Consider the following 72,089-nt stretch of genomic DNA (forward strand, 5'->3'; position numbering starts at 1 on the left):
TATCAACGGATATATTAGAGCAGAGTTTCCCAAACTTTTTCTGCAATGGAACACTGCGCAAACCCGGAAATTTTAACGGAACACTTAGCTTATTTTTTAGGTTGGGTAATTCCTAATAGTAAAAATTTAACAAAAAATGTTATTAAAACACATTATTTATTTAGTAATTATTTTTAAATATAAAACTATAATATAATATAAACATAAAAAAATGTGAATAAATAAATCACTAAATGACTTTGATGATTTTTAGTCCTTAAATTGCATATCTTCTTGATATCAGGCACAATACTGGTAAGTTGCATTCTAACTGGTGTGGCGTAGGGCCTGTTCCTGCACTTGGACTTTGTTGCAACACAAAAAGAAAATCCCGCTTCGCAGAAATAAATTGTAGAAAACGGAAGTAAAACAATAATAGCTTGTTTTGAAAAATTGGGGTACTCGTCTGATAAACTCGCCCAGAAATCATTTAAAGGCTGATCTTTGTATTTGTGTTTCAAATCAGAGTCACTAATTAAATCAATTATATTTTCATAGTCACTTGCGCTTAAGTTTATTGATTTAGCTATCACGAAAAATGGATTCTGAACCCAGGAATCATCCTTATTACTAGTTTTCGGAAAATATTGCAAAAGTGTATAAAACCTTTCCAAATTGTCGCGGAACACCTATTCAGGTTCGGCGGAACATTGGTGTTCCGCGGAACATAATTTAGGAAACCCTGTATTAGAGCAACCGATGCGACATCAGGAGGACAGTAGACCATGATAGGGAGAAATTTAAAACAATCTTGTGTTAACGTTTTACCCCGCTGGCCAAAAATCCCGCGCACAACACTGAATAAACTACTACTATTTAGTAACAGTGTTAGCTGGCATATTACATCAGATAGTTATGCAAAATATAGTTCAATGGGGAAATTTGAAAAATACTGAAAACAAAATGATTTTTTTAACCCAAGCGTCGTTTTTGTCAAATTGAAATATTTAGTTGTTTTAACATTATGCAATCAAGGTACCTAATTGTATTTTATTTAAAACTCTTAATTTCCATCAACTATGTAATAGTTTTGTTTATTTAAATTGTTTTTATTCGTATATAACAGGGTTAGCGAACCTTTTTACGTGCGCGTGCCTAAATTTCCCAAATATTGTTTTTTGACTGTCTGATGTGACGAGCAGAAGAGAGTTTTCGAGGATCATATTGAAAACGTTTTAAAATTACAATTGAGTTTTTGAGATTCAATCTTTCACCGTGTAGCCTATCTTTTATTCTTTGAATAATTGTGGGAGCATTTTAACCACGCTTATTTCATATATTACCCACGACCGAATGGTTTTCCATTTTAAGCGATTATGTTTGAGGCTCAATAACAAGCAGCTGCTTTATTTAAATGACTAATAACAAACATAACCTTTAATACAAATGTAGTATAGGTGAACGGAAAGATGAATTAATATAAACGAAGATTCTGTTGAATTTGTTAGAGAAAAATTGAATTTGTAAATCGTTCACATGCCAGGTAAATTTTCGTACGTGCCACCTATGGCACGCGTGCCATAGGTTCGCCAACTCTGGCATATAAATATCAGTTGATATTTCAAATTATTGTTTACTATGTCACCCGAAAAGTCTTACCTACTAACTATAAGACATTTGATTGTATTTTTATTTCCCACATACTCCAATACTTTCTACATTCGGGCTGTGGAACGAATTTGCGAGTTCCGCTTGTAGTGTTCGTTATTAGTTGTATACTTATATTTGCAGTAAATAATATTTTTCCAATGACTACTTTGTTCGTATTAATTGTTAACATTTTTTCACTATGAAATAGTAATCATTTATCTGTTTTGCCATATTTCACTTTAATTATAAGCAATGAATTGCTATAAATACGATGAAAATTAGCCACAATGCATTATGGCATTTAAAGGACCTTGATACAATTTATCATTATATCTACGAGTAATACAATATTTAGATATTTATTTAAAAAAAAAACATATTTTATATTTTAAAAGATGTTTGGCTAAATTCATTGTGTGTTATTGAAAAATACAAATTTCATAGTTTCTTGGATAATTATTACTTATTGAAATGACCTATTTTTAAACAAAATAATGATTTTGAATATGTTTCGGCAATGTTAGGCGCTTTCCATACAGTAATAAATATATGAAAGCTAATGTTGGTGCAGAATAAGATGTGTCATTTGTTCTTTATCGTCGTCGTATAGTATTTTATATAAAAAAGATATACCAATGAACATACAATATTTAACAAGATAATAAAATTTTATTTAACATGAGTACATTAATTACAATTATATTCAAATCCTTATAAGAACAACAAACATTTAGATAACTTGAGAAGATTTACAAAACGTAAGGATAAGCTGAATATGGAGAAGCGAAACCTGGAGCCAATGCTGGGTGAGCCAATCCTGGTGCAATAAGTCCCGGAGCAGCGATAGACCTGGCAGCATATGGGTTAATGACGGCAGGTCCAGCAAGAGCGGAGGCAGCATAAGGATGAACTAATCCAGGAGCGGCGATAGCTTGAGCTCCGAAAGGTCCAACGACAGCTGGTCCAGCGAGTGCTGAATATGGAGACAGAAGTCCAGGAGCGGCAATGGCGCGGGCGGCGAATGGACTGACTACAGCAGGAGCAGCGTGGACATTTGGGGCGGCATGAACGATTGGCGCAGCATGGACGACGGGAGCGGCATGGACTATTGGGGCCGGTACTACGACTCCGGCGTGGTAATTCCTGGCTACCACTTGGGAGCTGGATGCTGTCACAAATGGTGCAGCTGCGATGACACCGCTCGGAGCTGGCGCAGCAATGCTGACGGCCACCATCATGGAAATGCATAATACCTGGAAGGTTGATAATCAAATATTTGGTTTAATAATCAATTACTTTGTTATATTATTTTCTATGATAATTACTTGATCAATAGGTTTGCAATTTCGGAATTGAAAATTATGTAATTCGGTGGCGTTCGGGCATAACCTGATAACTGCTTTTTTTTCATTTTATGTTAAGAGTAAAAATTGGGTCACTATAGTATTATCTTCCATTTGGTAATAACCCGATATCTATATTTCACTTAAAATGCTCAGAACGCTATTGTAATAATATGATGATATGTGAACAAACACAGTGGTTAGTTTGGTAGAAACATGACCAAGGACCTTATCATAGTTTGATCATTGATAAGTGACCTTATTTTTATAATTAGTGAAATAATTGACAATCTAAGTATTGTCATATTATTCTTCAGTTATTTATTTTTAAATGTTTTTTTCAATTTTAAACAAAAAAATGAACTGAAATTTATGTGGGCAATTCAAAGCTTAAAATGGCTCTCCTGTAAATTCAACATTTTGCAGTTAACAGGTTATGCCCAAACGACACCGAATCCTATGATTTTACGATTAAAGTTAAAAGAAAATGAAAATATATAAATGTTAATACATATTTAGGTATATACTACAATTACTACATCATTACAATAAAATCAATTTAATTTTCTTATAACTTTTTATGTAGTAAACTATTAAAATTCTAAGAATAAGAAAATATAATCTTAGAATTGACAACCAAACCCAGGATTAAAATCCTTACTATGTAAGTAACATGGTTTATAATATAATTATTCGATTATGAAGCAATTTCTGGTGTTATGATCCAGACGAATGCAATTAGAAGTATTGGAGAATAAATCTTACAATAAACTATGGATTTATGAATATAATACATTAATAATTTAAATATAGGTATTCAATTAATTTATAAAGTTGCTAAAATAAATTACTACGATTTAATGATGTAACTGATTGCAACAATGTGTTATCAATGATGTTATTTGTAATAATACACACATGCTTAAAAATTAGAAACAATATTACACATACCTGCTTGAACATTTTGGAGGGTTTTTTTTCTTTTTACTTTTGATAGATATCAAAGAAAGGACTGAAGTCGAATGTGCCCCAATGAAATTTTCTAGAAGTATTTATACCCGGTCTACATTTTGATTGTTTATTCAGTTGCATTGTACATTTGGCAATCCGAGTGTCGATTGCACCAATTAGTTTTATGTAAGCAAAGCACCGATGAAATTTCAGGACCGACTCATGTTTCACTGTCACTACGTTATATAAATTAAATTATATTCAATTTAATCAGAACATGTTTACTATGCACGAACTTTCAACGGTGTTGAATTGTGAATTTTAAAAATAAACCATAGTTGGAATTTTAAAATAGGGAGAATAGTAGTAACGATGACTCGATACTAAATGATTACATTACATCACCATGTTCGATCCTTAGATGGGCCGTCATATAGTGGAGGTTGTATAAAAATATTTTTGTTTTTACGAAAAATAGATGTTAGCCACTTGCTCAAGCTATTGGGGTCCAAATACACATTGAAAAAAATAACATGTAAATTTGGCAGACCCGGCATTCAAACTCGAGACCCGCGACAATATAACTGATATGGCACTTAACGTATATGGATTAGAATTTTATTTACTACACCTAATAAGTATAGTATATTAATCCAGACCTACGCAAGTAATCAAATTACAACGTGGAAAAGTAGTAGCATCTTTAAATAGTGTAACTTAATTTTGAAAAGCCTCAGAACCTTTTAGAAAAAAACCATTGTAGGGAGAAGGAGAGAGGGACTCAAATTTTTCACTTTCCGGTGAGTGTTCTAACTGTTAAGCTATCGATCCATCTAGGACTCATGAGTATTATATATTATAATAAATACCGCCAATCAGAAGGCAATCGGCTGTATAATAAATTAAGGTAAATTATGTCAAGAGATCCAGGCTCCGGCTGTAAATCAAGGTAAGTAGGTACCTATTATTGCAACCTACCTCGGTTTAAATCACACAAGCCAGTTGTCAATATTAATTCAATTTGAGAAGCGCTTCCCTTAATTCGCCGTAATTAGGTAGGATGCAGGTTGTGAAATTGGTAAAGCACATTAGACGGAATTCAATGGATTCGATTAAGTTTGACCAAAGCCTGGCAGCATTTTTTTAAAATTCTTATATGTATATTTCCGAATTAATAATTATATATATTCAATAAAGAATGTTAGATTCTCATTTTTTTTTTAAATTATTCATCATTCACTGACCGGTGTATTTTGAGACTCCTGCTATATTAAAAAAAAAATATTTGCTTTTAATTCTTTAGATATCGGGTTCAAATCTAGCTTCTAGATTTATTTTATTTTATAGGTATATGCCGAATATTCGGGGTTCATTGGTACGACCGCGTTAAAAACACCCGAGCTCGTGAGCAGACACAGCAGCCTTTGGTCATTGAGGTAAGCACGAAGAAACGTTTTACGTGGCTGGGACATGTGTTCCGGATGCTGCCAAAGAGTGCGACACTTCATATCCTTGTGGTACAGCCTCAAGAGTTCCGTCGTCGTGGACGGCCCTCCCTCACCCTGCAGCGGTGCTACAAAAGCGATCTACGCGCTGCAGGTATGGGATGGTGGAAGACGCAAGAATTGGCGATGGATCGAGGGAAGTGGCGCGAATTTATGCTTGCTCTATGCCCCAATGCTGGGTCGTGACAGGTTGAAAGAGAAGAGATATGAATAATTTGGATGTATGTTATGAGGCAGCTATTTATATATCAGATTGCGGAACCAATAAAAACGGTGTTTTTATCATCGCATTTATAATTTATCGAGTTTGATTGTGTTTTGCTTAGAATCTAGATCATATATGATCTATTAACTATTTTTTTATTCAACAAATAATCCACAAGATTTAATAATGTAACATTCTAATTATTGAACATACATAATTTTGGAAACACTTAACTTTTTTCAAAAAGATTTTTTCTATTGGTTATAATATATTTTCTCAGAAGTGTTTTCAAAATTATGTATATATTATGATCTAGGTTTCATCTCTATATATCGATCGTCTTAGTAGTCTTTAATGTATAAGGTACTGACTTCTTAAGCCGGGGGTTCCGGATCCGATACCAGGTAATTTTATTTAGCCAGTCTAATTCTGTGCTATATTCCACTACTGCAATTGATGCTTGCACACATTGCAGTATTTAAATACACATATACCATACTAGTAAAGTAACATGACATTTTCTAATTTGTCTTATGATAATGTGACACTGGGCAGAATTGTGTGTTTATTAGTTTAGCCACGTCATACTAATATATAAATAGATCCCGTACAATTTCATTGTATAATATTATTTCACTATAATGATAATAATAGTTTCATGGTTTATGCATAATTTGCATTATCAACTAAAATGTTTGTTGATTGCCTAGTTGGATTATCTATGAAACTACTAACTTATAGGAGGAAGTGCGTAATACTATCGCGACTGCGTCATATTGTCATATAATTATTATAAATTTCCATTATTTGTTTGCATGGTGACATTGATTTTTCACTATTCAAAGAAATATCATGCACCAATGTTTTGATAATGAATACTAATAATATATGAAAGACAAAAATAATCACTCTCTTCTCTTCTTGGTCGTGCACTCATTGCTGAGGATCATGACCACATTTGAATTTCGCCATCATTTGAGCGACCAAGACTTTCCATCCTTCTCGATCTTCCGCTTCTCTCAGGGCAGAATGGATGGTATCCCCCCCCCCCCGGTCAGCTCTTTCACTTGGTCGCTCTAGCGCGCAGACGCTCTTCCTCTGCTTCGCCTTCTCTAGAGGCCACCCAAAACTACCAGTCTCTCCAGGTTGTCTGTATATCATATAACCATGCACATATTTTGTGAATGACATCATTCAAACGCGATAATATAGATTAGTATAGACTATTATATTATATGTTGTTTTTTTAATGTAAATATAACATTAAAATAATTACACATAATTTAAAAATACTAGCCTTGTGACTGAAGAGACTGAATCTTCAGAAGACAAAAAGAAGTTAAACTTCTGAGCTGCTTGCAAATTGAATCGAAATATACGAAAGGTACGATGATAATCTCAGAATATATTATAGATACAAATTCAATACTCCAAAGATACCATACGGCGTACTTAAAAAAACGTTATATTTAAAGAGCCTATAGATTTGAAACGTTTACTAATATATTCCAATTGGGAAGATTCCTGAGAGAATTTTATGTAAATATGGATGTCGTCACAGAACTTTTTAAGATAATGGAACTTGTATTATTTTGTTGTAATCTCCACACAGTATTTAAAAAAATGTAATAATCCTATCGATCTTAAACCTTCATAAATAGATTCCTCATGAATGGTTTCCAAAGAATCGTAGACAAAAATATGGGTGTCGTCGATTTACTTTTCAAGATAATTTGTCATTTTTCGTAAGCGTAGCAAAATCATATAAGGGTGAGGGGACCCCTACTAGTAGGTACCTATAGTAAGTTATAGTCGACAGTTCCAATGATAAGCTGTCAACATAATTGACTCAATTAAATAGAATTAACAAAAATAACCTAATTTGAAAACCATTATATAAGTATATATACATATTATCTACATACATAAGTGCCATGATATTGAGCCCAAGTGATGATATTTTATAGTTTAAAAAAATTGTTGTAATAAAAAATAGTAATTTATAAATAAGACTCATAAAAATATAATATTTAATAAACTATTTCTTTTATTCAAATGAATAATTCACAATTTTTTTGAGAATGTAACATTCCATATTATATTGAACATATTATATAACTTGAAAACATGTCAGATACATACCCACTAGAAAAAATCATATATGGTTAATGCACAGATTGGCGCGACACCAACTACGGGTTCAAATCCCGTCGAGGTTCGTATTTTTTCAAATATGATTTTTTATGTATCTGAAATGTTTTCAAGTTACGTATGTTCAATAAAACATAATATGTTATAATTTTTATATTATTCAATTCAGTAGTTATATTATGTAGACATTAATATTATTATAACGTGAAATCAAGCATTCGCCTATAACACAAATATGCATTTATCAAATATTATAACAATATATCAAAAAAAAAATAATGATTCTCTTGCTAAAACGGCTTAGGAAAACAATTATATATTTTTAAAAAAGAATATTTTTCAGAAGACTTAAAGCTTCTTCACGTAATAATTATGGTCATTAAACAAATTGCTTTGTTTTTTATTCTGTAGGTAGACAATATTAAAATTAAAATATGCCTAATGTATTTTCTTATTATAACTACGATGATACGAGCTTTTAAAATGTCTTAAAATACAAAGGAAAGCTCATAAACTTTTCACTTTTAAAAATAAACGTTTTTTTTTATTATTCAATTGTAAGATTATTTTATGTAAGTAGATGATGAAAATTATTAAGAATATTTATGATCATTAATATTTATTAGTTGTAAAATAAATTCTCAAAAATACACTCAAAAGATTCATCGGAAACTTTTTCTAACAAGCACTCAGAAAGCTATTGTAGCACTTCCATCTGGTGGTAGACTATTGGACTAGGCACCAAACTGGGACTTCAATACTACATTAAATATATTATATTATCCTTTGTGTGAGTCCTGAGAAATTCAAACCACTGAGTATATTGCTGAGATCTATGTCCTGTGTGTCTTACCCGGTAGACTTTCTGCCGTTCCCAAGTTAATAAAAAACTGATGAGTATTAAATTTCTATGTTGTTTTCTATACGATTCTTCTATACGAGTGAATTAAATTTCGCATCTCTGATATGTGAGGCATTATTAGTCACATAGTCTAGTTCAAAGAAATTGGGCTGATCTGATGTTCGAAAAACATTTATCTCTTTTATTTACATAACATATTTTTAAGTAACATTTTATTAATTAAAACCAATATTTTAATGAGACACTCGCGCGTTTTTGATAATAGCTTTCTTAATTACTAATACTTTAACAATAATGGCACTGCTGGTAATTGATCTATCTTTTACTATATAACTTTGGTTGTTTTCAATAATTATTATTTATTTATTATGATATCAATAAAAATAGTAAAAACTGTACATATATTTTAAAAAACACACTGATAAAATTTGCTTTGATATTTATCATTAATAATAAATAATTACGAGATAAAAAGAACTTTTTATATACAACGTTTTTAAATTTTCTGTTGAATTTTGCTCAATATGCACAAACTTGTACTTGATATGAAGTAAATAAAAAAAAAACAAACAAACAAATATAGAATACTGAAATGTCATTTTGACATTTCATTTTGATTTTCATAGTAACGCACGTATATATTAATAATTTAGTTAGTAGGACCACCTCCTTAGCAACCAATAATAGTCTTTTACTTTTTACGGATTTTTTTGAAATAACTTTCCATACGAAACAGAATTAACTGAAAATGAATTCAATTCTGCTTAAAGATGGTTAAAAGTAATAAAAGAATGCATTGGCATCGTGTTCTGATATATTCTAAAAGTTTCAAATGTCTAGCTAGTCGGCAAGCTAGTTAAAAATAGATTGCAAGATTCGTACTGGACAAACAACCACCGGACAAACAAAAATATGAGCTAAGAAAAACGTTGTAAAATGATGTATAATAATTTAAAAAAGAAAGAGAATAAAAAAAGCAGAAAATTAAATATGTTTTACAATACAATACTAATATTGAGTATTTTCATAATATATACATGATTATTTACCCATTTACTAGTAGTTATTTACTAGTAGTATATATAAAACGCCTGATAATAATAGGGTATTTGTAAAAATATTATTTCATAAATATGTATATTCATAATATGTACCTAATTTGCCTTCCAACCTCCTCCTATTGATTTGAATATTTCAAAGAAAATAGAACATATAGAAGGGGTATATAGTACTTATACGCTTTTTCGAGCCATTTTCTCCTATATTTTCACCCCCACGATACTCTGTCATCTGCTGCTTCCTTTACAGATTCACACTTCGCAACCTTCCCCACATTACCTCCTCAGAGAATAGACACCCACCCTTTGAAAGTATCATGCACATCTGAATCCGACCAGTTTTATTTATAAGGAAAATCGAAGATTCATCAAAGATGTACAGATTACATAGCAAAACCATTTAAGGATAGGTACAAGTATTCCTCGCACGCTGCATATTTCTTGTCTTCTCAGTATACTTGAACTTGGCTCTGTAATTGGATTTCATATGAATCCTATTATTATTTAGTTGTATAACGCACGCGAAGGAAAATTCTTAGAATCCTGAACTTTGAAAGGTATAACCAGTTTCTGTATGATAACTCCTTCAATATTTATTTTCCAATTGACTTTCTAGACTCTAGAGGATATATTATTTGCTTTTATTTTTATCACTTGAATCTCGGAAGAAAATTTCTATTCTATAACATTTTTTTATGTTTTTAATATAGATATTCTTAGATAATAACTTCTACGGTCGTAATGATTACCTGTTTGATAGACAATTTTTCACTTTCAACTGGTTATTTTCACCAATCATATGAGACGCCAGATTCATATTACAGTAATTGGTGGTATTTTTCATGTAAATATATCATGACCTACAAATTAAAATACATTTATTTTGCATAAACAAACTAAATTGTTTGCCATTGATTCGAATTCTTCATTTTCTTTCATCACTCACGGGTACCTACATAGACACGTTGTAGAATCGTAGTATTTTGTGTATTATAGTGAATTTGTCTAAGAAGAAATTTTTTGACGTATTTTATCATATCTCGATACTACGTAATTAACAACAAAGCTAATAAAAACGAATTCATACTCCATGTATAATGAGTCTTATGCGCATTTCTTCTAATAAATTGTGAAGACAGTTCGATTTTGAAATCGAACGACTGTACGTGTGGTTTTATTTATTTATTGTATACTTCATTATTTTCTTCTTCAATTGACAACCCTGAAAACAAAATGGTGGTTGGTGTTCTGGTTAGAATTTTGTTTCTTTGTTTACATAAACCACGTATGCATTTCTATGTATTTTACGTTAGTATTTATATCAATAATAATGGTCAATATATTGTTTTTGGTTGCCTATATAACATTGATGGGGTATTATCTTTCCATCGGTATCTTTATAGTTTAAATATATAATCAATAATGTTACCTTTGATACGATAATATGTGGCTTGTGTGTAATTTTAAATTTAAGTATTTTTTTATTGGTCATGTCCGATCTTAATACGATCATATTATGGGCTTCCACAGAGTGGATGTTTGTATTAATAAGATTTTTTTGTTTTTTACAAGAAATGGATGTTAGCCATTTGCTCAACATAGGTCAATACCATATTGTCTTAAAATGTATATTTAAAAAACAATATGTGTATTTGGCAGGTCCAGGCATCTAACCTGGGACCCACGACATTATAAGTCAATGCATAAACTACTCGATCATCGTGGGCGTATTAATAATTATTAATACTATCTAATCATATGACTTTGTGTATTCAAGACTTATTTTGGCAATACTTACACATTTATACTGATGTAGATATGTAATTAATTATTTGGTTGTGATAGTACTGATAGTATAAGTGTAAAGTTCTCTTCAAATAATCTTTCAATATTAAGTCACTCGTAGTTAACTTCAGATGTCCTTTTATTTGCTTCAATGTTATACAATTAGGCTCCATCTCTATATTAGTGTTTTTGATCATGTTTGAATGAATGACTTTTTATTTGATTCATAGTTATTTATTTGTACATTTAACAAGGATTGTAAACTTAATAAGAATTCACATTGTTAAGAAATTTGGTAAAAAGAGTGGTCGGCGAAAACTGAGAGATTTGGTTATGATTTACAATAAGTAAGGATAAGCGGAGTATGCAGAGTAAGGTGAAGCAAATGCTGGGGCCGCGAAAGCATGGGCCGCGATTGCAGGGGCGGCAAACGCGTGGGCGGCAATCGCTGGGGCGGCAACCAAAGGTGCGGCTCGGACGAGGGGAGCTGCAGCAACGATGGGGGCTGCTACGGCGAAGGCTGCGTTATAGTTCCTGGCGACTACTTGAGAACTGCTGGCGGTGACTATGGGGGCAGCAAATCCAACGACGCTCGGAGACGGAGCTGCCATGGAGCAGGCCACCATCATTGAGATACATAATACCTGATATTTTAACAAAAAAAAAATCATCGTTTAATTTTAATATTCAATAAAAACAATAATAATATTGTAATACCTATATACTTCGAATACCTAGGTAAGCTTATTGAGTAGTTACTCAAATTTTCATTTTATAATAATTTATCCAGAGATTACTGATGTAATAAAATTCATTTTTATAGACTGGTGGGTATATAACTATTTTCCCCATTTTATTGCATCGTTTAATAATTCAAGTAATGTTAATTTTATGTCAATCCTGTTAATTTTTCCTAATATCATGAACAAAATAAATAAAATTTTACACAAGTGAAATCATATCAAAATCAGCTGTTAAAGATTCAGATTGTAACGGACGCAACCGGTCCTGGGAATTATTAAAAAATATGGAATATATACAACATATTTAGTTTTATTTCAATTAATACAATGTCGTTCTGTTAACACGTGTATGCTGTGCGCCCACTATAACGTCTGACCGTTGGATTTTGACCCAATATACTCCGGACAGACCTTACGCGCAGGAATCGTTGGACACAAATGGCGCGGTAGGTCTGCACGGTGAATAGAGGGGGAATAAAACGCAACGTCATATGGTTGTGTCGGCGCGGGGTTTTAAAGAAAATATCAATCACCTAAAGAATTTTTCATCAGTTTATAATGCTCTTAAAACAAAATAAATTGATTCTTGATAATATTATTGAATTATTTGAATGGTTACAATGACCGAATGGTAACGCGTCAGACCAATAATGTATTAGATTCCGGGTTCAAATCCCGAGTATGGAAAATTCACATGTTGCTTTTAAATGTGCGTTTAGACCCAAAGTATGGACCTAATAGGTCGTAAAAACCAAAAAAAATGTAAATACAACCTCACAATATGATCTTCTTAAGATCGGACATAGTTTAAAAAAATTAATAAAATAATTGATATTCTGTTGTTATAATTATTTAATATCGCTTTAATTTAAGAAACGTGAGAAAGTAAGGATTTCTCAATATATTCTAATCTTTTGATAATAAGCTTTTCTAGTATTTTGAAATACGGTTTTTTGTACTCTATAATTTATTGTGTGCATTAAAATATTATAGATATTGATAATAGGGCGTAACACACTCTTTACAACTCACCACTTTGAACATTTTTAAGAATTTGTTGTTGCTTTGGTCAAGTCTCGACAAAACTATAATCTCAATCTAAAGATACGCTTTATTTATATGTTTTGATTCTTGAGGCATTGGAAGCATCGATCAGTGGGTCGCCACTTACGAAATATTTGTCACATTGCGTACTATTGACCCACAAAGTAATAAAACACTACTTCTGTATCATGCAAGCATAATCAACCAACTTAGCATAGTACGTGCTTAATATTAACGTCCGAGATTTAGCAAGATTGGCAGGGAGATAAATTTAATAACAATTTAAGTGCCTTGTTTTAATACAAAATCGTATCAATTAGCAAAAATATAACAGATTTAAAACACATTTATTTAGCTACCGTATTAAGAGCTGAGTATCATTGTAATTTTTATGATAAAAATAGAAAAAAACCATCTTCAGTCACATGAAGAGCATATTGGGTCTCCATAATGTGGATGTTTCATAAACACAGTGGCATTGAAACTGACTAAATACCGGTTACATGTAAATTGTACGTAAAACATTTCACCGTGGCACAGTTTGCCGTGAGCTTTCTTATCGGGAAAAGATGAGCGTATACTATACGGTCTTCAATTTTGTTAGATTATTATGAATACTAATTCAATTTTCATAGATGATTTTGGCAAAATTCGTGAATTCAAGAATAAAATTTCAGTTATTTTAAAATTTGTTTGCTGCTGGCTTCCTGTTAAATGTAAACCAACATGATCCGTATTTTATTTAAACATGAACTTTATGTCAGGACTATACGACCCCGAGAGGTTGGACGGTCTTTAATATACGGCCATATATTTCCGATAAGTAAAACATTTCACGTTGAAGAATACGGCGAACTGCATACGTACAAGTTTCCGGACATACTAAATACCATGAGTCAACGCAAACTGTTTAAAAATTCAATTTCCAAACAATCATAATACAACGTGCTCATGCACGTTTAAAATGATAATAACATCACTGTCGAATATAGAGAATTTTTGGAGGAAATTTCATATTTACTTTTATATGTAAAATTTATGTGACATTCGGGAAATTTATAACTGTCGATGATCGGTAGTTAACACCGTCGATCAAGAATGACAGAGTTCAGCTAAAAGTGAAAATATACAGTTTCATTATTTTATAAAACTAATAAAACTGGAATAAAAAATATATCCATACACAAAAATATATAAGGGAAAGCTAAAATATAGTCTTAACGGCCTATATGCTCAGCGTAGGTCAAAATGGAGATTTTACCTAACCGATTTTTTTTTAAAACAGTACATGTTGAAACACGCGCGTTACCATGATCTTACTTCCTACTTCATTTATCGTTTGTCAATTTATAGCTACGGCCGTGTGTTGTAGCTTAGCCACTGGAAAATGCCAATAGAAATGGCGTATTTCAAAAAAATACTACCTTATTCTTAGATCAATAATTATTATAAAGCAAAATTATTCGTAGAATTTTTATCACATTTGAATGGTCAAAAACATAGCTTATAATTAGTATCTTTAGAATTATCTTTAAATGTGTAAATCTTGCCCATTTTTTTAATAATAAAATGCCTAATTCTTGTCAACTTTGGGATCACAGAGATTATCAATATATTTTTTTATCATAAATATTTCACTGTAATAATGTCGACATAAATTTTACCAATGGTTTTATAAATGCTTTTAAAAAATAATAAATTAAAAAATCTTAACACCACTGCACATGGATTACTGAAATATGACTATTTTCTAAAATATTAGATCGAGAGGTTTAAAAGAATACTATTTTATATAATAAAAATACTTTATGCAGTCATCAAATGTTTAAAATAAATATAAAGGTTAATAAGGCTTCAAAATTATATAAATAGATTATCTATAACGTTTAAGGAATGTCCAGGATCATGCTTTGAAAATACAATAAAAGTTCCATTTTGACCTACACGGCGCACGACCCCCCTTAAGAGGCTATGAAATGTGTAACGTTAGAGACAGTAAATAAACGGGGATTAGTACAGTAAAATCATGTGCAATGTTTCCAATATATAAAAATAGAAAAGTCTAAGTGAAATTAAATGTAATGTTTTCGAATATAACAGTATAACCTTATCCTCAATGATTGATAACTTACATGTACAAATTTAATAAGCAATGTGATTATTATGAATTCACGTGTAAAATTTTATTTTATCGATGTTTTTAATGTGTTTTCTTCTCCCATTTAAAAATGCCTATTATACAGATGCCGCAGATACTTGGTTATTATAAAATACAGATATAATATAAAAAAAAAGTTGGGAACCCATATTCTCAACATTGGTAAGCCGGAGAGTGAAATCAACAGAACAGATTAATAAATAGAATTCCGATAGATTATTTCCCAATACTCTACATTTTGACGCCGGATTTTGAATGTGTGACTATCCTACGAAAATGAACCGCGCAATATTATAGAATATAGAATTGTGTTGCAACCTTCAAATACACTAATATTGAATGTACGTCAGTGCAGAAACCGAGAGCAGTTGTCAGAACGAAAGACAAGCGTATTCACGAGATTCACACACGAGATCGGTTGCCTATTACTCCACACCCGTTAGGTATTTCAGTTTCCATTATTTTTGAGTTCCCTGGTAAAATCATTAGTATTATGCCTAAAACATAAGAATTACTGACATATAATACTGTTTTAATTTTAAACAAGGTCAAACTAGGAGATTACTTTTGAGAATTCATTTATGTTTAATTTTATTGGCGCGATTATCTCATTCCTCAGTTTTCATTTGCCATGTAATAATTGCATTCTTGATGTACCTTTACTTTCATACATTTTCAGAAAGGCTTGAATCACAGAATACGTCAGAGTTTTATCCGGGTAGTAACCAAAAGCTTATATCATTTTACGTAAGCCTAGCTAATCTTTCCTCTTTTAATGATTATTATTATACCATCAGTTTCACTGGGAGCTTTCATAGATTCGTGGAAATTACCCTTCAAAGCTTTTGTTTCTAACCAATTGTACTCGGACAACGGTACAGTTCAATATAACTAAGTTGAATTATTATGGGATAATTTTATATAAAATTATTAATTCATTCAAAGTCTGATAATATATCATATCGACATTTCGATTTTGAAACCGGCTGTGTATTTATAGTTTACAAAACGTCAGAAGTAAAGCTTTTAATGACTACGTACTAGAACATAATTATAATAATATTTCTAGAAATTCTATTTGATCGCTTCAATAAGTTTTTTCGCTGTAGGTATATTAGTTTTCAAAATATTGTGTTGATGTAGTGTTTATATGCAAAGAATCGAATGAGAGGCGGAAAAGATGCCGTTTCCGGTTGTATTCAAACAGATCTTCTGTCAAATTGACTTGACATACACATAACTATCTTGTGCACATATCGTGTTTCAAATGTTCAATGATTTGCAGGAAAAAAATTACGCAATATAATTATTTAAAAAAAATCATATTCTTAATAAAATTACCAAGGTAATTGACAATTCTTCAATAACTTGAATATTACTGTTTTCCAAAATAATCTAATTTACCGTTACATAAAATACTATTATAATTTAAATTTAAAAAAATATTAAGTAATGCATTTATGTGATATTTACATCAGTAATTTATGAAACAATATAATATTATCAGAATATATTAATTGTATATTTAATGTAGATTATTTTTTCCAGATTTTTTATTGCTATTCCTGGCTATTAAACAGTTTTTGTTCGCGATGTTAATCACTCAAGTTCTAGGATGTCACACAACTAAAATGTTTGCTTAGCTGAAAATGCTTTTCTGTCACATACAAATAAAGTTCATAGTAAAATACTTTTTTTATGTTTTAAATAGTTATCGTCATATAAGTTGTAGATCCCAGGTTTTAATACCGGGTCTGGAAAATTCACATGTTGTTTTTTTGACCTAATTGAGCAAGTAGCTAATATCCATTTTTCGAAAAACAAAAATTGGTTAAAACAACTCCAATTTATGGAGGCCCTTTTACGATCAAACATGGTGATGTGCAAATCGTCATATTTCAATTGTTTTAACCACAACGAATATATCTGATAAAACTATATTACTCTTTAAAGACATATCCAGACTCCAATATGGGCGTACATTTTGAATCTGAATACTATCAATCCGTCGTCATGTTTAATGGGGGTATATATAAAAAATACAATATTTACCAATCGATTTAATGCCAGCAAAAAAATACATTCCTAATAAATAAAATGTTCCGTGCGATAATTATTTATGAGTAAACTTATTTATTTGATAATAAGTTTCTCATAAAATTGTGCTATACCTAATTTAATATTAACAATAGTATGAAAACTTACATAATAATAATAATATATTAAATGCTTTGAGGACCACGAGGATAGAGAGAACATGCGTGCTTATGGGGAGGGTAGACATCGTAATTGGAAGCAAATTAATTAAACAAATGTGAATATTAAAACTTTTGAGAATAGTTTTCGTGAAAGCGATTTTTTTTTCGTCTGCTGCACTAACAAAATCAAAGTGTACACATTTTCTATGACAGAATTTTAAAGATATTTAGTACATAGATTTGTGTATTAAAGATAAAGCAATACATAAGCAACTGATATGACAACAGAGTTAATATACCTAAGCATAAGATCAACAATGTAATTGGACAGGACACGTAACTCGAAGAAGAGAATTTGATATTCACTGAACAAATCTAGTCGTATAATAAGACCCAAAAGATAATATCATTATGAAAACCAATAGCGACGTTTGTCGATAAAATAAAAATATATATTAAATTTCGTATAGAATTTAAAATTCAGTAATCGCTTACAAAGAGAGATAGAACAGGTTGATTTCGGATTTATAAACAACACACAATTTTATGTAGTTTGAGTTTTTTAAATGTCATAGAGTTTGTATGATTATAGGAAGTATGTATTCATCAAAATATTAAAAATCAAATTATTTTTACATACCTAGTACGTAAGTTTTTATCTATAACTTTCTCTCTAATAGGCAGTCCACTGAGAAATTCTTTCATGTATGTATTCTAGATTTAATGATGCAATATGAAAATGAATGAAGGGGTTATGTTACCTGGAAGATAAAAGGACGTCACTTGTTTGTGACAGCTAATCAACAGGTGCCCATGGGAAAATAATAATTATATGTACTGCAAACAATAAAGTATTCCCTCACACACCGTTCGGCCAGTAGTCTTTTTGAAAAAATATTCTATGATAAAGCGCTGACGTTTGCAATCTATTAAAAGTTATTTAAACAATACTGTGAATTTTTGAGCTTTTTTATTTTTTAAAGTATGTGCGTCAGTAGCACTTTTGTATTTTCGCTAACGTAATAATATAACGAGTTATGACTATATCGTTATTATAAAATACCTAACAAATGCGTTACAACAGTTTTAAGTTATATACATTTTTGGATTAATGATTTTTTACTTAAAATTTATTATATTATTATATTTATTTTTACATAATATGTTATATATATTATATTGAACATTGCAAATTATTAATTTAAGACGTTCACAACATGAAATTTAGAAACAAAGAAATATTATTAAAACAGCATTACATAAAAAAGAGATAGATAGTAACAACGTCCACTTATACTCAACCTCACGTCGGTGGAATATATCAACACCCGAAGCAATTTGGTGGAACATTGTTATCAGTTATCACCCTCCCAATTGGCATTACTAGTGGCAGCGAATAAGCAACTGATGCTCTCTATTTATAAGATAGTTATCAGGGACACACAGATCAACACTATAGTTTGTCAGAGTTTTCATTTATACCTCGTATAAGTCGAAAAAAAATACGTAGCTAAATAAAGATCGTTTCTAAATTTTATTGCAGACTGCAGTATGTAAGCATACCTAAGAGAAAGTCAGCTGGATAAAGCCACGAATAGTATCCATACAACCTCAAGTAAGGGAGTCTCAAGATGTTTTTCTAAACCCTCTCAACCATAAGGCCATACTTCAATTGATGCGGTTCCCAAACAATAGACCCACTCTCAAGCCTGCTTCGAACTAAAGAATTAAACAAAATTTTTAATACCGTAACATCCAAAAAGACCCGGGAAGTACGTACAATATCTGTTGCGCCTTTTTACAAATTATAGCTATATAGCCACTAAAATGACAGCTTATTGTCAAACGTAATGCCAAGATCCCTTACAGATGGTATTCGCGAAAGAACTCTGCCATGCATCGAATATTGGAAAAATAGTACTCGCGAGGCTCTGAATACGATAAAATATTGCATTTTTAAATATTGAAGTCCAGCTTGTTACGCTTGCCCCAATCTAAAATAGTTGACGATAGTTTTCCAAGGTGACAATTTTCATGAAGAGTTTCAAGTCATCAGCGAACAACAAAAACATAGCATTAACTATTTCTTTTATTCCACGAATAATTCACAAGATTTATGAATATATCATTCTCATTATCGAACATATATAATTTTGAAAAACACTTTTCTGAGAGAGTATATTATAACCAATAGAAAAAATCTTTTTTTGAAAAAAGTAAGCACCCCGACGGGGAATCGAACCCCGTATCTCCCGGGTTTACGCCCCATCCATCGCATTTAACCAATATGCTACGGCGTGACATACTAATTGCGACATATTTTAACTATTGGTCAATTTTAATACCTACTCATCAGCGTTCTTCCAAATCAAGCTACTTTGGCAATCGATTTTTGTTTAAATCAAAGTAGGTAACTATTACTATTACTTCGATTACTAACCGACGTCGTGGAATTTCTCCAATATTTTTTAGATGTAACTACTTGCACTTGCTAATAATTTATAATTAACTATTTCTTTTATTCAACGAATAATTCACAAGATTTAAGAATATATCATTCTGATTATCGAACATATATAATTTTGTTTATTTATTAACTTATTTTGTAGCTTGATTTGGTTTTATACGTAATCTGTGCCGCATAGTGAACTCTCTGCATTGGCCACCATATCAAATGATTCGTGTATAAGCGTAACTTTGTATCTACAGTTAGTATGCGTACAATATTGAAAGCATTTTTTTAATTCGAATTGTCGTATATTATAATTAATTAATATACGTTTATGTCATCTATCGTATTATACAAAGGTGTTAATTTTATTTCGGCGTACCTACCTAATTGAATTTGTGAAACAATACTCGATGTGATATAAAAAAATGTTTTGTTCTCTTGCCTCTTTTGAATTAAGTTACTCTATTATAACCGGACGACTGTATTTTTTTATTATATTGCATATCTTCTCTTTATATTTATACTTTTTTATGTTTTTCACTATTTTTTACACTCTTTTCATTATTTGCTGTCTTCAGTTTATTTTTCATAAATGTATTTATCCCAGAGAATATCCCAGGAGCATCTTCCCAAGAGTGTGCACTAGAGTGTATGTGATTCCTGCTTTGATATAGTAAATTACGGTCGATTCTCAATGAGAAAATACTCTAAAAATACTTCTCGCCCGCTTATATCGGTTCGCGTGGTGCAGTCCGGGAGCTCCGGATTCGATTCCCGGTGAGATTACAATATAATTATGGGATTTTTCTTAAAACTTGGGTGTTTGTGATTTTTTCACTTATATTACTAAATACACTACTGTCATTGGACCTCTTGGTCTGTTGTAGTGTTAAAAAAATTATAATATATCATGTATATATATATTTTTACCATATAGTACACTGAGAATTTTCGTATTGAATCTTGCAAAATTATAGTATTGTTGGCATAAATTACAGTATCACTTAAATTAAAATTATAGTACTGTAGGAACTATAATTATATAATAAATTATTTTTTTATTATATTAAGTATATTATATTATTTTTTTTGTTAAGTTATTAAATAACTTAACCCAACATTCTTTAATAAGCAATTTCTATTCACACGTGTAGATGAGTGAAATGACTACTTATGTAGAATGCTGGTAAAGCTACTAGCAAGGCAGGCTGAATACGCATCCTCTGTGGATAAAACAAGCGACATAGTCAGGTGACATAGTTGGAGATCAATTGTAAGATTTGACGTTGCTTTACCAAAAAAAATAGGATTTCTGGATTATTCAGAATGGAGAAAGATTCTGCAGGAGATCAAACTCTTTGAAAAGTTGTAGATCGAAAAATAAAATAATAAATACGGCATTGAATTTTTCATTTATTTATTATTGTTGATTGGTCAGAAAAATATATTCGTATACAGAAATATAAACAAATGCTATCATTTATTGGTAGTACTTGATATCTGCTATGGGCTAATAAAAATATAAACCCAAGTATAGTAGAATCTCACTACTCTGTTATTATATAAAGCCTGATAGTGTTTGATTACTAGAATTTTCGGATTAATGGGTCTAAAGTGGAAAACATGAAAATTTTAATTCCCGCATATTATGAATTTAAAAAATCAATTAAATATTATGAGTAGTAGCTACATATAATGTTTTTATATTGTTTACCAAAATAATATATTATGTACGATTGTTTCCTCATGAGTAAGTTAGATTCAACTGTATTTGTTTGTTTTAATTATTACAATTATTGAAATTTGATTGTTGTCAAACGTGACATAGCACGTTCCTCATACTGCAGCATACTGAGTGTATAATATATGGAAAACATATTTCAATTTGAACATTATATTATTTAGAAAAACACTAACTGAGAGAGTATATCACAACCAATAGAAAAAACTTTTTTTGAAAAAAGTAAGCCAACCGGTCGGGAATCGAACCCGGCATCTCCAACGGGTAAACGCCCCAAACTAGTCGCATTCAGCCATTATGCTACGGAAGACATACTAATGACGACAAATATTTAAGCTATTGGCTATTAAATACCTACCACTCAGCGCTCTTCGAAATCATGTTACTTCGGCAATCGATTTTTGTTTATTAAATCAAAGTAGGTAGTTATTTTACTATTACAATGATTACTAACCGACGTCTAGGAATTTCTCCAATATTTTTTTAAGCAACTTCTTGTACTTGCTAATCATTTTTAATTAACTATTTCTTTTATTCAAATGAATAATTCACAAGATTTTTTTTTTTTTTTTTCAAAAAAAGTTTTTTCTATTGGTTGTGATATACTCTCTCAGTTAGTGTTTTTCTAAATAATATAATGTTCAATAATCAGAATGATATATTCTTAAATCTTGTGAATTATTCATTTGAATAAAAGAAATAGTTAATTAAAAATGATTAGCAAGTACAAGAAGTTGCTTAAAAAAATATTGGAGAAATTCCTAGACGTCGGTTAGTAATCATTGTAATAGTAAAATAACTACCTACTTTGATTTAATAAACAAAAATCGATTGCCGAAGTAACATGATTTCGAAGAGCGCTGAGTGGTAGGTATTTAATAGCCAATAGCTTAAATATTTGTCGTCATTAGTATGTCTTCCGTAGCATAATGGCTGAATGCGACTAGTTTGGGGCGTTTACCCGTTGGAGATGCCGGGTTCGATTCCCGACCGGTTGGCTTACTTTTTTCAAAAAAAGTTTTTTTTCTATTGGTTGTGATATACTCTCTCAGTTAGTGTTTTTCTAAATAATATAATGTTCAATAATCAGAATGATATATTCTTAAATCTTGTGAATTATTCATTTGAATAAAAGAAATAGTTAATTAAAAATGATTAGCAAGTACAAGAAGTTGCTTAAAAAAATATTGGAGAAATTCCTAGACGTCGGTTAGTAATCATTGTAATAGTAAAATAACTACCTACTTTGATTTAATAAACAAAAATCGATTGCCGAAGTAACATGATTTCGAAGAGCGCTGAGTGGTAGGTATTTAATAGCCAATAGCTTAAATATTTGTCGTCATTAGTATGTCTTCCGTAGCATAATGGCTGAATGCGACTAGTTTGGGGCGTTTACCCGTTGGAGATGCCGGGTTCGATTCCCGACCGGTTGGCTTACTTTTTTCAAAAAAAGTTTTTTCTATTGGTTGTGATATACTCTCTCAGTTAGTGTTTTTCTAAATAATATAATGTTCAATAATCAGAATGATATATTCTTAAATCTTGTGAATTATTCATTTGAATAAAAGAAATAGTTAATTAAAAATGATTAGCAAGTACAAGAAGTTGCTTAAAAAAATATTGGAGAAATTCCTAGACGTCGGTTAGTAATCATTGTAATAGTAAAATAACTACCTACTTTGATTTAATAAACAAAAATCGATTGCCGAAGTAACATGATTTCGAAGAGCGCTGAGTGGTAGGTATTTAATAGCCAATAGCTTAAATATTTGTCGTCATTAGTATGTCTTCCGTAGCATAATGGCTGAATGCGACTAGTTTGGGGCGTTTACCCGTTGGAGATGCCGGGTTCGATTCCCGACCGGTTGGCTTACTTTTTTCAAAAAAAGTTTTTTCTATTGGTTGTGATATACTCTCTCAGTTAGTGTTTTTCTAAATAATATAATGTTCAATAATCAGAATGATATATTCTTAAATCTTGTGAATTATTCATTTGAATAAAAGAAATAGTTAATTAAAAATATTTCAATTTGTTTAACTTGTAACATTATTCGAAATTCAAATGAAATGGTACAATGCTTTGAGAAGTTTTTTTGAAGCTATATAAAATAAATAAAAAAGAAATAATGAAATATAAAAAAAGTCGTGTTGATTTATTAAAACAAATAATTTCCTACGAATTATCGTGATTTTCTTGAGAGTGAGTTAACTAAAGAGAGATATTTTTAAATGATTTAATATTTTTTGAAGAAATAATATGCATATCATAGATATTATAGTATAACACAAAAAATGGACTCACGTTATATTTTCACACATGAAAAAAATGGCTTGCCTATAATATCGCTAATAAGGGCAAAGCACCGCATCGGTGATTTTTCTACATTATTATGCACGGCGAAGGTAACCAACGGAATAATTAATATTGTTTTGTCCTATTCATACGTGGTAACTAATCCCATCGGCATTTGACATTTTGTTTTAGCATATTTATATTTATTAGTTGTAAGAAATTTGAATACTGTTCTAAGTAAAAATACATTTTTTTGATTTTATTGATTGAAAACCCAAGTTTTAAACTACCGTTTCTCTTATATGATGTAAAATTATTGGATTGTTTTGACATAATCTCTAAATATATACTGTTTGTTTAGTATTTAGAGAGTATGTCAAGACAATCAAATAATTTTACATAATATAAGAGAAAATTTAGTAATTAGTGCTCTATCCAAGTCGCTCCCAACAATTTTCATATGAGAAGTAATAAAGAAAATTCCATGCATTGAAACTCGTTCCGCCGTATGTATATGTTATATAACTTCAATTATTCAATGAAACTCCATTAACACATCGAACTAATTAATAATATTACAAACTTTTCAACGTTTACAATTCACGCAACAGCCGATGCGTTATATAATTTATTGAACCACGTCCTGACAAGTGATATTCAGTATAAAAGATCAGTAACATTGAAATTAAGTCACACTACTAAATACTACTTCCGCGAGCAAGTTCATTCCTTTGAAAAATATTAAAAATAATTATAAAATGATTGCGGATTATAAGGTATGTTATTTTTTCATTGCGGATTTGGTATAAGTGTATTAGTGTATTTAAAAATAGAAAATTACTAAAGTAATCAATATAATACATAAATTAATTTATTTTGAATGGATATATATTATATTCAATATTTTTTGTAATATTTGAAAACACGATAAACAAGATAAATTGGCTTCAAACTCATATACGGCGACTAGATTTCGCAGATCTATTTTATTAATATTATGTTCTGTGATAGTGATAAATTTAAGAATGATAACAATGAAATAAATCATACTCTCCGAAAGGGAAGAGATGCTCAAGTTGGTCCAACCTACTATTAGGCCAACCGGGCTATCCGACCTGGTCGCTACAAACGCCAATTTTATTGCTTTAAAAAAATTACGGCATCTTATTACGGATGTGAGGATATCACATAGTATATTATTATGTTCTTATTGTTTTAGCTTTGTTTTTTCATAAGTAATATACGTAAATTAATTAGAATCATTCATTTTTATTCATACTCCATGCCCCTTCTCCAATTAACGATTTTTATTAAATTAAGTCTCAGTAAACTCAGTTAAACCACACGTGAATGCGTGGCGACCTCAGTCTTGGGCATCTATTTCTGAGACAATCCCTGGCGTAAACAACTGCTGATGCTTTACATCCAATCGTAGGGCCTCGTGGTATGCTTGATTAAAACCGAGTGTGGGGCCGGTTGGTTTGGAGGGAGTTTGCCAATACTAATTTAAAAAGATACATATTATATACCTAATAATATATATATTGTGTTAATTTGTCTTCATATGCCATATTATTATATTATATTCATAATTCAACGTTAACTGAAACACGAGATAACGTTACTTTTTTACAAATAAGTACTTTTTAATTAACTATGTTTCTTATTCAACGAATAATTCACAAGATTTAAGAATGTAACATTCTAATGTTTTAATGTAATTTATCATAGTGGTCTATGTGCATGGGCGCAAAACCCAAAAGATCCAGGTTCGATTCCTGCGGGGTGTGTTTCTATTGGTTATAATATATTTTCTCAGAAGTGTTTTCAAAATTATACAATATATACATTAATTTAATTTACTGTAGACCACTTTTAACAGTAAAAAATTAATAAATAATTAATAGAACATTTTTTAAGGTAATAATACTAGTTTTATTGTGCAAAAATCCATCACTTAGTGATCTATTATATTTTATTATTTGTAAGTTAAATTTTTCAGGTGTCCCTCAGTAAATATGTAGACTTAGACTAATTACATAATAAGTTAATTGTATGCAATTGTTTTCTTTTCAGATATTTGTAATCATGCTCATCATGGCTAAAGGAGGGCAAGCATCACAATTTTACCCATCGCCGTATATTCAACATTTACCATTAGCTGCACCACCGATACCACATGCATTACCACTACACCATGGTTCTTTGTTAGGATCCGCAGCGATCGAATCATTTTTACCACATTCGGTACCATTTATACCACCGGTACCAGCAATTCTACCACATTCACTGCCAGCAATTGCTCCAGTGGCACCAGTATTCCCACAATTCACTCCCAGCTTACCATTGGTTCATCACGCAATACCAATTCCACCACCAGTTGTAACTTATAAACATTCTGTCCCATACAATATACCCCCTTTCGTAAAGGAATTAAACATTTTTAATAAACTCATTGCATCTGCACCAATTATTGCCGCACCCGCTGTTCACCATATTCCGAGATTTGCACCAAATTTGGTACAAAACTTTGCACCAAATATAGTACCAGGTGTGGTTCCAAATTTTGCACCGAGTTTCGGACAAAATTTAGTGCACCCACATTTGAATCCATCGGTACATGCATCGCATACATCTTTCTTTGCAGCCGGATAAAATAATTATTTTTTGTCAAATTGTTAATCGACAAATTTACGAATATAATATCTGTGATTTTTTAGAATATAGTTATTCTATTTTTAGCTCTTTTGTTATAACATAAGTTTCTTTTAATAAACATGTACGTAATCACTGCAAAATAATAACTTTTGGTTTCATTTTAATTTTTAGGTAAGTATATTATTAATACAATATATATATAAAACACCGGATAAGAAAATTGTAAAGGAATAAAATCATGAAATTGCATTATTTTTGTGAGTAAATATTTTGTGATATTATCTTACTTAGAATAATCGTGGCATTCGAGAAAATCTTAAAGTCCTTAGCTATCAAATAGTTATTAGCATTATGTATGACCGCATATTAAATTATTGATTTATATTTAAATATATATTAAATAATATCAGTGGCAAAGGGTTGCTATTGAAAGAAAGTAGGCTATGGTGGGTAACAGAAAAAGTATTTTTTTACTTTGTTCGATCCTAAGATTTTTATGGTTTTTTTACATAAGCCACTTGCTCAACCTATTAAATCCATAGTATTATCTTTTAACAATGTTTTTGTTGTGTATTTTACATGGTATATAAGAATGAGATATATTGTATAAGGAAAACAAATTAGTTGTCTTCGAGCGCAAAATACTCCGAAAAATCTTTGGACCCACCTTGAAAAATGGGAACTACAGAATAAAAATGAACCACGAGTTGGAAAAGCTGATTGAACAGCAAACAATCATAAGATACATGTAGAGAGAATGCCTGAAGTTAGAGCGCCAGGGATCATGACGAAGTGGCTACCCCAGCGGAAGAGACCCAGAGGCCTTCCAAGAAGGAGATGGGCTGACACCGTAGAAGTAGACTGGTTTCATATAGGAAGACCCGGTAACTGGAGAAGTGTGGCGGGAGATTGGAGTGAGTGGAGAGCGGTTGTGGAGGAGGCCAAATCCCACCCCAGAATGTAGCGCCGTGGAAGAATAAGAAGATATTGAATAAGTAAATACTAAGTAGGTACCGGTTTTTAATAGGTGAGTATACAAAATCTATAACATGAAATGAAAGCCTGAATTCCCTACATGGAATCTAAATATAACATATTCAAAAATACAATTGGTATCTACTCAAAGTGCCGCACCGCTGAACTCAATAGATAAAATTTAAAAATAGATAGTGAGGTACCTACCCCCCAAATTATAAAGTCAGGCCTTCGGCCCACGCAAACGGATTCGAGACATCAAGTTGAATTCGATAGAGTTAGTAAGGTATGTATTCTAACGATATATTAACAAATTGAAAAGTAATACTTAATATCACCCCACCCACCCACCATAACAAAACTCATGATATACATAATATTATACAAATTAATTTAAATAAAACTGCAATATTACACAATCAATCTTTATTTGTTCAATTAATCTAATTAATAGTCAACAGTATATTTTATTGCTAAAATTCAACAATTTCCATAATATTTAAGATTTTACATTGCTTTTACTTGTTCATTCATATTCAAGTCTTGTTCACTGGGCGCTGGAACTGGCATATCTTCAGAAGCGTTTTTAGTTTCGCCATCACTTTTAACCAATGGAGATTTAGAAATAATAGTGGGATCTTCTGGTGATGGTTCAATTACTCTTGTCCTTGAACTGATGATTGTTGGTGGTGCTATAATAGCGGGGGCAACAGGAACTGGTGCGACAGGTAATGCTGGGATTGCTTTTGGCAGTGAGTGGAAAATTGCTTCTGTATGTAATTGTGGACTTGCAATAGGAACTGGTAAAGATGCAGGAATTGCCTTTTGGACAATTGGATAAGTTGGGAGAATCGGTGAAGTTGTGTATGGTAAAAATGATGATGGTAGAGATGTCCTTAGTAAAGCTGGTGCAGATATTAATTGGGGTCCAAAATTTCTCAGAGCGTATCCTGATAGTGCCCTACTTTCAATATTAACTTGACTCGCGTATGGGAAAACATTTTGTGGAACTGATCTCAAATAGCCAATTTGCGGAGCAATTACTGATGCTGCATTTAAATAAGGATATGCAATTGTTCTAGCAAGAAGTGGGTTTGGTCCAAGAATCTGAGATGGTAGAATGGTCCTTGAAAATAGTTGCGCCGGTGGTAAGATTGATCCCAGTGGTAAAACTGATGCCAGAGGGAGGTTTCCAGCAGAAACGGATGCTACTGCCAGAAATAAAATTGATGAAATCTGAAAAAAACATAAACAGTATTGGTCAAATAAAACTTTTTTTTGACCACGTTTAACTAAAATATGAACGTAATTAAACATATTTTGGATTACGTTTTCTTTAAATAAAGGATTTAAATAGAGATAATAGTCTTTTTTTACATAGCAAACCGCCTAATACTAATGAATAAAAGAAAATATTAATCATATTCATGTGAATTAAAGCTAGATGTTTAATTGATTTTTTGTTTACTTATAAAATATTTAACTTTATCAAATATAAAAGCTATTATTATAGTCATTATCATTATTATAGTTAACTACTTATAGAGGAAGCAATTTTGTCTGATTAATTTAGAAATTAAATCACTTAGACATAGTCAATTGAAATTCATACATAGTATTCACTGTCATTACAATTATGGCGTCATTGAGCAAGTTGTTCAAGCAAGAAGTTCGCCAAAATGACAACACAAATTTCTGTATCAAAACATTACTAAAGACTCCTGCACTGAAATAATAATTAATCATTAAAGTCAATAGTAAGTTGTCCTTGCATAAAAGTGACGATAAAATATGGATAGTTTAGATTTAATAGATATATTAATTGGATATGTATATCAATACAAAAACTAAATATTGAGATCCAGATTTATATATATATTTTAACACAGTAGCAACCATGACAAAACTATCACCAGTGGACTGCTGGGTACTGATAATTGTTCACAATTGAATTGAAAATAAGCTATGTAAATTTTTAGATTATACGTATAAACAATAATTATACTCACGATTTTTACGAGAGACATTGTCTATAGTTGATAACACTCTACTGAAACAACAGTTAAAATGACTTAATTTGATGCTATCAGCATTGGTTTTTATACTAAAATAGTGTATTACAAAATTGACTATTTCACATGTTTTAGTCCCAAAATACTCTCAAAAACTTACGAAATATTATGTTCAATGCTTTGCGATAACACTTATGTGCTGTTAGAATAATAACATTTAATGTAACAGCATGTATTCAGTTAATTTAATGTCAATTAATAAAATATTAATTACATATCGACAGAATTATTAGAACTAGTATGACACTGATTAATTTAGTAACATTATTTTTTATGCATTTACTTATTTATAAATTAAAATATTTTTTTATGAATAAGTACATAATATTTTATACCTACATAATATACAGCACATTACACAGTGTTTTGTTATAGTGTTGGCGTTTTTTTAGTTATTGTTCAATTTCGATTTATGGCCCAATTTCATTTGATGTGTAAATTCCATACTGTAAAAAATATTTTGCATGTAAAAATATATCTAGGTATATTATACCAAATAATTTGTACTACAAATATAAAGAGCCTTATATGTTATTTTTGTTATCACATTTTAAATTAATTTGCAAGCGCATAAATCATGGTTAAGTTGGTAAACTCCACAAATATTAAGATCGATCAATTGCTATATTTTATGTTAATTGTAATTACTTCTTCTTCTTCTTCGATGGCGCTACAGCTCAAGTCGAGCCCTGGCGTCCTCCACCGCTGTCCTCCAGCCGGAACGGTCCTCCGCACGTCTTTTCCAGTTCCTGATTTTTAGTATCTGGTTGGCATCTTTTGTAACATTATCACCCCATCGAGTGTGTGGCTTTCCCACTGGCCTTTTCCCTCCTGGGTTTTCTTCGAGGATCTTCTTCGGTATCCGTGACTCAGGCATGCGCTGGACATGGCATGCCCAGTTTAGCCTCTGGAGTTTTATAAAGTTGGAGAGTTTTGAATCTTGGTATAAGCGGTATAGTTCCGTGTTGTACCTAATTCTCCACTCCCCACCATCATTCATGGGTCCGTATATCCGCCTAAGGATCTTTCTCTCAAAGCAATCCACATTTAGCGTCCATGACTCGCACCCGTATGCAACGACTGTGCGTATGACAGTTTTATAGAGCCGCGTCTTAGTTTTTCTGTGGACATTTCTGGATTTGAATATGGGCAGCAATGAGAAGTACGATTTATTTGCAGCGGTTATTCGGGCTTTTATTTCTTCCAGTTCCTCATTCTCTTTTGTAATATTGGAATTGTAATTACTTACTTGAGTGTAATTATATACGGTTTTACACAAATTTATATGATTTTTTCAACTAAATAATAATGTCGAAGTGTAGTATTATTAGCTGCTAATCTATTTATCGTGACAAATTGTGTTTTTATACACCCTATAAATTGGAAAATAAGTGTCATATCAGTAAGCAAATGAACCTGCAATGCGAAGTCACTTGTATCTAATTTCATAATATGTGGACTTAAGGTTCTTTTTTGCTTCAATTTCATATCTTTACTCTCCATCTCTATAGAAGGAGGATTTCAATATATCTGATGTATAATTACTGAACGTATATAAAATAACTACTCGATCAATATAAATAACCTCGACAAATTTGTTAAAGGTGCTTTATGATTTTGAATATGGAATGAACAGCCTACTTTCAATTAATTTTTTTTAATAATAATAATGTGCAATACCAATATTTATAAAATTGGTAGCTATCCCATGTAAGTTGTTTGGAAATAAATAATTCGTAATGTAGCATTTCTGTTGACGGCCAATTCTACAGGAACATATCTTCATAAACCAAGGTATAATATGTACTATATTCGCTCAACAAAATACCATAAACCAATAAATAAATAAACAGGTAATTACTTTCTTTGATCGTAACTGAGTAATCACTCTCTAGAAAATGGAAATTACTTTAATAGACGTTACCCATTAAAATAACCCACTGGGTTTTTTTGCATTGCATCAAATTTCCATTGAAAATATATAAAATTTCCAGATGCGGGTTTCAAACCCGCTCCGCAAATAAAGGCGGGCGCCCTACCTCTGCCTTATCATGAGGATTCTCTACCCCATGGTGTTCCGTGAATTTATCAGATGAGTACATACTCCAATGTGCCAACACAAGCTATTATTTTTTTACTATCGTTTACTACGACATATTTACAATAAGCAGGATTTTCTTATTATCCTGCAACGAAGTCAAAGTCCAGGAACAGGCTCGACGCCACACCAGATATAAGAATTCAACTTTCTAATATTGTGCCTGATGTCACATGAAGATTTGCAATTCAAGGACCCAAAATCATCGAAGTCATTAAGAACTTCATTCACTTATATTTTTATTACAATGTTTTTCTTAGCTTGTATTCTTATTTGTCCGGTACAAATCTTGCAATCGATTTTTAACTAATTTCCCGACTAGCTAGATATTTGAAACTTTTAGAATATATCAGAACACGATGCCAATGCATTTTTTTAATACTTTTAGCCATCTTTAAGTAGAATTGAATTCTGTTTTGTATGAAAAGTTATTTCGATACCATTATTGGTTGCTAGGGGGTCCTAGCAACTAAATTATTAATATATACGTGCGTTACTATGGAAATCAATATGACATTTCAGTATTATTTCTATCAAGTACAAATTTTGTCGATCGTTTAAGCTAGTCAAGTCAAGTTTATGTGATTCAACAGAAATTTTAAAAACCTTGTATATAACAAGTTCTTTTTATCTTGTAATTATTGAAGTTATACTTCTTTTGGGGTGTTTGGTAGGGAGTGAAATTGAGAGCTGCGCGCGCACACTGTTACAAAATTGCGCGACAGTATGAAGTTAACTGCGACTCAGTCAAATGTATACAGACGCAAGTTTGGCAGTAGAATTGTTCCGTTCCTAGGCAACGAATTTATTATTGTCGACCATTTGCAATTCTTTACGTAAACAAACGATTAAACGTCATTAATAATATAAGTTAAAGTGTATAGGAATAAACTAACGGCGGAGAGTGTGTAATTTAACAAGATAATTAAGAGCTAGTCGAAGAATCTAGGTTATCACAAGTTTTTTTTGTTTTGTTACGCCAAAGTATAACTTCTAACGCGCGTACATAAGTACACACCGATTTTTTTTTAAATTTGTTCTTTATGCATTATTTACCTATCCTACAAAATAAACAAGGTGTATCGTTAAAACTTCAGGGAAAAGTTTGGGAAGTCTACTCCACCATGGGTGATAATAGAAACAGCTTATTTACATTAACGGCATGTGTTTAGTTCGCTTTACAAACAAATAAAATAGTTTTAAGTAAATGTTAGCTCTGAATTTTTTAAATATACATTCATAATTTGAAAATATCTCATGTACCTGCTAAAAAAAAATCCATTTTAGAAAAAAAGACACCCGACGGGACTCGTTATTAACATTATTAACGCAATTTGATGACCATTTCACATAAGAACTAATAGTTAAAAATTATCGTAATTACCTAAGTAGGATACCCGTAGCTTAATTGTAAAAGTACACTGGGGAGAATCCAGCGGTTGCAGGTTCAAGTCCCTTTGGTTGTCTTATTTTTGATGTTTTTAAATTATGTATGTTCAATATTTTCACAAGACTCAGAAGACCTCCAAACCAGAATGCAGGAACTCGCTGAAGTAAGCAACAAAGTATGCTTGAAAATAAATTTAACAAAGACGAAAGTCATGGTCAACTGCTTTGCGGGCCAAAAAGAGATCCTCATCAATGGCACTCAGCTCGAACGGGTGAAAAACTATATCTATCTGGGACAACAAGTGTCTACAGATGGATGTATATTTGATGAAATTGTTCGTAGAGTAAAGCTAGGCTGGAGTGTTTTTGGCCGTCTGAATAATGTCTTCAAAAGTGACCTTCTACTGTGCCTAAAGCGCAAAGTGTTCAACCAGTGCATGCTTCCCGTAATCACATATGCGTGTGAAACATGGACCCTAAGTAAAAGAGAGATCCAAAAACTTAGAATAGCACAACGCGGTATGGAGAAATGCATGTTGGGCATAACGCGAAAGGGAAAAAAGAGGAATGAGTGGATAAGGAAGCAGACAAGGGTTTGCGATGTGATAGAGTTCATTAAAAGCCTCAAATAGAGATGGGCTGGACATATTGCTAGAAGAAGAGACAATCGTTGGACGAATTTAGTCATCCAGTGGTATCCAAGAGGTACAAAACGTCCGCGAGGTAGACCTAGAGGCCTCTGGATCGATGAAATGATAAAGTTCTGCGGAAGTACGTGGCAACACAACGCACAGGACCGAGTGAAGTGGAAGCAGCTTGAAGAGGCCTTCATCCAGAAGTGGATAGATTCAGGCTGATGATGAATGTATTAAAAATTCTTTATAATTCCTTAGTGAGAAGAGAGCTTGAGAGTGGGTCGATTGTTTGGGCCCCGCATTAGTTGAAATGTGACCTTATGGTGGAGCGAGTTCAAAAGAAATTTTTGAGACTTCTTTATTTGAGGTTATATGGATACTATCCGTGGCTTTATCCAACTGCCTTTCTCTTAGGTATGCTTACATACTGTAGTTTAAGTGCTAGAAGATATCAATATTTGGCCACATATTTTTTTCGACTTATACGTGGTGTAAATGAGAACTCTGCCATTCTTGGTAGTATTGACTGGCGTGTCCCTGATAACTATCTTAGAAATCGGGAGCATCAGTTGTTTGTTCTCCCGAGGAGCAGAACTAACCTGCCATTGGTGATGCCAATTGGGAGGGCAATAACTCTGTTCAAGCAAATCGCTTCGGATGTTGATATATTCCATCTACGTGAGGATGAGTATAGGTGGACGTTGTTTCCTAAATTCTTAAAATAGGGTCTGCTGAACTCATCCGGTGTTCTTCTTTATACCTATATACTTCATATATATATATATATATTTTAATTTGTATTTACACATTTCTTCTGTAGAATAAGTTAATACTGGTGTTTCTCTTTTTTATGTACTGTTTTTATGTTTTTATGTAAATAAATTGAATTGAAAAATGGTGATGATGTTAAATATATAGAATATTACATTCTCAAATCTTGTGAATTATTCGTTGAATAAAAGGAGTGTTTTATTTATTATTCTTTATTTGAATTGCTGTAGATTGCCTTAGAGACAAAAACTTTATAGTCGTCGAGTTTATGAAAGACTTGATGGTCCCTTAGGGAAACTTTTGTGGGATTAAATACAGTTAAATAATCAGTTGATAATACATTTTGTCGTTATGTAACTCTTATTTGTAGATTGTATTTATGTAACCAGCTCAGTTTGGTAATCAAAATTAATTGAATTAACCCCAAAATTTACATTGAAAATTATTATGAACAAAATTATGATGTCTAAAAATAGACTAAGACAAGCAATGAAAGTAGTTTAATGCTTCTGTTGACGCTAAAAAGTTTGAGAAAAGCAATTCCAAAGCTTTCTTTTGCATATTCCGCTGAACTCAGAAATAACTTTTGAACTTTGTGTGGAGAGAAAAATGTGAACTTTGTGTTATTAAGATAATTTTCTTATAAAGTGACTTCAACATAATATGTTTACAAATCAGTTATTCTTTGCTAAAATACGAATTAATTTTATGAGGTATAGTTTTAAAAATTTTGTCTCTGTTCTGGCAGAACACACTAACTGGAAAATACTAGTTTTGAGTAGTTTGACTTTGAAGTTGTTAAAAAATTTGAAATAATGGTCTATCATGTGAGTTTATTAAGTAATTGTAAAAAGGACGACTATAAAATAAAGATTGTTTATTTATTAAGAAGGTTTCCAGACGGTAAAGTTTGAAATAAGGAACATTTTGGTACTAACTCAATATGTCATTTTTTCGAATTAGTGTCTTCTGCCAGAACAGTGACGATTTGCTCTCAAAAATATGTTGAAGGGTATTGTTGTTTCTCTAAATACGACCGATGGCCGAGCGGCTTACGCATCGGTTCATAATATCGTGGATCCTGGGTCTGACAGATACATATATTGTTTTCAATTTGTGTTTGAACTCAGAGTATGGACATAATAGGTTGAACAAGTGGCTAACATCCATTTCTCGCAAAAACAAAAATCTGTTTAATAGAAACCTTCACCCTGTGGAGGCCTATAGGGGCTATAGGTATATGGTCGTATTAGGATCGGACATTGTCAAAAAAAAGAAATAATTTTCTGACTTCACTGTGGATTCCATAACTTTGGGTAGGTAATAATTTAAATTAAATACGAATAACTACTAATAAAATTCTTTATATTTAGTCATTATTGATGGTTATGATCAAATTTATAAATCGATTATTGGTATAAATATTTTCATACTGATATTATTGTAATAAATAAATACAAATCTTAGAATTTAGATAGTTCGTAGTGGGATTTTTATTTAAATTATGTTAAATTTATGTTTTTGTTAACAATCAAGGGGTTTATTTTCTTCATTGCTATTAATTGCTTTATAATTCGTGATGATTTATTTAATTTCTCGTGACTTGTACGCTCACGATTGACGACCAGTTACCACGTCAGCTTATAATCTTGGGGGTCCTGGATTCAAATCCCGAGTCTGGAAAATGCACATGTTGTTTTTCAATGTGTGTTTGGACCTAGAGTATAATCCAAATATGTATATGACCTTCTTACGCTGGTAGGACATGAATACCTAAATTATTTTATTTTTATTTATATTTTAACAGAAATTTTCTTAAAATGTTATTTAATTATTGTCCATAATCTTAAATAAATCTTTTGTTAGTATAAAAATCTTTAATATTATATTTGCTTAAATAGATGAAATGGAAATGAGATGGTTATGATGCTCGACGAGTCGGATCGACAAGAGTCGAGAGAGCTAGGGGAGGTCTTCTTCGAGTAGTGGATCGACCCAGGCTGGTGATTATGATATTGTATATTTGTATTAGTTGATGATGTCCTGTTGGACCAGCCAAAACCCGTCCTGACTTTAATTAAACCAAGTGAAATCAGTAAGTACTACATATTATGTTTTATTATAATTAATACATGATCAAACGATCTGATTATCGCAGATATATTTTCAATATAAAACATTAAGTAAACCATATTTAATATGGCCATAATTGAGTATAGCTTTTCATTGCTCATTGCATCGACATTGATTTAACATAAGAAGAGCTTACGTGTAACATTTTTATTATATTCCAAAACAATTAGCATATTGAATCAAGCAATAAAGTCAATAAAAAAACAATTTATAGTATAACACATCAATCTTTATTTTAACCAAAGACAACAAAACAAGTATGAAATGAAATTAATGAAATCACTTGAGAAGAGCTGGAGCTACTACTCCTGGGGCAACTCCTAGTCGACCAGATAATGGACTAGCAATAGCTGGTACAGCCGAATAGGGGAATGGAGATGCTACATAAGGAGATGCTGCATAAGGAGATGCTACATAAGGAGACACATATGGGGAAGCTGTATAAGCAGATACATATGGGGAAGCTGCATAAGGAGACAAATAAGGAGATGCGAGATACGGAGATGCAGCATACGGAGAAGCAGCCACATAAGGAGCTGGCGCACTCAAAATTGGAGCGGAAACGTATCCACTAAGACCTCTATTGACCACGCTAACTTGGCTGGCGAATGGAGGAATATTTTGAGGCACCGCATGAGCGTAGTTCACGGCGGCTGGTGCTATAAGGGGAGCGCTAGCTGCCAAGATAGGAGCAGCACGGGCGACTAAAGGCGCAGCTGGTGCAACGACAGGAACTGCATCGGCGACTGCGTGGATCGAACGGGCCGAGAGAGGTGATACTATTGAAGCCAATGGAAGATTTCCAGCGCTTGTTCCAGCAATTGCCACAAGCAATAGACTGCAGATCTATAAAGAACAGTTATACAATTATTTTTATGTTAATTACTTGGTTTTTACTCAGTTACTCGGTTCGGTATTATTACGTGACATGTTCCACTTTTTAAGATCATTGTATGATCAATCTCAAGAGGCAAATGTATCATTAAGTGACCATATCATAATTATTTTATTCTATGAACAAATACCATCTTTTTAAAAAAAATGTAATACTAAATGTATTGCATAACGTAAATTATATTATGTATTGTCAAATTTTATCCGCTGTAGATTATATTATATATTTTTTACAAGTTAATAATTCATTCAATAAAATATTAATTGCTTTTTAATATATTTATTTTAATATTAAGTTATGTTTATTACTTACCATTTTAATGAATGCCATTTTAAGGTAGATTTTTGGGTGATAATGCTTACTTGGATTGCTAGTTTAGGAATGTGATATAAAATTATTGCTCGTTTGCCTTTTATACTAACCGTTTCGTTAGTAAATCAAGCGAATATCGAAATAAATTCATTATCATGTATGCGTTGAACTAATGATGAAATTTTGATTTCAGACATCTGCAGTAGGTTTTTACAAGATAATTCCAACTGCAACGTGCATACAAATAAGTGCAAGGTATCTTTTGAAATATCTTTTGTTGATATATTATTGTATTAGCTTTTTGTTGCTTACTACAATTTTTAATATTCCCTCTACGTGCTCCTCTCTCACATGAGTACTCTTAACTTAAAGTCATGTAAATTCACTCAAACCACTTGGGTACATGGTAACTTTAATATTGGGTAGTTGCTGGGTACATTCTGAGAAATAAAAAAATGATGATTCAGAACGAAACGTAGGGTCCCGTGATACACCCGATTAATACGGGGTGTGGTACGGGGCGGATATGGTTTGGTGAGGCTTTAAGTTAAATGTCAAAATATTCACCGAAAAATAATGCTAAAAGTCATTTTTTAATCGTGAAATTAATTATAGGTGAAAATTTAAAGCTTATCATTTTAAAAACTATCTAAACTACAATAAATATATTTTTATAGATATATAGAACATATGGACCAATATGACCTCCCATTGTATCTTAAGTGTAAAGTGTGCAATCAATGTGTGCTACAAGTGCTCACGTAAGCGTATAAAACTTTACTTACTTACTTTAAAAAATTATGAGGATCGTAACACGGAATGGACATGTACTTATTGCGAATAACGTAAAAAGACCGTAAAAATGACAAAAAGAACCCTGACAATATTAATATGGATGGTAGGTTACATTTAAAAACGTCATGGTTTCTGACACTTTCAGCAAAATCCAATATCCGATCTGATATCTCTGGTCTACACAATATACTATCACCCTTTTTTACTGTGAGCAATGTATTCTCTCAGCCAAATAGATCCCTTTTTGAAGATCTTAGACATGCATTTATATACCTAATAGTACACTTCAAAATAATATCTGTTGATAATGGTCTTTGTGATCCCGAAATGTTGAGAAACGAAGAAGGAACAACACGCGGTGACAACCCAAAAATCTATTACGATACTAAACAACCGTAAAAGTCTCAAACATTATAAAATTCGGTGGATGTAAGTGGCTGCGAAAAATGAAGATTGAAATGAGTAAGGAGAGGCCTTCGTCAAGCAGTAGATCCAAGCTTGATGATAATAAGGGTCTCCATTCGGTTAATATTATGGTTCTTTGAGGAATGATTGTTAGCTATTCTCCCATTATTTTAAACCATTATCCTTGATCAAACACATATTGAAATAAAATCAGCTCGTAATTTTTAACAGACATGAAATTAGAACTCCCGCCCATGTATTTAGAAACGGAAGCTTTACCAACTACTATACCGTGTGGTCGTAAAATAGGAAAGATTACAACAAAAGTAAATCACCAACGGACTGTTGATATTTGTATAACATGACAAAATTTGTTCGAGTATTTCCTTTAAGCACTGCGCAAACCCCATTAGGTTTAATCTCTGGATATAATCACATTTGTTGATCGAAAAACCCACTCGTGAATTTTACCAAGCTGCTGTAGTTAAATTTGTCACCCATTGAAAAAGAAGTGATCATTATAGCCTGTGGCTCACTGCGTGGGCAAAAAGGGTTGAATCTCTACAAATCTATATTATTGATATTCATTTTGTACTTTCTAATGAGTACTTGATTCAGTAACTGATTTTTTGATAGAATCACTGATCGACTGATAGTATTATAATAACATAGTGTGAGTAATTAATATATATACATGTATACTTAATCAGTATGTGTATACTTAACTTAATATAAACTTAAGAGATAGTCCTCTTTCCGTCAGGTATTAACGTAGTATAATTAGTGAAAAATTATTAATGAAGCTGCTACCGTTTACCTATAATTTAATTATTGTTTAACATACATAATTTTGAAAAACACTTAAAATACATTATAACCAATACAAAAAATCTTTTTTGAAAAAATTAAGATACCCGGCAAGAATCAAACCTGCATCTCTTGGGTTTACACCCCGTCCGCCCACTATCCACTATACTACGAGGTAACATACTAATTACGAAAAATTTTAACTAATGGAATTTTAATATCTGCTCATCAGCGTTCTTTCAAATCAAGCTGCTAATGGCAATCGGTCTTTGTTTATTTTCATTTCATTTTCATATCATATTTCAAAATTATGTATGTTCAATAATAAGAATGGTACATTCTTAAATCTTGTGAATTATTCGTTGAATAAAAGAAATAGTTAATTAATAATTATTGTTTGTTATTGTCGTGCAAAAACTAAATACATGCCTGTCTATGTCACACCACGAGAAGGCGCACCAAATTTAGATATTGGTGCATACAAGTTTGATACGGCCGACAGTTTCATATAACTTGGATCTCTTGTAAGTCGACATAATGATATTATAGAAGAAATCATCAAGAGAATCATGTCTGCGAATAAATGCTACTTTGGCCTGTTAAAACATTTTATGTCCCGCATACTATCTCGCCGAACTAAAAGCACTCTTTACAAGACACTTGTAAAGCCAGTGCTCACCTACGCATCGGAAACCTGGACATTAACTCTGCGAAATGAACGAGCCCTGAACATCTTTGAAACAAAAATTCTCCATCGGATATATGGACCGATCAGCTCTACGGGCTGTACGAAGATTGCAGCGCAGTTCAATAAATTAAGATTGGGAGACTGCGATGGCTAGGTCATGTGCACCATATGAATAACAATGAGGCAAAGAGAATGATTTCCAGCAATTCAATAGGGCGTAGAAGAAGAGGCAGGCCAAAGATTCGCTGGTTGGATGGAGCTGCCAGTGACTGCCGTATTCTGGGGGTACCGAATTGGAAAGCGGCCACACTGGATAGGGTCAGGTGGAGGGAGCTGTTGGAGGAGGCCAGGACCTACACCGGGTTGTCGCGCCCCTGATGATGATGATGTTATTAACGTGAAGTTTATTGGGATTGGGAATACTAACACACTTTGAATTCGTTTCAAATAAATATACCAAATATTGAAGATATTTAAGATATATTATTTTTCGGAAAGAACGAGTATTTTCTGTTGTTATAATAATTGTAGTAGTACATGTAGATTGTAGATAAAAAAAGGTATGGGGATATTTTCATGTTACCAAATACCTATATAAGAAATAATGTTCAGACGTAGGTACAAATATTTTATTTCTATCATTGCATTAGACTCAATCTTATACTTTTTAAATATTATTAAGCTACAACGTCTCAGCTCAGGCTTATTGAGCTATATATTTTTGTTCCATTCCATTTATAGAAAAATAATGATTTTATTAGATAATATAAAAAAATACACATTATTCATAATGGGTAGGTACCTACATAATATTTATTACATGTCAGCGTCAACCGTTACTTACAGGTTACATTCTTTCAAAAACGAGAGGTACCCTGGTTTGTAGAGTCTCCTTTGACGAGGAATGACCTTAAGTTAATACTGAGGCTAACAACAGGGCACACAACGAGCAAAAGATTTGATGTCCTCATGGGAAGAAGAAAATCGCAGCTCTGCGATTAATGTCATGTTTTAGAGGACATTGTACATATAGCACCACAATGCCCTAAATATGAACTTCACAGAGTACAGCTGCGAATTGCGGATATCTATGAGAATGTCGGCGAATTGAAGGGTGTCCTGGTGGTGGGTAAGACGGAAGAGCTAGGCAAAATTGTAAAGTTATTTAACAGAATAGGAGTGAGGACCTGATCGACGGATCCCCTTCTAGAAGAGAAGAGGCGATATGACAGCGAGTCGCAGTCAAAGCCTCGGTAAAATCGCAAAAAAAAGCTTTGATGTTTGGTTGAGCTATAAACATTTCAAGATTAAGTGGTAACTGAAAATTTTGACTTCTTAAATTTTGAAGGACCCTTCGTCTTTAATCGTCATAAAGCAGACATTGTCAAACAACGCAATTTGCATCGCCATTGTCATTTGGGATCAACTGTTATACCTAAGTGGGTTAGGGATGCTGCGAGATTGTAGTGATCAACTCTGCAGTAATTAATTGTTACAATTATTGTTTCCCTATCAAGAATTTTATTGGCATACCAGAGTTTAGTTGTACAATTGTAATACGATTGAAAATACGTTTAGTTTAGTTTTATCTATCTTATACTATCCTTAAAGGTTTGCGTCATCATATTTAAAAGTTAATATGTTGGACTTTTCTACTAACTATGAAATTTTTCATTTCTCATTTTGTTTACGTGGAGAGATTTTTTTTGAATAAAATTTAAATCATCGTTTGAATATATTAGCATAGGCATTCATATTTTATTCTTTATATTATTTTTCCATTGGAATATAATTTAAAGCTATATATTTAAAGTCTGTATCATTCAACCTGAATCAAACAAACGAAATTGAACCGTTTGGTTTGGGATCGTTTGGTAAATGTCCAAGAAAACGCTTTTCTGACGACCAATTAGTGTTGCCAGTACTTAAAATTAATTCATAACATATTAGTCTCTAAAACAGAAACATATTTATTGAAACGTCAACTTGTTATGAAATTCTAACCTCCTATCGTTGTCTACAATAATACAAATTCGTATTCATTCATTTTAAATGTACAAAATAATATAAAGAATGCTTCGTGAATAGGTAGCCATTTAGTTAATTTATAAGATTTATAGGTATGACAAGTTTTTAAAAATTACTTTTGATAAGAGCTTTTTATAATTGACCACTTGTTCATGTCGACAGTATGATTTTGTGACTTAGACGACAATCGAACATATTAAATTGATAAAATTCGTTAGGTAGGTAATATAAAGATCATTCCGGGTTGATTTAACACAGATTTTAGTTTAAAATCTCTGTTACAAAATAGAAATAAAATGAAAATAAATTCTTGGTCTGACATAATAATTATAGTAATGATATTAAATCGAACTCTTTGCATAGAAAATATGGTTAGATTTTGAGATAATAAGACCAAAAGCGGCTTCTTGTTCGCGTATGGTTACTTATGAATAATAGGTATTGATTATTAATCTATAATATACATAATTCAAGTAAACTTCTATGGTGTAAATATCTAACATATTAATATGAACACCTCACGATATATAAATGCCGAATAATGCTTATCAACACTTTGACAGATTGCCATTAGTCTATGGATCGTCCGAATCGGTTTGACGTTTCATGTCAAACCATTTCTGATAGTCCAAGAACGGTTTGATTTTCAATGATACACTGAACCAAACGTCAAATCTCAAATAATTTCCGGTCAACTTTCTACTTATACAATTTGTATGTATATTGTCTATGGTTTAATTTGATTTGTTCCGTTCAGGTTGAAAGAATCGAACCTTTAATATGCTCATTCAGTGTATAATAAGGATTTCCTGTGATGATCACATTACCAATAAAAAGGGTTTTAAATGATCCAATAAAGCGTGAGAATTTAATATATCTACTATCAATTGTACGTATGAATTATTTTAACTCATATTACAGGGAAATATAGAGAGCAGCAAAGACGTAGGCAGAAGGAGATTCTCTTGGCTACACAACCTCCGTAAATGGCGCTATGTCAAAAGTGTTCACCATGACTGGTCTATGACAGGGAAATGCACTGCAATTTGGTCGTCAAACTTTGATAAAAAAAATACACCAAAATAAAGAAAAAGGTACTTTTTTATACGTATTTATATTTTTAAGCACAACGCTTATTTAATATGTTTAAATGTATTATTTCACTATTTTCATTCTTACTTATAATAATAATATTTCTTGCTATGTGAGAATGTATTAAGCTTGTAGTATTCAAGAATTTAAATAAATAAATAATTTCAATTTATAATATGAGTCGTCGAGTCACAAAACCTGCTCTGGCGACTTTTATGGCGAATGAATTGCCATAAAACGATAATGGCTAGTACCCAATTTTGCAAGGAAATGCCATGCAATTTATCAAAAAAGTGGTTTCAAAAATACTCCAAACGGTTTTGCGACTAAACGACTCACATATGACTTAAACAGATTTTTTAAAAAATACTTAGCCATTGATTCAACCCTATGCGTTCTTATTCTGAATCAAAATTCAAACTTGTGATCAACGGCTTCAGGGTCGCCACTACTATTTTACTAGTATTATACTACAATGGTGTTATTAAATTGTACTTTTATTGAATTATATTATTATGTTGTAGCTTTGTAAATGTATAAATATTTTCATATATTCTAAACATCATAGTTGTACAATGTACATTAATAATCTTATGCCATATCTTTATTTCTCATAATATGCTTCGTATATAATAGGTGAGAGAATAGACATAATAGGTGTCCTGTGCTCTGCAGTATGCTTGTCATCTAGAATGGAACATCTAGTAGCACCATTAACGTCACCCGTCTGTGGAGTTAATTTACATTTGATCTAACTGCGGTAAATGTGCCAACTGTAAAACTACAGATGTTTAGCTCGTTGATCCGCCACCCCACAGAAAAGAAAAATAATGAGTTCCCTGCGCCACCCTAAACATTCAATTCTGGTACCACGTTTCAAAAACGTATACTTCCTGTTTTTTTCTTTATTTTGCTGACCCTGACTTAACTGATTGACTCGGCTTAAATTCTTTTCATGTTTTATATATTATTTGTGCTACAATCTATTAATAGGATAAGGGTAATAAAAACATATGTGTATTTCCAAATTATAATTTCATTTACTCAACAACTTGTTTAAACATTACTTAGAACAATATAACATTCGTATAATATAAATTACTTAATAAGAGTTGGAGGAGCAAAAGCTGGAGCAGCTTCGATTGGAGCGGCCGATAATGGTGCAGCAGCTATTGGTGCAGCTGCTAATGGCGTGGCAGATAATGGCGTGGCAGTTAATCGTGCGGCAGTTAATGGTGCGGCAGCTAATGGCGCTGCAGCTAAAGGCAATGGCGCCGCTGTCAAATGAGCACCAAATGGCGTCGCTGAATATGCAAGAGGAGATGATAAATATGGAGACACTACATAAGGAGATGCGGAATAAGGGGACAGATAAGGGGACGCCAAGTAAGGAGAAGCTAAATAAGGAGATGCTGCCACATAGGGAGCTGGTGCGCTCAAAAGTGGAGCAGAAACATATCCAGATAATGCTCTATTGACGATGCTGACTTGGCTGGCGTATGGTGGAATGTTTTGAGGGACTGCATGGGCATAACTGACGGCAGCTGGTGCCAGAAGAGGGGCGCTTGCCGCCAAGATTGGAGCAGCCCGTGCAATTAGAGGGGCGGCAGGTGCCACTAATGGAGCCAAAGGAAGACCTCCGGCATTGACGCTGGCGACGGCCAGAACAAAGAATGTTGCGATCTGAAATAGACAAAAAAACTCATATAATATTATGAAATACAGGTAAAAATAGTATGGAATAAAATCATTAAATAATTTTATACTGTTATATACCTAGTATATCAATAGTTTAATAATTATTATTTTATTGATGTATTTATATTGTTTAATTTTACACCGTTTTTCATTTATTTTATTTTACTATTTTTATTATTATTATTATTATTATTATTGTTTCTCTATATACTTCTCAGTGCAATATAATATTAATATTTACTTAATTGTTTGTTTAAAATAAAATTAATTCGTTTACAATCCTTAAAAAATATATTTTATTAAAATGACTTAGGTATAATGATTATCTTATTCTATATATGAATTAATTAAATTCATCATTCATTATTCTTCCATATTGTAGTTTGTAACCCACACCATAAATCAATGATCATATTCTGTATTCATTAATAATTATTTTCTCAGTTAAAAAAAATAATAATGGGGATTTTAAATTTTATAATATTCATATAAATATATATATTATGTAAGTATTATAACTAATCACTATTCAAGTAAGTCATCAAACTCTCTGAAAAAGCTAATTTGCTTATTTCTATTTATAAGTCTTCGTGTATTCCATCTATCTATTCATAGATTATAAAACATCGCCGAAAGTTAGGTACAGTGCTCGACTGCTAATTTGGAAAATAAATCAAAGAATGGAAATTTGGATTCGGCTCAAGCTGCTATCAACATACATTAACAGCGCTTATGAGACTTTTGACGTGGGTCGACAGTCAGTCAAAAGTGTAATATTTGAATATGTTTTCCACTACAACGGGCCACGAGGTCCAAAGTGATACACGTCATAGAAACACAGGCTTGAAAAAGAATCACAAAGTTTCAATAACATTATTAATGGACGACGCACTCAATACAGTAGCTAGCAAGTAAATTCGCGCATTCGCATGTATAGGTAGACGTCACGCAATTTCCATTGTGCCATATCACGCATCGGGAATTTATAGCAATATGACCTTTATTGTAATGGCGTTAGAGCAGTGTTTCTAATGTCAATGTTCATTTGAGCGAACCCGTTCGAACCGAACCATTTGGAAGACCCAACAAAAAGCATCAGGAATTTATAGCAATATCACCTTTATTGTAATGGCGTTAGAACAGATTATGTCATTCGGCAGACCCGACAATAAAGTGAGTGTCATTTTCTTTTCCAGATGATTCGTCCATATTAATGTCATTGCATAGTGTATGTATTGTGTAGTTTATAAAAACATGCTAGACAGGGTACAAAATCAAACTATGTAGCAGAAAAAACGCTAGATTTTAGAGAAAATAAAATTTCAATAGCTTTTTTTGCTGATCGAAAAATAGTACGTAAATTGAATAAAATAGAATATGAGTAAAAATCACACTACGTTTTTGCAGAAACTTATTTCAATATTGACGAAAAATTATTAATTAATCTAACAATAATATACAATAAGTAATAATTAGATAATACCAGAGAATAGAATCCTCGATAATCGTCAATCCCACGCACACATTAAATTATAACATCTGATACCATTATATCACTATAGCGGCGAGATTGGTCCTATTGTTTCATTGTGTTGTTTTATTTCTCAAATACCGACCTACCTTCATTAAATATCTGAGTAAAAAACTTAAAGCATCTCGCTTATTTTCAACACATTTAAAGCTGTTGAAGGCACAGAAATTTGCTTATAAAAACGCCATAAGCTAGATGCATTTCATGATCCCTTTCTAAAAATGCTAGATCTGGCAAGCAAAATGCTAATTTAGCAACGCTGAATGTGACCACTCCTGTGGGTCTATTCTATGCTTATCGACCGCTATATTTTAACAGCACCTATCTTGCTGCTGTTAAAATATCGCACTTATTGCAACAATAAAAACCGGCTTCGTGTAATTGTTACAATAAGTGCTAATATTTTGATACAAACCTACCCTAAGTTTGATACTATTTATCAATTTAGTGTTCGATAAGTATAGAATAGACCCACTGGAATCAAGTAAAACCTTCAGTATGAATAATAATTCAGTGTTTTGCGCTATGTACTGCAAGGGTGTTACTATAATTGTGCCGTCTATCACAACGATAAAACAAATTATTTTAATACCTAGTTAAACTAGGGTTTCCTAAAAAAACGTTGCCGTTATGTAGCGGCCGTAACATGACGTGATGCAGCGGACGTAAAAAAACGGCTATAAGAACGATAACCAAAGATCTTAACAGCTTACATTTTACTTTGAAATAATTACAAGACAAAAAGAACTTTTTATTTACAACGTTTTAAAATTTTCTGTTGAATCATATAAACTTGACTTGACTAGCTTAAACGATCAAAAGAATTTGTACATGATAGAAATAATACTGAAATGTCATTTTGACATGCCATATTGATTTTCATAGTAACGCACGTATTTGATAGCAATTTAGTTGCTAGGACCCCAAACTTAGCAACCAATAACGGTGTCAAAATAACTTTTCATACAAAACAGAATTAACTGAAAATGTCTACTCAATTCTACTTAAAGATGGCTAAAAGTTTTAAAAAATATGCATTGGCATCGTGTTCTGATATATTCTAAAAGTTTCAAATGTCAAGCTAGTCGGGAAGTTAGTTAAAAATTGATTGCAAGATTTGTACCGGACAAAGAACCACTGGACAAATAAGAATACGAGCTAAGAAAAAAGTTGTAATAAAATACGGATAACGGTCAGTGAAAGTCTATCTATACTATTCTATTCTATTCTATTCTATTCTACTGAATCTATTGAATCTATTGAATCTATTGAATCTATTGAATCTATTCTATATCATATTATGATGTAGATATAGCATTATTACTATATTTGGAAGATGAAAAGTCATCAGAATTTGTCGTTTGGATGAGAGCGAGATATTTAGAAATCGTGCTACAGAGGGTGCATTTCAAATTTTAGTGCGTCGCCGTCTGCACTGCAATGAGGAAAAGTTCATGCAATACTTTCGCATACCACCAGTATGGTTTGATTATGTACTGAATCACAAAGAGATGGCTTTTATATATTCTTTGCTATTCAAATTATATAAATCTTCACTATTTCTTACAAAACAATCATAGTCATTTTCGCTTTTCCAAATTACGTTTGCAGTATTTACACTCATTTTTTAATTTTAAAATATTCACCACTACACGAGAAAAATCATTCCATAACTGTGATGGCCTTCAAGCAAATTACGGTCGCTACATAAAGTCACCGCTTTCTTAGGAAACCCTAGCTTTAGGGATGATATAAAATATACAATATATTTATGTTATTTTTTAAGGTTTCTAAAAAAAGGTGATGGGTAGCTCAGTTCGGTAGATTTTAAATAAATTAAATTTATTTGAAACTAACTTATACATAAATTGAGATATTACTATAAACTGAGGGTAAGTGATAGGGCTTGAATTTTAATTTTAATTGATGAAAGATTTGTACCAATCAAGGACTGAAAAAAACGAACCATAAGTGCCAGTGAGTAAGCATTCGGCACGGTTATATCTCCGCACTATGCGTTATAATCAGGTAGACTTTCTACGGCTGAAATAAATATTTTTTCTTAACGTCATCGGAAAATTACATTATTTATTTTATAAGTAAAGTAATTTCCAATACATTACACAAAACCTTAGGCATAAAGTCCACTAAAGCAGGCTTGCGGGGCGCTCGCGCATTTTCTATGTGAATCATCGAAAATACAACGTAATCAAATACGCCAACGCATACTGGATTTGACGACGCATTGTGCCCGCCTGCTCCATGAGTCACCGTTGTGTGGCTTTTCAGCCGGACGAATTAACGAAAATACAACGTAGTCCATTCATTGAACACGGCGAGCAAAATCACGCTCTGGAAGCGTCGTCGATAGACGGGCGAAAAGTCATTATTTAATAACAGAGAACTCATTGCTTAGTTATTGCGTAATTACAAGCCCCGAGAAATAATATAATATTTTTATTGCTTTGTTATGAGAGACGCTGATAATAATAATTATTTTGTGCTTCTTGGGCTCTTTATTACATAGGTGAAGGGTAATGCGCGGGTGGGAGGGGGCCTACTCAGTAGTGAGCGCACCGAACGTTTTTTTGGTGGGCTTTATACCTTATGTGTTAGACGTGATTATTTTGTAAACATTGGGTAGTAATTTCAATTATATAAGGTAATTTCTATTAATAATAAGTAATAATAGGTAATACAAATTAATCGTTCTAATACATTTACGTAAAGCTGTCAAATATGGCGAATTGTAGACAAAGTCTAAGTTACGTATACAGATAGGTTATATCACTAACCTATGATACCTCATAAACCACTAAGTTATTATTTCCATAATAATTTATTTAATATTTATGCTAATATACCATTGATGCAAGAATGGACTGACTCAGGTATAATAATCAAAATATTACTGTAATATATTAATTAATTTTACGCTGACAATTGCCGCGCAGCTTAAGCATCAGCTTATAACGTCATGGGTCCCATTTTCGAATCCTGGGAATCTGACAAATATATACACATATTGTTTTTTATTTGTATTTGAGTCAGAGTCTGATCCTAATAGGTTCAGCAAGCGGCTAACATCTATTTCTCGTAAAAATAGAAATCTGTTAATACACACCTCCACTGTGTGGAGGTCCATATGATCTTATTAGGATCGGAAATTGTCAGTAATTAGAATACTATTATGGTTGAATTTCTTGGAAATAATTAATTATCTATCATTTTTTTATAATTATTAATATCGCTTCGGATGTTGATATATTCCACCTACGTGAGGTAGGTGGACGTTGTTTTATAAATTCATAAAATAAGGTTTGCTTAGATCATTTGGTGTACTTCCTTGTATCTAATTTATATTCTTTTGTATTTATACTTTTCTACTGTTTAATAACTTAATACTGATTTATTTCTTTTTTTAAATAATACTGTTTTAATAATATTTCTTTGTTTCTAAATGTCATGTTATGAACGTCTTAAATTAATAATTTGTAATGTTCACTATACGTAAAAAAAAAAAAAAAAAAAAAAAAAAATTAATTTGAATATCTGTATTCTCAGATATTTTTATGTAATAAAATAAATCCTTACCATTTTTATGGATGCCATTTTTTTTGTTGGGTAATGAGTATGATTTTCTTAGTTGAATGACTGTTTGAAACTGTGATATCTAAATATGGCAGACCTCGCTTTTATATGCATAGACCTTTAGTGGACAACCGAAATAAGTTGACTATCGAAATAGTTCATTATAATGTAAGTAGCGCTCAGTTGACGAAATGTTACATCAAGATAAGCGATAGTAACGAGTATCATTTTTGCAACGCCCATATAATATTATCTGCATACAAATAAAGTCATTTTTAACACTACTTAATTATTCAATTGTTCAAAGAAAAATAAACCGCATTTACCATATGAATACTGACAAATAATACATTACGTATAATAAATAGTGAAACACACGCGTAATGGTTTTTTTCTAAATCATTATGAAGTAATTTCATATAAAGCCTATTATATTGTAACCTGTTAAAAATCAACAAAACCTTTAATGAATTCAACCCATATTTTTTTTAAATCAATGCACAATGAATACAATACGTCAAACGATTGACGGATTCTTATTATAAAAAGCTTAGTTCAAATTGACGTAATTTTTGTACTTGTTTTATAGTATTTGGATGTACCGAAATATGAAATATGGGTCATTAAGATTCATAAACACCTTCAGTCAATGATGTTATTTTTTAAAGAGCTAAATTTTTGTACGAAAGAAAAAGAGAGATAAGTATAAAACCAATGGTTTTCAAGAGAGCCAAATGAGAAAAGAATTTTGGACCACTTTCTTTTACAATATAGGCACTTCTATATTTCTATGTACAATAATTAACCAATGTAGCACCACCGAGTATACTTGTCCCTTTTCTCCTTTAAGCATATTATATGCATAATGATTAATTTGGCATATTGAAATCATTTTACAAATAAATATTTTTTCCAGATTTTTACTGTTCTTTTAAGCAGTTTTATAACAAGTAGGTATATATATAAAACATATAGGTTCTAATTAAAATGATGTAGATTTGTAGACAAATTACTAAGACATGACTGGAAAAATAAATATTGCAAAATATGAACATTTTTATAAATGAAATCATCTTGGAGAATTAACACAGTTATGTAGGTACCTACGCAACATTCAATAGAATATTTACTCAGTATATATAATATGTATTTTGCCAAAAATTGAGATTTCGAGGACTAAAATATTAAAGGCAGTGATATAAATGCAATAAAAAGAGTTCCACTATGCAGAGCGGCCACAAATGATATTATGTTTTAAATTGATGATAAAATAAACACATTTTAAAAAAACTCAAAATGTTTTCAAATTATTTTAAAAATTATAAACTTCCTTAATCAGATGACGATATTATTGTGCATCCAGTGGCGACCGGTGAGTTATTTTACTGGGAGTTCACTTTTTTCACCTTTTGACTGCCGTAAAAAGGCCTTTGCCTTCATCAAAACTTCACCAAAAAATCAAAAAAAAAACTATTGAGAATATTATCATCAACAATGCCATTTATCAATTAATTCCAATAAAAAAATAGGACTTCTGTTAATGAGAAGCAACATATTAAGGATTGGCTTACTTCAATAACAAATTAAGAAAATAGGTGACCTGATTTAATGTGGCTCTTGAAAGCAGTAACTCATCAAAATTGACATTATTTAAGCATGTAGCCGTGATATTTTACGATTTCCACCCTACCACGCATAGTAAACCCCCCACAGAGCTAGTTTGGAGAGATATCATACTTGATAAACATTGTGAATTTAGTTATCAAACTGAAGAAAACTTGAAGTTTATTTTTAAATTGTACTTCGCCTAAATTTGAGAAATGTTGTCAACATGTGCGGAAATTTAATATGCGTACTGTGAAAAGAATTAATTTGTATAATAATATTGAATAAAAATTGTCAAACAATAATTGTACGTGTGATACAAGCTGTATTGTTTTAAAACCGATGAAGCCGCATTCGGGCCGGGAGCGACTGAAACTGTCGCTCCGGAGCACGCAGAAAAAATATTTACATATTGCTAGTCCACGAGGCAGACGACGCTCTTTCTCATTGCAAAGAAATCGAACTGGGCGCTTAGGTCGAGCGATGTCGGGTATCGCTCCCATCAACATATAATATTTAAAATAGCCGGTGAAAAACACATATTAGAATTTGTTTTTGTATATGAATTAATGACTACGGTAATAAATCAGAACACTTTTAATTAATCAAATATAAATGAAATACTTATTTAAAAAAATAAGTCTTTTCGCATAAATTGAGTGGGTGGGTGTACACCGCTCCAGCGCTCTCAAGGAGCACCGCCACTGTGTGCATCATAATATTTAGTGAATACAGCAGAGCTACGAGATGCTGACATATTCTGGAAACACCCAAAAAGACTGGCTAGTTACAAGTGTTCCTTGAAGCGTCGTATGGTGTCCATATATTTGAACTAAGGGCTATTACATATTGCGCGGTAATTTACAAAATAACGCTTTTGTTTGATTCAAGTTAAATTCATTTGTAATGAAGTAGCCCTGCGTTGACGGGGCGCTATCTGTGTTGAATTTCAGCTCATTATACCTGAATCTTAATAAGTAGACATGGACAAAGATGAAGAAAGCGTATTTAGTGAGGTAAAATTTAGTTCCATCTGCCGTATCTGTGTAAGTTGTGAACTTATAAAGCAACGTTACACACTTTAGTGTAATATCTCATTTATTTAAATTTAGTACATCGCCAAACAATATTGAAAAATTCATTATTTTTACTTCTTTCTCATAGTGATAAATAAAATATTATCAACTTTATAATGTAGTTTATATTATAAACTACATGATTACGTGCTAGTATTGTTCAAAAAGTAATTTTAATTCTTATTACTAAAACGTCCTGATTTATGTAAGAAAAACTTTCGTTTGCCGCATTTAGAAATTTTAATTTTGTTATTTTAAGGGTAACAAAGTTTATTATTAGACGAGCGTAGGTTTTATATTTATGATACAGTTGTAGCGGTTATGTGATGTCTACCAGTGTTTAAGAAGATTTAAGATTAAATGCTCGAAGGCAAATTATTTATATAATAATTATATGGGAATTAACAACCCTTACCGTGTCAGCAATAGATCGACGAGATTAAATAGCTGACATAGCTGACCGCAATTATGATTTCCATAATATCCGTTTCCTGTAGAAATAGCCAGTGTCCAATTATCGCAATCTCGATATAAAATAGCTGACTTAATTATAATAGTTATTTCCTAAATATTTTTTTCAAGATATTATTTTGATTGTGAGTACATTGATAAGTAGCGGATCACAATTAATTGGAGATGCCACTATATCATAACTTCTTGGACTGTCAGTATCTCAGTCTTCATATTGCTCCGCACAGCATCTCGTCGACTAAATCTCGGACCTTGGAATTTAGTAAAATTTCCATTCGTAATGGATCACACATATTAAAAAAGACAACATCCATTTTCTCTAGCCTTGGAATCGAGCCCATGGCTTTACATGTGGCTATTCTACCGATGAGGTTATAGTGAGTTTGAAAAAATAATTTGCTATAATCGATACATGAAATTGGAAAATATATTTTAAATACAAGGCCTAACAGAGCAGAGATTTTCACTTGGTGATATTGAATTTTGAATATATTGATTCCAAAGACGAACTCTGTTTTGAAAAAAATAAAATGAGATGACTGAATAGCATCGTAATTTAATAATCAGTAATCAATGCATTTTAAAGAAATAATATCACTGGCAGATGAATTTTAATTACATACTCGTACCATCGATAGACATCAGCACCACAAGCAGAACAAGAAATTTATTGATATGGAATTATAAATAATTATTATTTCTATATACTTCACTCATTCGTTTTAAGCTTGGTATTTCTTCTTGTACTTTCTTCCAGCTGGCGAGATTCTCTGCGAGATTCTCTACAATCATTCTTCTCTAACTCGTCCTAGCGAGTTCGTGGTCTCCTGATAAAGACTGTTTTCGGTAGTTGTCTCTCTGCCATACAATTGACATGGCCTTCCTAGTTCATCATCAAAAGTGGAATGGAATCTTTTTAGCCATGACGTCGTGAATCAGTCATAACGCATTCGCGTAGAAGATGGTGCATGACTGATTAACGGTCAGGCTCCAACTCATGTAGTTTTAATCAGTCGTATGTAAACAATGCGCGTCTATTACTATTATCATTTAATATTATGCTATCACTGTACTTATGACTGTTGTTCTATGGATACAGATTTCGTATGTATTTTAACTTTTTAATAATAAAAAAGATTAACAGATTGTCTTTAATCTAATTTATGTACATTTCCGGGGATGTATTAAGTATAACAACTAATTTTAAGCTATTCATAAAAAACACTTTTTATTATATAACTAATGCGCCGGCTAGACGGCAGCGACTTGCCAGCACGTTATAGTATGTTCAAAAAATACGGCATACTTTTCGGTTTGCACAAGCTACAGTTTTCCCGTCTATATACACGGACTTCCCAATAGAAACCGGTTTGCACAGGTAAGCTTGTGGTAAAACATGAGTGTCTACCCGGCGCTTAAGTGGGTAACCACGCGGCATTTTAATAGGATATTCTTCACCTACAAGATCTATTTAGCCAAGTTACAGGTACCGCAAATAGACTTACAAAAATGAAAGGTATTCTCATTTTGGGGAATAATATTATAATATGATGAAAGCATGCATTACTATATAACATAAATACAAATACACTAATGTTATTTTCCATTCTAGTCTTAATTTACTTTTTTATTTGAAATGAATACTTAAAGTAGCACTGATGACATTATTTATTGTCCGATTATAAGTTATTTCTAAGCGTTAAACAATTAGCAGTATAAAGATGTCCAACTTATTACGATATAAACAAATGTACATAATATACATAAAACAACCAACACACATTTATTTCTTTTACTCAAAATACATTTTCCACTTACGAGAGAATATAAATATATTGTTGCAATTTTGTATATCAACTAATTATAGAACAACTATGAAAAAAAATCTATTACATATTATGTACAGTGATTGGAAAATGCACGGCAATCATATTTAAGTAAAATAAGAAGTATCTATATTTTGATTATAAAAAATATAGCGGAGAACGGAAATTAGATTAAAAATAAATATAATGATACACTATTTCTCTCTGATACTATATGCCGGAGTGGAACCTTACCTAATCCAGACTCTTTCACTCTTCTTGGTTCTCCGCAATACATATAAAATAAATACAGTGCAATTATATTATTTAATAAAAATATTTATAAATGTTCCTTTTTCACATGGGTAATTATAATATAAAGTTAACAATCTTCATGATATAGTTAAAAATATCTGTATACCAGAGGTAAACTACGGTAAATCTAAAATGACAACTAGACAGGAGAGACGAATTTGTGATTTTTGGAAATTTCAACTTGTGGCATTTGTGAATGGAAAAAGATAAAATTTATTTTTTTATCAAAACCTTTTTGTTTGTTTACCGCTGTAGTTCGACTATAAGCTTCATCAAAAGAATTGTATGTTTTCTTACTGTTGTTTACCTCTAATAGTTATGGAGTTACAATGAAATTTTTAATTTTTAACTTTTATAATAAGAATAATATGAGTTACAGCTGTTTACCACATATGTAGGATAAGTAATGAAGTAACAACATAACAATAACTCTATTTCAAGATTTTTGAAGTTACGATAGTTTACCTCTGGTATACAGATATATACTTACATAAATTGAAAACACCTCAGAGAATACTAGAAAAATCTTTTTGAAATCTTCATTCACTGGATTTACGTAAATGTGCTCTACCAACTAAGCTATTTGTATTCTATCCAATTACAATTAATTTAACTACTTAGTTTTTTTTACATTTTTGAAGCCCTTTACAAATTGCGTTAATTTTGGCAGTATGGGAATGAATATTCAATAAAAGAATATGCATTCTCAAATCTTGTGAATTATTCGCTGACTAAAAAAAAGTTTATCAAAAAATATGTGAATATATTCTTAGACGAAGTTGGATTGACTTTTAAATGCATAACGTGAAGATTTATAATTATGTTGCGGACACTAGACACTGGATCGTTAACTAGAATTTAAAATATATGAAACAATTATAATTGTGGGTTGACTTCATTTGGCATCAATAAGTCCGAGTATCGCACAATCACGAAAATACCGAATAAACATTATTACAATATGGTGTTGTTTGTTATTCAGTTCGCGATTATGTTCAATAGGTCGATCGTGTTGTGTCACTAATAACCGGGAAATGTCGAAACATCAACAACATCGCAAGGTTCTTCTTGATTGACAGCAGAGCCATACTTAATTATTATTGTTATAATTATTAGACATGCACTGTCAACACTAATGATTAAGGAAATCTAGCCATAATTTCTATTTGATAGATACTCACCCTACGGTTTGAAATCCTAAACTAAATTTAAAATCACGCGATTTCAGAATTAATATTCCCAGTCCCAATCCCGCGATTACTGAAATCATATTTTTTTTAATAAAAAAAATTAAATATAAATGTTTTCTTTTCGAACTTCAAGAATGTTTTTTAACATAGACGGCAGACATATATATAATTATAAATAAAATATTTTTGATATACTTTTTTGTTTTTCTAATATATCGCCTAACCTAACCTATACCAACCTCCCTGTAGCTTCTAATATACCCATACAGCGGTTGATTTCCCTCTTTGACTTTTAATACTAATCCGCTACCTCAGATACTTATCCAAACGACACTCACCAGTTTTTATCCCACTTAAAGACGACAAATCTCTGAGACCGTTTTACCTCAATTAGTCCAAACCTGACCTGACACCAAAGGGCAGAAAATACATTTTTTTCTTTTTTCTTTTTTCCGGTTTCTGATGCAGATTTGTGTTGCTAAGCTGAGATGTTGCAAGTGTTTCAGCCAGGGTAGTATTTCACACTATGTATCTGTCTTTCTCAAAGATATCTTAATCATGATTCTATTAAATCTTTTACCGTCATGACGAGAAATTCCTATGGTTCTTTGTCTTGACAGTGTCTCCAACGATATCAATAAACGACACAGAACATTATTGATGGCAACATGTAAGCGTGTTCATATTTATTTTAAAAGAAAACCATGGTGATTCATTACTCATATTAATTTAATGCTGATTCTTGAATACTAAAAAGAAGTAATTTCTCTAAAACATGACGTGTGGAGCCTAATTAATACTATTTAGACGTATGATGGCTATATTATAACTGACGTATTGTATTTATTTTCGTATAATAACGTAATATAATTTTATTTTTAATATTTATTTCTTTTTTTCTTTTCATTTAAATAAATTTACACATATATATATTAAATTGAATAATTCTCTATCCGATAAATAAGTTACAAGCTATCCTGAATACAAAATTTTGCAACCTTAAGCAATCGCATGCGACCATTTAATTTAAATAACATATAAACGAAATAATTACCCAACTTATTTCTACGTATTGTCACTAAGTATATTGGGTGTTTGAAGAGAGTGGGATGCAACTGTCTTCGGTACATGTGTCTGATCAGACTATATAAATTCAGTTGGTCATTTGGTTTAATCATCAATCTTCTTTTACTTTCCACAGCAAGTAAACCAATCTCAAATAGCAAAATGATGTCCAAGTGTGTGGTATGTAGTGATAAACATTAAATATAACAATTTTGATAATATCAACTGAGGGCTTTACATCACCATGTTTAATTCTAAAAATCATGTGGAGGTTTTATTAACCGATTTTTTGCCTTTACAATAGATTTTTCTGAACTTATTAAGTCCAAACAACATATAAATTTGCCAAATCCGGGATTCGAACTTGGGATCCACAACATTATAAGTCAACATGTTATTGCTTAGCCGTTATAGGCAGTAATTTACAAAATCAACTTAAACAATATATTTCAATTGATACAGTTCTAATCTTTATTAAAAATATGTTGATAAATTAAAAGACTTGCCAATTGAAGTCACCGCTGAACAACGATAAGGGCCACATTTCAATAAATTTTAGAAAGAAAATTAAATTAAAAATTAAAAAATTAAATAAAGAAAAAGTTTTAATCAAATAATTTGTCAAAATATGTTAATCATTGTTCTACTCACCTCATTCCGCTTTTGTTTCCCTGGAATCGAGGCTCCCCTTTTGGAAATACAAGGTTTCCCGGCATCTTTCAGTTATTTTCCTTTTGACATCGCTCCAATTTTCTATGTTAATCTTCCCTTTTCTGCCTTTATGAAACAATTGGTTTATGTCAATGGATGATAAGCTCATACAAAATATTTGTTCTGCTTTTTGTTGTTCTTGGATTAAACAGTTTCAAAACCTTACAGCATTCATTATCTTGGAGTGAAGGATAAACCTTTTCGATATATTAAAACGTGCACATGGATCTACTTATCATTATTATTGAACTCAAAATGCGAAATATGTGCCGTTTATCGTTGTTTGGGGGGGTGCCTTCAATTATTATTTCAAATGAATCATATAAATTTATAATATTAGTGTAATAAAATAATTTTATTGTTTTTTTTTCAGATGTTCTTCGTTCTCGCCTTCGTGGCCCATGCATCAGCCAGCGCGATCCCATTGGCGTCATATGCTATCGCTCCAGTAGCATCTTCATACTCTGCGCATACTGTGAACCACGCCATTGCTACCCCCGTAGTATCTGCTCCTCTGGTGGCTGCCCCAGCTCCCATCATCGCTGCCCATGCCGCACCTCTATTGGCAGCCCATGCCGCTCCTCTAGTGGCAGCTCATTCTCCTCTCGTAGCAGCCGCGAGTCCACTGGCTGCATATTCAGCGCATCCTTATGCCGCCTACCCATATTCTGGCTACCCATATTCTGCCTATCCTTATGCTTCATACCTGGGTTAATCTTACATTCAAATGAACTGTGATTATAGATAAATGGTAACAAGATATTTATTTTTGGCGAGTATTAATTACATTACAATAAATTTTGATCATTGAAGCATGAATAATATCAAAAACTGCTGATCGATACACCCACTTTAAATATTCTTGATCTATTTACTTGTACGTCAAAAAATGTAAATAAATACTTCAGTATCTTATATAAAAATGTATTTTAATACTTTCTTATAAACCATTTCCTTTATTATATTATTCATTCATGGTTACATGTGACTTATGTCTTATATAATAAGTGACATTAGTACAAAGGAAAATTGTCCAAAACTATTCTACTGTTAAGCATTCAAACTGAGTGAAATTTTATCGAATTATTTAATGATGCAATTTATACATGCTTAAATATTTTCTTTAAATCGGGACGTTTATAAAGAAATATTCGGTTTGAATGCTTATGTGAATTGTCGTAATGTTTTTAATCAAATTTCCTTTGCGGAATTTATGGTTTCCATGCATTGATAACATAGTGATCCTGGAGAAAGACGGATCATAAAAATACAAAAGTTTTGATGGATTTAATGTTTTCAGTGACTTTCATACAAAATCTGAAAAAAATGAGATGATTAATTATTCACTAATAAAGAAGTGAATTCAGTGCAAAAAATGTGTTTTTAATAAAATTATAAATAAAATGTATTTCCACCATGAATACTGAACACAATTAAAGAAATTGAGATGATCAAATGAGTTTTATAGAAAGTCATAAAAATCTCAATAGGCCAACGAACTTCTATTTTTCTTTCATTATAATAGTTTAGCTAAAGTTCTCGCAGATATAAAAACCATTAATTTATAGTCATGTTTACTAAAAATATTTCATAATTGTAAATAAATAAATTACCATGTTCGATCGTAAGAGAGCATATGAGTATAGAGTGGAGGTAGAGTTAACATTCCTTTTACGTAAGTAATAGTTGTTAGCTATTCGCTCAATCCGTTGGATCCTTGTACGATTTAGGGCATATGCCGTATCCATTCTTTATACGATTGAATCTGGTTGCTGTTGAAAGCCATCATTATTGTCACAATAATTTATCGATATCGACTCTGTTGACGAAAGTAGAACTTTCTTGCTTAATTTTATCATAAATTATACAATAATTAAACAAACACATGACTTATATTTGTGAATGTGACATCTTGCTTATAAATAATAGATTAAAACATATTGAACGACATAAACGATTCTGATTTTAATTTCCATGAGATAATAAATATGTGTATTAAAAAAACATTTATCATACACTTAGACAGAAAATATAGGAATAAATCTATATATATATATATATATATAAATGAATGTTTGTCCCGTATGCGTTCCTATGCCATTCATCCGATTGCAATGAAACTTTCGTGAGTTGTGTGCACACCCGCGAAGGTTTTTGAATTAAAAAAACCATATTTTTCTATTCGTATGCATTCCTTTACCATTCATCCGATTGCAACGAAACTTTATGTGAGTTTTTGTGCGCACGCTCGCAAAGGTTTGTGAATTAGAAAAACCATATTCTTCTTCTTTTATTCATATGCGTTCCTATACCATTCATCCGATTGCGATAAAACTTTTGTCAGTTGTTGTGCGCACACCTGCGAAGGTTTCTAAATTAGTATTATGTAAAATACAAAGTTTGTTTGTTCCATCCAATTTTGATTTTTTTTACTACATATTAATACTATTAATAATGTTTGCAAATTTGGATTCGATTGTAATTTAGTGTTCTTTTGTTTGACCTTTACTCCTATTAGAATTATTTTCATATTGCCATATTGTATTATACAGCTATTTTAATATTAAAAAATAATTACTTATTATTTTTTAAATATCTAAGATAAATGTATCCAGATGCGACCATGTGCGAAGCTGGGTACTTCAGCTTGTGTTTTATAAAACAAACAGTCGTAGTATTATTTATCAAATAGGTTTATAAACTATATTGTTTCAATGTCGACATTATATTACACAACGATTTGTTAAACCTATCAGGTAAGTATATACTTTGGATCCCAACACACATTAAAAATAACATGTGAATTTATCAATCGTAGGATTTAAATACGCAACGTACTACTTCGGACGCGTATACTATCATTCGTTCATCGTGGGTCTCCATATTATACAATTTAAAAATAAATTATACCGTTCACTATTGTACACACCGATTTAATTTTCATTTATGGCAAAATGATAAAATTGAGACTTTCTATAAAAAAAATATATATGCATACCATGTAACCATCACTAGACATTGCAATTTATCACAGGGCATGATGCTTTTAATGCCAAATAAAATTCTTTTCCCCTCCAATCATGTACGTATAGTACCTATATTGATTTTCACATTTTATGGAATTTTACAATCTCTTTGACTGAAAGAGATTCATTATTTAATACTTGCAGATCCAATTGGGCATGGAGATCGTGTTTCTTAAGATAAATACATGCAAAAATTCAAAGAATTTGCGTACTAAAAGATAGAAAATTTATCGTTCATACTCTTCTGTCCATAATCTGTAACAGTGCTAAGCACGAATCAATTAAATAACAATGTAATATTGTGTATTACGGACATACTAATGTTATTAAAGGGCTCCGTAAACGATCATTAAAAATTGCTAATTGCCGATACAATTGCCAAAAAAATGGTGAAACTGTTGCCCAGTTGCTGGGCAATGTATGACCTGAAATCAGTGTACGGCAAGTGAGGCCGATGTATTTTGTGCATACACGTGAAATGAGACAAAACAAAAATGGCCGACAATGAAATTTCTGCAGCTTATATTAGTGTCCCAAATGATCATATAAACAAATCAAAAATTAAAAAAAGATTTGGATGCGGTCTTACTTAAACAAACGTGAAACAATAAGTATAATAATCCAGGAATTAGTTATTGATAATTATTAATTTAAAACTTTACAAGAATATCAAAAATTGACGTTGAGTAGGTATTTGTTAAATATAATTAGTGGGAAGAAAAAGATACAGTCATGAATACAGCCAATCATTTTTCGATGTTTGTTAACTGGAAACTAGTTAAATGTATTTATTCAGAGTGTTTAACTATTCAATTGCTCACATTGTTCCAGATCCAGACGTTTGTGCAGCTTTAATAGTAAGTTGCCCTTTTCATATTTGGATCATTATATAGTTTGGCTTCCACGTTCTATAGCTCAGGACGTAAATGATCTTCATTAATAAGCTCCCATATCCTGTCGTTTGTCCATGTATTCATTGTGCGTGGTGTGAATTGACTATTAGTAAAAACACCATAATAATAATATTAATAACAACACAGCGAAAAAAATAATAATGTATTGTCGAAATTGGCTGTCACTATGGTGTTGTTTTTTTGTTGCCATGGAAATAAATTTGTCTAGGAATTATTGCCGTATTTTCGATTGCATTCGATATTCGATATATTGACCAACCGTGCTATCAAAAATTATGGGCAATAAATTATTATTTTGGGGATCTATTAACGGCAACAAAATTTAATTATCACATTGCCGTAAAAATTTACTCATTTACGAGCCCCTTAATACTTTGGACGCGGAAGACGCACACGGTGCGTAATGACCAGGCGGCCGATCGATGTAATTAACGTGCATTTTAAAGGGGGCAATTAAAATCTCATTATCTATTCAGCAGCGAAAGCGTTAATATATTATATTTCTATTTTCCGATATAAATGTTTATTTTTATTACGTTCATTATAACGTCATATTTATCTAACCATTCCAAATTCAAAACGTATTATTCTGATATCCATTCATTTTATACAATATTAAAAAACAAAGGAACGTCTTAACTTATGTCACCTGCATAATATCTACTAATTTTATACAAAACAAAAAACAAACAAAAAAAAATAACAAACTACTACCTATTCTATCTTCTGTCACTTGCGTATTATAAACTCTATATTTATATGAAAATAATTTATTCTTTAATGTCAGAAAGTGACATTTTTAACACATATTTTTATTTATTGATTACTATCCATCGGAACAACTTGGGTACCCTGTGAATTTTTTAAATGTATTTTCACTATCTACATAATAATATGATACATTTTCATTCAGTTTTTTTCGAGTTTAGGTGTATATGAGAATTGTTTATTATCTAACAAAATTGCTTGCGACATACGAAAGATAAACAAGCTGCTTCCAAGAAATTCAAATACACTACATCAGTATAATATGGAAATGTATCGAAGTGATTGAACCTAACTGCAGGTATGTAATGTTTGATTGCTTCAACGAACTTGGGTGCCCTCAGAAAAATTTAAGTGTATATTTTTCTCTTTCAACTTATGATATATTTATATACAGTATTTTGCCAGTATATATATACTCTAATAACTAAAGTATACCATTTTTATTTTTCATTATTAAATAGAAAAACGCATACTACACCACATTTGCTACCATGGGAAGTTATTTCGAGCAGTTAGTATTATTTTATAATAGGTAACAGATAACATGTTGTTAATATAAGTGTCCGTGTGTGACTAACTGTGTCATTGAGGAATCGTTGTGTTCTTCGGAGTGATGGCCATCAACTGAAGCAATACACTGTAATCATTTCTAGATGTACCTATGAATCACTATAATATTTCTTTTATGAAGTTCACTTATATAAATTTATTATTTTATACTAAACAACCAAATTATAATCTCATTAGCGATGGACAAAACTTTGAATGTCTACAGTTTTAAAATCTTGGGGGTGCACATCATAGTAGCTTGCATTCCTTTTTAGCAAATAAAGCTCATTTGCGAATGAAGCAACTTTGGACGATTTTTGATGATTTTGATGAAAAATGTCTGGAATTTTGACGGTGCTGCTTTACGGTAGACATGCATCTTACGAAGGCTCAGAGAAACAGTATACTGAGCTTATTGAACGGATATTTGTGGCGGATACTGGGTATGCCGCTTTATAACTTTAGGAGTAATGAGGAGATAAGAAAGTGAATCAAGCAGTATCTTATCATGCTGAAAGTGATGATACCACGTCAGATCTGACTTGGTCATAAATTGCGGATGCCTCAAGATAATTTTAATCTGGTTTGCCTATTTTACAAGCCAACCGTTTTTGGATATCCTGAAACACTAATAAATACCATCCACAGGGTATATACGGGGAAGCTAGGGGATGCTGACGTGACTTGAGAAAATGAAAGAAGACTGGCAAGCAACAGAGATTCTTGGAGGCGCCGTGTAGTATCCATATGCTCTAACTAATAGGCAAACATGGTCAAAAAATAAGAAAAAGAACTAATCATGAAATATAACAGTTAGTTATTACCGCATTCTAGTAAAATAATACCAAAGAACATACAGTATTAAGTTGAAAGGTTTGTATATTTGGGATTCTGAAGACCAAAATATTTCAAAAATTGCGGAAAAAGTTTTATCGATAAAAAAAAACAGTGACAACCTTGACATTGTTGATTAATATTATTTTTTTAATGATGTAAAGAATGTCATAGCCTTCAGTTTAAAAAATGTCATAATACATTAATCGCGCTGTTATATTCATATTACCAATTGATCCGCTTGAAGTAGGGGGATTTCTGTGTGCTGCTATTTTATTCTTACTATAAATACATCCACTGGTATTATCAAAGTTCATAATACTCTCTTCCTTCCTCAAAGCAAGTACAAGTTATCAACATAACCTTCCAAAATGATGACCAAGTGTATGGTATGTTGTAAACTGAATTATATTTCACTAGCATTTTGACAAATATAACTAAACCACATAAAACGCTGGAAATATTGAATTCTGTAATTGTATGAAATAATTAAATTTGATTTAAATTTGCCTAAAAATATTATTTACCGTAACAATTGTAATTACTTACAATATTAAAGTTAAAAACTCATACAATGATGTACGAAAAATTATCTTAAATCTTATTTATTAAAAAAAAAAATTATGCTGCCACATACATATAATTTAAGAATGTGTTATGTGAAATAACGTAAAACTATTGCTGAATTTTTCTAGATAAAGTTAATACCTAATCCAAGCATCATTATTTTTACCACTGCCAAAGAAAATATCTTACGTATGTTAAAGTATTTTTTCTACAATTGATAATTAATGAAAACCTCCAAATGGCCAGAACCTTGCAAAAAAAAATTTTGTGCTTTGTGTAAAATAATGGGTAAAATTTTTCCCCGTACTTTTATGGCATCATAACAATATTATTTAATCGTCACGTATAATTTATTTAATAACTATTTTTATAATTCGTAATGTAACACTATTTTCATTTGTTTTGTTAATCTACCATCTACTTAAAAATATGTTTTTTTAATTGGAATTGCATAAGAGACTCATCTGTAGGTACTTAATTTTTTTTTTTTGAAAAGTGTAAAATTATTTTAATTCAAATTCAAATTTATTTATTTTACATATAATTTTTTACACGACATGACATAAAATAAATGTTAACAATTTTTAAAATAAAAATACAGAGAAATGTGAGTTAATAATACAATAAGTAATAACATATGTAAAATTGAGTGATTATTTACATAAAGACAATCAATTTTACAAAAAAAATATTGTTCATTTACTGAATCTACAATCTTAATGCTCTAAAAATAGGATGTGTGTCTGAAAAGTGTTCATTTATATCAAAACGGTATAAAGAGTTAGCCGGGAAATTAATATACATTTAGATCCTAAACGAAGGATATTAATAAAGCTCCACAGCAGACTTTTTACGACTTTTACGAGTGCTTAATATTATTATTAGCATCATCAAATACACATAGTATTTAAGTTGCTATTTGTTGAGCTTTTATTATAAGTATTACCAGCAAAGAATGAAAGTGCTTGTTAGAAGCACAGAATTTTATTTTCTATTACCAGTAACTACTTAAATGATATGTCCATAATAATTCTATGCTCTAAGTAAAAAGGAAGACAGAATTCTTAGACATTACGTTGAGATATATCCTTATTAATTTTAAAATGTAATAATTATTACACAAAACTCGAATATATAGTTGTTTTGACTTATTTCCCTTTTCCTTGAGACTATTTAATTAACATGTTATATTTCCAATATTGTTTACTTAATACATACCTACCCTTATTTTACAGATGTTCTTCGTTCTCGCCTTCGTGGCAACTTCAGTATCATCCAGCGCCATTCCACTGGCTGCATATGCCGTGGCCCCGATAGCATCATCGTACTCCAGTCACGTCGTGAACCATGCAGTAGCGGCTCCACTGGTCGCAGCCCATGCCCCGATTGTGGCTGCTCACGCACCTTTAGCCGCCTACTCTGCGTACTCCGCCTACCCTTATTCGTCCTACCCCTATTCCGCTTACCCATACGCTACATATTTGAGATAAACTACAATCAATTCTCCTGAAATGACTTGACTTGAAAGTACAAAAATCTAATAATGTCCTAATCTAAGTATCAAAATTTTATATTCTGGAATCTTGTTCTTACGAAACTGATCTATATTCCGTTTTCCTTTTTTTGCATACTTATCATGTTTTGGTTTGGAATAATGTAAAAAGGATTTAAATATTATTACAGGTAATATTTTATTTCTGTCTTCTGAATGTTGTGCTGAACCTTTTATGCCATAACCTTACAAATAATAAAAATAATGCCAACATATTTTGTTTTTTTATTTTTATTTAAAAAAATAGATATAAAAATGTCTCATCGTATAACTACTTTTTTAATACCAACCTAAAAAAATTATATAAATCGTCATAAGGTAAAATTTACTTGTATTGTATTTTTTTATAAAACTTAATATATGTAAAAATAATAATATATACTTAGGTATATTTTTTTTAACCTTTTGGTTCCCGTAAATAAATTCTTTCTTTTCTTCTTTCGACCATGTCCAATCCTAATAGGATCATTTGGGCCTCCACAGAGTGGAGGTTTGTATTAACAGATTTTATTTTTACGAGAAATGGATGTCAGCCACTTTCTCAACCTATTAGGTCCATACTCTGACTCATACACAAATTGAAAAACAATATGTGTACTTGTCAGACCCAGGATTTGAACCTGGGACCCTCGACTCTATAGGCCGGCGTTTAAGCCACGCGGCCATCGTGGGTGTTGAAAATAAATAAAATAGTAAAAAAAAAAGTAAATAAATAGCAGAATCAAAATTTATGGTTTTTAAATACTTACATTAAAAATAAATCATAATTAAATCACCAATTAATTTTTTTTCTATACGAAAAAACATTTTTTCTAAAAAATGGATATAGGATAGATTTCATCTCCTAACTCTTACAAAGCACGCCCACTATAATAGTGTCCTGTAGGTGAGGTATGTGTAATCGCAGTGCAAAGGGTAGAGGTAGGATGGATCTGGCTTAACTAGTGCATACTAAACTTTGTTAGTCATACGTATTCGTTTTCATTGAACTAAGGCTACAATTTTCAGATAGTGTTTAAAAATCAATTAAACCCTGCTTAAACCAAACCGTAATAGTTTTGGTATGCTATGGGCAACCACACAAAAAAATGCACACTTTTCAGTCATACCTATTCGTTTTCGTTGAATTAAGAATACATTTATTACATAGTGTTGGTTAGTTTTTTATAAATTCTAACATAAACCAAATCATAGTAGATAAAAAATATTCTTCTTTGTATATATAAAATTATGTATGATTTAATGGCCTAATTTTAGATATTTTATAGATATATGAATATTTTTTGACTATTATCTATTAATTATTATGGCCTGGTTTACGCGGGATTTAATTTAATTTTAAAAACCAACCAACACTAACTGCAAATTGTAGTTTTAGTTTAATGATAACGATTAGTATGACCGACAAAGTTTAATCTGCACTATTTTTGTCGAATCTTAACAGCTCACATCCACCATTCGCCAGTGACACTATGACTTATAATGGGTTAGTCGCAACGAACAGTTATGCACTGTGAGATCCGGAGATTAGATAAATAATATAAGAAATGAGACGCCTCCTTAGCAATAGAGACCTTAACTTAGGTCTGTGACTGCGTATGGTACGTTGTTATGTTCTCTCAATTATTTTCTATGATATGGAAGTATGGACGCTAAATCAAGAGACGTCATGGAGAGTTGAAACTTTTGAGATGTGGCTGTATATATGTATCCTCAAAATTTTTTGGACTGACCGGATGATAAATGTTGAAGTTCTCAATCGAATGGGAAAGGACCGGGAAATTCTGCGTAGTATCAAAGCCAAGAAACTAGAGTACCTCGGCTACACTATTAGAGGACAAAAGTATAGCATTACCCAACTTTTCATTCAAGGAAAGATCAATGATAACCGTAGCAGAGGACTGCACCGCATTTCGTGGCTTAAGAACCTCCGTCTATTGTTAAACATTACATTATTTTATTTTAAAATCCAATAAACTTTTATTAAATAATACCAGGTATTTTTTAGTTTCCTGAAGAAAAATGAGCTTTTCATAATTGTGGTGAAAATGCATGTTTTCGTGATAAAATCCATTAAAATCTTCATGCAATAGCTTTTATTAAAAACACTGGTTGAATGTCGCTGACAGGTAAGGTAATGCTTGAAAACAAAATTGTTTTCGTGAGAGCTTTGAGCAAAATAAGCTTGCCATTCATACTTGAAATAAAAGGAAAGACGAAAGGATTATTCTACGTTTGTTATTGCTGTTTTTATGAGAAGGTTACCTACGTCAATATTTACGTAAAGAAATATTACCTACATAAACACTTGGTTAGTTATATTTAGATATCAAATAAAGTAAACACAATTTAAAAAATATATTTTCAAACAAAAATTGTATTATTATATTTACATAATAATATGCTTTAAAATATTTGGTAACAATAAGAAAAAATATTTTAGTAACTTCTTATATTCTTATGCATAGAAACAAAGTGTTGGTCACTCTAGTGTGGTTTTCGATGTGTAGGTAGAGGATGATGATAATGACGAAGTCTACGATGTAGCAGGGTGAGATTTATTAGCAGCGTATCGGTACAATAGTATATTATACATGATAGTTACTAGCTAAGTACTCTGATTCGAGTGACATTGAGATAAATTATTCTTCGTTATTTATGCACTTAAAAGTAATACATTAACATTAAATTCTGTTACATAATCATATTGAACTAAATATAGAGTCAGCGTTTTAAATTGAGTAGCGAAATTAAATATTATTTGTTATTACAGTTGTAAGAAAATACTATGAAAAATGATTATTCAGCTAATACACCGTAATGGTATAATGTGCTGTGATTTGATGTAATAACACACCGTCTCTAATTTCACCAATCGACTTGCTGGTCTAGCTGAATTGTTTACTGGAAATGGATTCGCTGGGAATATATTACTGCAAAGTAATTTTATATTTTTATAAACAATGGATATTCGATCGCTTATTATTCTGCAGCTACAAAAGTATTTAAATAAGTCAGCTTTTGCGTTAGTAAAAAAATAACTCATAAAGATAAACAGGTGGCGCTTCCGACAGTGAAATTAAAACATTAGTAACGGCTGTCTATAATATATACTGTATATAGCTGATATAACTCTCTGTAATATTCTAAACATAAATCAAGTAAATATAGTCTTAAATCTTGTTTTCGGCAAAGCAAAATTAATTTGCGTACCGATTATTTCCGCAATCATGAAAGACTAGCACTATTAAATATGTCGTATTATACCAATAAACTATGATTGGCATAATATTATATGGATTGTTTGTATGCATTAACTTATTGTCCTGCTACTAGAAGACTTTGTATTAGGATCTATTTGTTCATTAATTAACCACTGATAAAGCAACAAATAAATTATAAATATTCAATTTATGTTGTGCCATTTTTTATTAATTTAAATAATATTTAAAAACATATAAAAAATTGTAATTTTAAAAATGACAACCCGCTTGCTCAAAAATTATCGCGGGAAGCGACGTTGCCATATTAACCACTGCTTTTTTTTTTTTGTGATTTTACCGAGGCTTTGACTGCGACTCGCTGTCATATCGCCTCTTCTCTTCTAGAAGGGGATCGGTCGATCAGGTCCTCACTCCTATGCTGTTAAATAACTTTACAATTTTGCCTAGCTCTTCCGTCTTACCCACCGCCAGGACACCCTTCAATTCGTCGACATTCTCATAGATATCTGCAATTCGCAGCTGTATTCTGTGAACTTCATATTTGGGGCATTGCAGTGCTATATGTACAATGTACGGCCGCGTATGACGTGGCTGCATATATATAACGGGAGCGGAGGTGGGAGTTTTACACACTATTCCATGCATTATGACCTTAATTTTTTTCACTGTATTTGTTTACTCATACTTTTTGGTGTTAATTTAAAAAATATACTGATACTATGATGCTAGACTTGGGTCTGCCACGTACTGTGGATACCAGAAAAGAACCTCAACCTGGCTTCTCTGTTATTCAAGCCAACCAGATTCCGGCGTCCTGGAAGGCTGCTAAATACTATCTATAGAGTGTATATTGTATATGACAGAGCTACGGGATGCTGATAACGTCGCAAAAGACTGGTTAGCGACATGGAGTATTGAAGGTACAATATTGTGTCCATGTGCTCCAACTTAGGGGCGGATATGGACAAAGAAAAAGAAGTAATGTACATTATTTTGTGTTGTAAAAAATAACACTGACTGCCGATGTTTTTTTCTCAAAATTATAGCGAGTCAAAGACATCGTGAACTTTTGAAGATTCAATTTGAAATTCTTCAAATCAATAACATATTATTTATCGATTGGCTCTAGAGAACCCTTTACGTTCACCTCCTCTCACTACTCCACCGTTACCTTCTGATTTTTACTTACTTGTGATCAATTATTGCAAGCACGTTATTATAGATATCAGGTAACAATAATGTAATCTGTATGACGTACAAGTCTCTTTAACATTGATATAGTAGTTTTTGAACGGAATAAAAAAAGAAAATTAAAAAAACTCAGACAATTCATTTTTTTTATTAGTCAGAATATTATCATGATTCAAAAATTAAAAACTTCTACTAATAGCTAAACTTATATATTCTTCTTCTTCTTCTTCTTCGATGGCGCTACAGCTCAAGTCGAGCCCTGGCCTCCTCCACCGCCGTCCTCCAGCCGGAACGGTCCTCCGCACGTCTTTTCCAGTTCATGATTTTTAGCAGCTGGTTGGCATCTTTCATCACCCCATCGTGTGCGTGGCTTTCCCACTGGCCTTTTCCCTTAATATATAGTATATTTAATTAACTATTTCTTTAATCAACGAATAATTCACAAGATTTAAGAATGTACTATTCTAATTATTGAACATACATAATTTTGAAAAACACTTCTGAGACCAATAGAAAAAATCTTTTTGAAAAA

This window comes from Rhyacophila brunnea, unplaced genomic scaffold (genome assembly GCF_057557595.1).
Source record: "Rhyacophila brunnea isolate RB1 unplaced genomic scaffold, BYU_Rbru_1.0 scaffold_9, whole genome shotgun sequence".
Classification (NCBI taxonomy): domain Eukaryota; kingdom Metazoa; phylum Arthropoda; class Insecta; order Trichoptera; family Rhyacophilidae; genus Rhyacophila; species Rhyacophila brunnea.